At 38.4% G+C, this 72,089-nt stretch overlaps 2 protein-coding genes across 2 annotated transcripts; both read right to left on the bottom strand.

The window, feature by feature from the left end:
- Positions 1–281: 281 nt before the first annotated feature.
- Positions 282–12,100, bottom strand: LOC311584105 (UDP-glucuronosyltransferase 2B17-like). Its single transcript, XM_084758192.1, has 6 exons — positions 11,315–12,100; positions 7,648–7,796; positions 6,219–6,350; positions 4,250–4,337; positions 3,648–3,867; positions 282–626 (listed from the first exon to the last, which is right to left on the bottom strand). The coding sequence occupies exons 1-6, from the start codon at positions 12,036–12,038 to the stop codon at positions 347–349; spliced, it is 1,593 nt and encodes a 530-aa protein (XP_084614318.1). The 5' UTR covers positions 12,039–12,100; the 3' UTR covers positions 282–346.
- Positions 12,101–41,282: 29,182 nt separating this feature from the next.
- LOC311584106 (UDP-glucuronosyltransferase 2B17-like) lies at positions 41,283–53,929 on the bottom strand. Its single transcript, XM_084758193.1, has 6 exons — positions 53,173–53,929; positions 49,516–49,664; positions 48,090–48,221; positions 46,122–46,209; positions 45,520–45,739; positions 41,283–42,474 (listed from the first exon to the last, which is right to left on the bottom strand). The coding sequence occupies exons 1-6, from the start codon at positions 53,894–53,896 to the stop codon at positions 42,195–42,197; spliced, it is 1,593 nt and encodes a 530-aa protein (XP_084614319.1). The 5' UTR covers positions 53,897–53,929; the 3' UTR covers positions 41,283–42,194.
- Between the last annotated feature and the right edge of the window lie 18,160 nt (positions 53,930–72,089).

Below are 72,089 nucleotides of genomic sequence, written 5' to 3'. Positions count from 1 at the left end.
TTTTTTTTTTTTGATGTTTTGGAGCTCCAGAATCAAATTGAAGAATGAAACAAATGAACAATACTCAAATACTGGTAGCTTAATAGTTTGATTTTTTAAGACTTTGTCAAATACATCTTCATTTTACCTTTTTTCTCTGCATGACTTTTTATTTAAATAGCTTAAAAATTAAAATGAATGATGAAATACTTTGATCACATATCAGTAGCCACAGAATTATATATCTTTTTATACAGTGTAAGAAGTGCAAAAAAGATATGCTTTGATAATCAGTGAAAGTTTAGAAGGTGGTTCATATTTAGAATGATGCAGAAAGTCTGTGCCTGCAGTGCATTCTCAACGTGCTCTATTCTCTCTTCATTTTCTTCATCTTCTTTACAAAGAATTGGTAAACAAACAAGCAGCACTTCACAACAAGTACAGCAATGGCCACCACAATGGCAAGGAGGAACCCAACAACATCCAGAGAGTGGTACTGGTACCAGGTGAGGGTGTGTGCAAGTGGTTTCAGGTGCTTGGCCCCTTTGTGGCGCATGACAAACTCAATCCAGAAGATGGCTCTGTCTAGTGGCTTCATAGGCTGGTCATGGTGAATGGTTGACAACCACATAGCATTCTCTTTATAGCTGTACAAGATAAAATGGAGATCAAGTCACTGAATGAGTGAAAACATGTGCATAATTTTTTTTAATGCCTAGGAAGATGTTGTTAGTCGTGTCTGAACTTCTTGGCTATACAAAAAGCATCTGGAAGCATATAAGCAGATAAGTTGGAAAAGATAAAATGTTCCCAAATTGAAGTTTGCAGATAGTTAAAACTTTACAAAGTAACAAAATGAGATGCTATTTTAGCATATGTAGCTTCAGTTCCCCAGTGTTCAAGATCAGGTAAGGAGATTTCTGAGTGCTGGTGAGAAAACGCCAAGAAAACAGGACAAGGGTCTTTTAACCTCAGTTTCTTAAAAACAAAAACGTGGAATTTTCATGGATTATGCCTTTGTCCCTCTGCCAGGTGTAGCAGACAGGAGTGAGTTTCCTTCAGATAAGTCATTACAACTGGCTATTGTTATTTGCTTATCTGCCTCTGTAGAAAAAACCTGTTTTGCTGTGGACAGTTTGTCCTTGGCTTTCTGCACTACTCAGTGACTCCCCTTAACTCTCAGAGTTTAAACTGTCTGATGCTCTGAATAAAATAGCTTTTGGCACAAGACTTTATTTTATCTCATTTATGAGCCCCAATCTCCCAGGTCCCATTGCCATTCTAGAGTGAGAAACAACTCAGCAAGCAATTACAAACTAAGTTGTCATGCAAACTTTATACTACCACCAGAACACATAAGTTTCAGATACATGTGTCTCAAGTTCCCACAATGATACATATCTGTGTAATGGTGATAAAAGATTGGATCTGAAAAGAAAATTATATGGGATGCATATCAGTGATTAAAGATTATACTTACAATAGTGTTCTGATTATTATTAACTAGCTATAGTGGCTACTTCTTTCTCCTGAAATTTATTACTTATTCAATGAAATCAATAGAAAGTCTAACTTTCTTTTCTATTACTATACAGGAATTATTATCACATTACATGTATTACTATTATTATAAAGTGGAATAAAACATTTTTGTGATTACTTTTAATTACGTGTGTGCGAGAGAGATAGGGGGAGGGAGGGCGGGAGAGAGAGAGAGATAGAGAGAGATCGGCCAAGTTGAAAGTTGTTGTAAACCACGTAGCATGTGCATTGAGAACTAGTCTATGGTCCTCTGCTAGAGTAAACCCTTACCCATTGAGAAGTCTACTGAGCCTAATTTTTGTTATTATTGCTAATCTTCATTTTTTTTTATTATGATCAGCTTGGTAGTGTGATTTTAGAAATGAAGCAGACAAAATTTCACACTGAAGTGACCTGTAAGTGCATTTGATTCAAGTGTTGAAATGACTATTGATGAATACATAAAAAAGAAGGATGACATCGAGACATGAGTAACCAACCCTAAGTAACAGTTGATGCAATATAAGAATTTATTGCGATGGTGGTAACATTCCCTCCAACCGTTTACAGAGCATCATTGGAAAATTGTGTTTCTCTTCTCATTAAATCATCCTCGTTTCTTAGCATGCATATCACACTTATTTAAATTTAGGGGGAAATTAAAATAAAATAAAATTTAGGATTCAACTTCTTTGACGGAGGAACGAGAAGAGGGGCTCCATAGAGATGGGGAGGGAGGGAAACACCAAAGAAGGTGTAAAGAGAGTGAAAGAAGATGGCGGTACTCAAGCAGTGTGATAAAGGATAGGAAGCAGGTTGGCTCCATAAGGAAGGGAGAGGAACATTGATTCAGGAGGGAGATGGATGAAGTAACAATCAGGATGTCTAAAAGAGCTGCAAATAAATATACTACTAGCTATGTACCCAAATCCCCTATTCTATATGCTATTCCCTGTATAACCTTCCATGAATTTTTACCATCGGGACTGATGATGTTCCCTTCCAGAGCCAAAGCCCACCTAACATAAACCCCAATGTCAGATGTGAGAAGTGCTGTTCTGAGATGTTGGCCAGGGCTGTGAAACATACAGCCTCTTGATGCTTCTCTTGGTTATTCCCCAGTGGTGGGATACAAGTTTCTATTGCTGAAAGAACAAGAAATTCAGAAACCAGAGACATCTGAGATGGAACTGACTTGAAAGCACCTTACCTGAAAACTAACTTTGGTGGTAAATCGTAGAATAGAGGATCGAAACATGGTAAGAGCCAGAGGGCAAAGATATCTGCTATGAGGATGCATCTTTGAGAAATATCAGGAAAGCTACACTCATGAAGTCGCAACAGTATGGTCGCCAAAACAAGTGACATCAGTGGTCATGCTAATATGGAAAGGAGTAAATCTCACCCTGGGCCCAACTCTACACAAAATTATCATAGGCACCTAAGGAATACTGAAAGGGGGAGAAAAATAGTCTTTACCTGAAAGAACCTTCAAAAAATTTTTTAATCAAAGAAAAATGATGAGGGACATAATCATTGCTTCACTATAATGTTTTCACTATTTGAATTTATCTTAAAATTTTAGGTTGCATATCTGAACATCCAACCATACACTTGCTTTTATCTTAATATCTGTTGTGTTTCAATGCTGAATATTTTAATTGCCATAAAGGTTACTTATTTCTTGTATAGCATTCAAGTTTTGCTTTGGTGATGTTTTCCTATGGATTCTGTGTGTAATACATCTGATTGGTACCTGGCAATTTATTTCACTTCACTTACTGGCTATTCAAGTTCTGTACTATCCTCAAAATGATGACCAATTACCTTACAAAAAGAATATAAAAGAAAAATTGGTCAGTGCTGGTGGCATATGCCTGTTGGCCAAGCAGTTTGGAGGATGAAGCAGAAATGTTTTACATATAGGACCAGCCTAATTCACATAGCAAAGAGACATTAAAGCCTAACATGGAAATTTTTTAAATGACAGGAGGAAAGAAAAATCCGTGACACTCAATCGTGTCCTAATTTACATCTCCACCTGCCATGATTTTTGCCTTCAGGATAATTCTTGCTCATTTGGCCTTCAGTAAGAAGCACAAAGAATAAGAAAGGAATGAAAACACACTTTAAAAAGTTATACTCACGAGGGATTGTCTAGGACTTCCTCCAGGGCATTAAGTAAATCTGACTTTGACATTGTTCTGATATCTAACGCAACAGCTGCTCCTTTGGCCACCATGTGGGCAATGTTATCATGTTGTTCTCCAAACAAAGGGATGCCAATCATGGGGATTCCATAATGGATCGCCTCGTAGAGGCCATTGGCTCCACCATGAGTTACGAAGGCTTTGGTTTTTGGATGTCCTAAAATGAGGTGAATTCAGGTTAACATTAATTAACAGTCTTAGACATGAAAAGAGAAATGAGGAACTGATCATTATAACCTCACTGAACCATTTTCCTGTCTCAAGCAAGAAGAAATTAAATATACCAAGAACTATTTTGAAGACTTGCATGTGACTTGAGATTTCAGCCATTAAATACTGATTTCAGTTGAACACATGACATATATAATGGATAAGACTAAACGGGTATTAAAAAAAGACCAAATGCATGACAGAACTTGTTATCTTTAATAGATAATACATTCCCTGTGTGTAATATAAAGACATTTGAAGTCAGCTAGGATGGGTGTAGAAATCAGAGAAAGTCAATCATGATTCAGCTTTATTTTTCTGAGTCTTACCAAGAAGGTCGTTCTGGGGGAGCCACTTGTAGACTCTGGTATTGGGTCCTAAATTGGCTGGTTTTTTGCCATCAAATCTCCAAAGAACCTGTTAAATGTTAAATCATCTTTATTGCTGGATTCAAATTTAACACTATACAGACTGAGCAGATGATATTTAGAACTATAAATGTACGTACATATACATATATGTATGTCACAACAATTAATGGAAAAAGATGCCATGAATTTGAAAGAGAGCAAGGGGCATAGATATGAAAGGGTTTGGAAGGGGGAGATAGAGAGGCAGAATGATGTAATTATGCTTTCAAAAAATGATTTAAAATGTTAACTTTTTTAATTAAACATAACAGAGATAAATACCCAACACTAGAATTGATAAGGAAATCAAAAGGGGTGAGCAATGAAACTTAAAAGATGGAGACAAAAAGTGTGCTAGCAGTTTCTGTGCTCATTTTTACATTCAGACAGTTTAATTATAATCATCGTTTTCTAAACAGAGATATTTAGACAAACAAGATAGTTAATGACACATGAAAATATTTACCACATTGCCATTATGAGATAAGTCAATTACAGAAAAGAATGATACATTACTAATAATTTATATTTTAGATAAATTTTGGCCCACCTGAGGCCAGGGAAAGACTTTATGTACCAAGGGAGACGTAATTCTATGAGTCACGCAGAGCCCTATGTCACCAGAGAATCTCTTTGTGACAATTCTAGCTGTTTTGATCTGTGCATCTGTGAATGCTCACACATCAAAGGATCATTAGATTTATCTACTTCTCAAATCAAATACCTCTCTGGAAAGTCTACATTTAAAAAATTAAAAATAGAGAGATATCAGAAAATTTTTCAGGAATAGAGTCACATAATAAGAATTTTTAGTGCTTGTGAGAACACTCCAAGAAACAGTACAAGAGTCTTTTGACCTCAGTTTCTTCAAAGCATGAGACTGTACTTGGAATGCATCTTTTCTCTCCTCCCATGTGTGGTGGACAGGAGTTGGCTTACTTCAGGTTCATCACTACTGCCTGTGGACAAGTTTCATAAAACAGGGAATTAACCATGTGTCTTACATGGATTTGCTATGTGATGGATAAATTAAATACTGGATCACAGCAAATAAATTTAATGTAGGAGATTAAAGAGAGGGTTTTCCACCAGAAAATTTAGTATGTTCATAATCATTCAAAGATTGAAATCTAATCTCCAGAATATTACGTTGCAGTCTGCTTTATAAAGTGTGTATTCTGAAACTGTTTTCACATCTGGTTCTTTTGGGCTCCTTCTTGTTTTCATACGTCTTCCTTGAATGGCAGCAGTTTCATTCTCACTGCTTAGAAGCAGAGTTGTGTGTTTCGTATTTTATGATTCAGAGAGGTCACTGTAAAGGCAGCACCCATCTCTACCTTTCCTGTATATATTTCCTCTACAAATATTGGCAAGGCAGCCCCGAAACCTATTTATTTTTTTAATTATCTTTCTCTCTGTTAGCCAAATGGGTACTTTGAATGAGAGTTGAGGCATTAGATGGCCCTCTCAACTGCACAATGAACAAGCCTACCCAAAAATTAGGATACAGAGTCCTCCTACATTTCAGACACTTTCAATACCTGCTTAACATTATTCTGCTAGAAAAAATGCAAAGAATCCCCATGAATATAATGTCTGTGATGACTTTAAATAATCAAAAAATAGAACAAGTGACTCTGAAGAGCAATGTCATTGTCAATCCAGCACTTCAGAATGTGCCCACAGTGATCACAATGTTTAACTTGAAGATACTCTCCATCAAAGACACCTTAAAACAGCCCAGAACACTTGTTGTGTGTATCTGTTTCTAGATTGGGTAAGGGAAATTAGAGCCTATCTAAAAATTTACTCTCACACAGTCATTTCTATACTCAGACTTTCACAGACTGAGTATACAGTCACCTCTGGTGATGGCACTTTACCTCACCTTCTGTGGAATCTGGGCAAGGGCCCATGCCATTGCATTGGCCTTTTCTTCTGCCATGTTGCTGACCATTGACCCCAGAGAAAACACCACGATCCCATGCTCTCCAGAGCTCTGGACAAAGTCTTCCATTTCCTGTGAAGAAAGAATTGGCTTCCTCACAAAATAAGAACTGTAAAAAATCACTTAGGTAACTTTCATTGAAAAAAAACCAAGAAATAAAATTAAAGTGTTCCTAGGAATTTTCAGAGTAATGGTGCTAAAAATACACAAGACAGAAACGGTAAGGTCAAATACTTTGAAGTTCACAGGGAGCAGTACGAAGTACACTCACACATTGTTCAACAAACCACCTCAGTATTTTCCTCTGGCAAAATGAAAACTCAGAAGTGCAAGTATATTATATATGAAGTACTCATAAAATTGTAGATCCTTAGCATTTTTTAATTCTACAGAAAGTATAATTTTTTTCATGCTATTTTATTTTTCTCCTATGATGGCTGATTAGTATTAACTAATGTTTGATGAAATAATATGTGTGTTGCAGTATGTACACCTGTGGTAGTTAACACAAGCTTCCTACTATCATTAATAAAATATTTTGGTTTTTGCAAAATAATCATAAATGCATGGTAAACATATACTATATAATAATTTCCTGAAACTGTACAAAAACAGAATATTTTCAGATGACCTCCACAATTTATTGCTTAGAGCAGAAATTATGTCTATGCTGTTTCTCTGGATATCAAGCGGTTACCTCTGATATATGCTAATCACAGCTTCTGAATGATTGACAGTTTCTCATCTCAGTTTAACTGACTTAACTTCTCTGTCTTTTTTTTGTGTGTGTGTTTATATAGATGTGTGGGCATTCACCTGTGTGTATATATTTGTGTAAGTGTGTTGAAGGGTGGTGGCTTCAGAAAGATTCCCTGTCTTTGTTTTTGCACATGGAGCCAAAAATTAAAATCAATATTCTTCCTCTATCAATCGTTTACATATTTTTGAGACTACCTCTAATTGAACATGATTCCCACCATGTTTAACATGGTAATAGCCAGCAATCTATCAATATTAACCTATTTCTGAAGCTCAATACTAAGGTCATAAATTGCATGGCAACACACCCAACTTTCTACATGGGTGTTGGGGATTCAAACTTATATCCTCATGGTTCCGTGGTAAGGACTTTACCCATTGGATAATCACCCAAGTACCCTATCTGACTTCATTTAACTCATTGTTATGAATATTTCCAAAGTATATCATGTTCTCTCCTGAGTTTATTGAGCTCCTAGTTAGCAGAATGCTTAATTCCACGTCCTGTATATCTCTACCATTGGGATAAAAATGTAATGAAAGGTATAGAATCACTTTCATAAGGAATGAAATCAAATGAAAAAGAGATTTTAAAAAAGAATGCATTTACCTGAGGCAAGGGTTTAGCAGGTTTACAGTGGAGTCCTCCAACATAGTCAACATTTGGTAGGGTTGGGTGAGGAAACTCCAAATCCCAGTAGGATCTAATGAGCCACATTTCTGCTTTGCCTACTATCTCATCATAGGTAGTGGGCCTTCCTAGATGGGGAAAATGAGCAAATGAGAAAGAAAAAAGTAGACAGGATTATCATCAGAACAGAAAATATATATTTTTAGAAATGTTGGAAACATTTGTGTTTGATGTAGAACATGTGCATTTAAAATGATAACCACTCTACAATACACAGATCTAAAGAAGCTAAATAACAAGGAGGACCCTAGGGAGATGTTTAATTCTCATTCATATGGGCAAGGAACATAGACACTGGAAGCAGTTGAAGAGAACGAACAGGAAGGAATCCTACCATAGAGGTCCTCTGAAAGACTCCACCCAGAGGAAGATCAAAGCAGATGCTGAGACTCACAGCCAAACTTTGGGATGGTGCACAGGGAGTCTTATGGAAGAGTTGGGGAGCAGAAGAGTCTGGAGGGGACAGGAGGTCTTCAAGGAGACCAATGGGGCCAACAAATCCAGGAAGTGTTGAGGAGCAGGGTCGGGATGCATCAACCAAGAGTCATGCATGGTGAGGATCTAGACCTACTGCTCAGATGTAGTTGATAGGCAGCACAGTTTCCGTGTTTGTCTCATAACACGGGGAGAAGGGGCTGCCTCTAATGTGGTCTCTGGTGCCCACTGGTTGATCACTTTCCCCTGGCAGCGAGGCCTTGCCAGGCCACAGAGGAAGAGGACACAAGCAATCCAGATGAGACTTACTAGGCTGAGGTCACATGATAGGGGAGGAATGTTCCCCCTTTCTGAGGACTAGGGGGGTGATGGGGGATAAAAGAGGGAGGGTGGGGCCTGGAAGAGATGAGGGAGGAGGCTACATTCAGGATGTGAAGTGAACAAATTAAAAATAAAGATATTTAAGAATAAAACCAACGTTTACAGAAAAATGCAAATCACAGCGACTCTGATTCTATCTTACACCCATCAGAATGGCTAAGATCAAAAGCTAAAGTGACACCAAATCCTGGCAAGGATGTGGAGAAAGAAGAACACTCCTTCATTGCTGGTGGGAATGCAAACTTGTACAACCACTTTGGAAAGCTATCTGGTACTTTCTCAGAAACTGGGAATAGGGCTTCCTCAAAACCCAGCTATTCCACTCCTTGGAATATACCCAGAAGATGCTCCAGGACACAAGGACATACGCTCAATCATGTTCATAGCAGCCTTTTTCATAATAAACAGGACATGGAAACAGCCTAAATGTCCCTCAGTTGAAGAATGGATAAAGAAACTGTGGTACATTTACACCATGGAATACTACTCAGCTATTAAAAACAAGGAAATTCCGAAATTTGTGGACAAATGGATGGAACTAAAAATGACTATACTGAGTGAGTGAATCCAGAAGCAGAAAGACTCACATGGTATATACTCACTTATAATTGGGCACTAGCCCAAAAGCCAGGTCAAGTGAAAGTCTTCACTTACCAAGAGATTGGGATAGAGGTGAGGACATCCCACTGGGACTCTAGGTAAGACAAATATAGGAGACAGAGAAATAGAAGGACCCAGAGGGTCCTAGAAACCTACAAGATGAATATCATGATGGGTGGATAGGAACCCAATGGGGTCTGCTCAAACTTTTGCACTAACCAAGGACAATACAATAGTAAACATCGAACCCCTACTCTGATCTAGCCAATGGACAGGACATTCTCCACAGTTACATGAAGAGCAGGGACTGACTCTGATGTGACCTCTGGTGCCCCATATTTGACCACCTACCCTTGCTGGGATAGCCTGATGGCACTCAAAGAGGGAACCAGCATGCTACCATGATGAGACTTGATAGCCTTTGACCATATAGTGGGGAAGGAGGTCCCCCTAGGTCACAGACCTAGGGAATGGAATAGGGTGAAAGCAGGAGAGAGGGAGGAATGGGAGGATAAAAGTGATGGGATAACAATTGAGCTGTGATCTGAATAAATCAATAAAATAAAAATTTAAAATACAATATTTATTTATATGTAATATGATTTGCATATGTAACTGATTTGTAGCTTATAATATATATAAACGTCAGTTTGGGTTTATTTGTAAAGTAAACTGTGAGAATTACCTCATGTTTCCTCAGTAATTTGAAACCACAAATAGTTATTGAAATAATCCACTAAACCACTATATGAATAAACACATATTTTACTCTTCTTTAGATGTTCAAAAGGAACTGTGAAAATATAAACACATATTCCAGGTCTAAAACTTTAACCGTGTTGTGTACTCTGGACAGACTTCTCCAGGGTCATTGTAGTTTGTAGTTAGTGCTTTTTTCTTGTTTTGTCAAGGGAGCTGTAAAGCTTATGAATGGCTGAATTTCTGGTTTCTTCTACTCTTGTTTCATATTAAGAAAGTTCATAGTACTTATCCTGTACAAAACAATCACTATTTTCAGAAATTATGAGAATGGGGATTTTAGCCAGTCTTAATTATAGTATACTTTTTAAGAGACAAAACAAGACTTGGAAAAAAAAGAGACTGAATGAATTTATATACATGCTTCTGTAGAGCTTAAACATTTACAATGGATGCCAGGTAAGGATTCAGTAAAGAAGTGTGATATTGGTAGATGCTTCTGTTCCATTTTTAACCCTGTGAAGTAACACAGTATATTTAAAGGATAGGAAAACTCTGTAGGAAATACAGGGGAAATGTTTTAAGATTTATATTTTTATTTATTTATGTGTGTGTGTGTGTGCGTGTGTGCGCGTGCGCTAAGTTTCTTCATGTGCCTGCGGATAACATAATATGGCAGTAGGCACACTGAAGCTAAACCTACAGGCAATTTTGAGCCACCAAACATGGGTGAGTTTTAGATTGTTTTCAGATATTTTAATTTTAAATAAAACTTGGCCTATGCAAGGGAAAATAATTTCCTCAGTGCTATATATACATATGTGTGTGCATATTCTGTAAAATATGTCATTCTTTATTCTAAACTAATGAAGATTTTGCTAACTAGCTAGTGACTTATTAAAATAGAGGAAAAATTACAACACAATGAATACAGAATCACTTAAGGAAAGTCTACTTGCATCTCTTTGCAATTGTATAGCTAACCAGAATTCCCTATATCAGTACTGCCACCTTCTATTTGATCAATAATATGAGCTTTTACAGTGTTTCTGAGATTGCTAGCTAATATCATATTACAGTTGAATATCTATAAAATAAAACTTCATTTTGTATTTTATGGTCATATAGCTTTAAATACATCGGAAACTTAGGTCATAAAGATTTTGATAAGAAATATAACTTAACCCAGGCATTGTCACATATGCCTGTACTCCCAGCACTCAGGAGGCAGAGGCAGGTGGATCGCTGTGAGTTAGTGGCCAGCCTGGTTTACAAAGCGAGTCAAGGACAGACAAAGCTATACTGAGAAACCCTGTCTCGAAAAAAATCCAAACAAAGAAAGGGAGAGGAGAGGAGAGGAGAGGAGAGGAGAGGAGAGAGAGAGAGAGAGAGAGAGAGAGAGAGAGAGAGAGAGAGAAACAGACAGACAGACAGACAGACAGACAGACACAGACACAGAGAGAGAACTCACCCAAAGTTTCACTGTAAAACTGATCCCATTTCTTCTTATTAAATGTCTGGAACCAAAAGTCAAAATAAAGCATGCATATCATATTTTTTACCCTCTCTAAGAATGTCATTTTACCACCTAATCCTGACAAGATTACAGGTACATAAGAGGCAGGGAGTACAAACCCTCCACTGTACTTTTCCATTGTGTAGCCAGGAAAGTAGCGAAGACTGTAGACAAAAGGAATCTGGAGCAGTTCAGCTATCAGTTCCCCACAGGGAGCTATGGCATCCGAGAGAAGAACATCAAACTTGGATTTCTGTAGTTTCATCATAAGTTGTTTGTTTGAAACTGAGTCTTTACAAAGACTTTGAGAATAGTCAGAATAATCATCAAACAGACTCTGCAGCAAAGGAGAGTATGATAAACATGTATCTCTTGGTAACTCATAAGTCCATGAATTGACAAACCTTGTGTAGAAATTTTCCAGATCACCTTTACTTAAAGATGTAGGAAACGTCTCAAACTTAAGGCCGGGCGACGTTTGAGGATCAAAAAAGATGGACGCTGATGATCTCAGAACAGTCACTTCATGACCCCTCTGCACAAGTTCATCCAGTATTGTCTTTAAATTTATCCAGTGACTGTATTCCATCGGCCACACCAGCACCTTCCCACAGTTCACAGATCGGAAGCTCCAACTCAGCTGCAGCAGCAACAGAGCAGAAAGCCACTTCGCCGGCATCCTGGGAAATCCAAGTCCTCTCTTCACGGTGTGTTCCCGTCTGCCCCTGCTTGTCCTTATCCCTAAAAAGAAAAAAAGCCATGAGTTAAAATATAACCTGTGTTGTTCAAAGCAAATACACTTAACGACGAGACTGAACTTGTGGGATGAAGGTAAATGTTAGAAACAAAAATTTTAATTTTTCAAATTTGCGTGTGAGTGCTTCATGTCCATGAGCCTGTTCTAGGCCTAAAATGTGGTTGGATGGTTTATTCTCAAAATCTTAGTGCTCAAAGACCCTGAGCAGATGAGTAGATGTATCTATATTCCCTCCTCTCCAGGAAACACTATGTCTACCATTTCTGAGACCACCAATTTTCTGTGTGTCTATGAAGCCCTTAGGTATTGCCATGTGATCTACCTGGGTTTCTCGTTCACCCAGATTTCTACTGAAGCTACAACCTTTGGACCACTATAAGGATGCATCATTTAGACAAATTCTTTGATTATAAAATCAACCTGTAGTGTTTAACTTCTCATCACATTAACCACGTACTTTGACAAAACCAAATTTTAGTATTTTGGATGAATATTTAATCCCATGATTTGAAGTCATAGCCACCACTGCAAGGAAGGTCTGTAGGCGTTTATGTGATGGGAATATGTGGCAGGGGTACCCCTACCCCATGGAAAGCCGAGGGGTTGTCAGTTATGGAAGGAAAGATGTGAAAACAGAAAAGAAAATTGGAAAAGTAAGTATTTTTCAAAAAACAAACTATAAGTGTACTGTAGTAGATATACTTACAAGTGTCCAAAATTGAATTACGTCAGAGTAGAAATTGTGACCTCTAAGGTCACTATATATTTTCAAAAGCACCAATTTGATAAAAGAATATAACTATAATAATTCACTTCAAAGCATATGCAACAAACATCCCATGTGCTTTATTCATAATAGCCAGAGACTGGAAACAATTTACATGCCCCTCAACTAAAGAATGGATAAAGAAAATGTAGTGCATTTATACAATAGAATAGAAATCACCTTTTAAACCAAGACATCATGCAATTTTCAGGTATGGGTGGAAGGAGAAAAGATCATCCTGAATGAGGCAGCCCAAAGCCAGAAAGACATGCGTGGTATGTACTCACTTATAATTGGGTATTCACCATAAAGTACGGGCTAGCCATACACAAATCCACAAAACCAAAGAAGCCAAAGAGGGCCTAAGAAAGGATGCTTGAGCCTCAGTCAGATAAGGAAATGAAATAAACATCTGAAATAAATGGAGGGAAGAAACTGACTGGAATTGTAGAAGATTTGGGGTCCAGAGGGAGTGGGGAAGACTTGAAGAAAGAGCAGAAACCAGTGAGGGTGGCATCTCTGAGACAGGGGAGGTTCCCAGGAGTCCACGGGGGTAACCCTAGCCAAGGCTTGTAGAGGCAGGGGATATGGAGCCTGAAGCTGCCACTTCACTTAGGTAGGACCTCCTGTGGAAGGAGAGGGACACAAACCCAGCTGTAAAATTGTCAATCCAAAATTTGTCTCACATACAAGAAGTGTAGTGATCAAGATGAAGCCGATACTCGAGGAATGGCAAACCAATGATTGGCTCAACTTGAGACCCATTCCATGGGAGAGAGTCAACTAGGCTTTCAGACAGGGGCCTAGTGTAACAGTCTTCATAAGAGGCTTCATCCAGCCCCTGAGGAAACAGATGCAGAGACCCACAGCCAAACCATAGCCCAAGCTCGGGCAGTTTTGTGGAGGAAAGATTGAGGGAGCTGGATAGGGTCAAGGACACCACAAGAAGACCTAAGGAGTAAACTAACCTGCGCCCACTGGGACACGCAGAGACTGACCCATCCGCCAAAGAGCATATATGGACTTGACCTAGGCACGCTGAAAACTTGCAGCAGAAGCGCATCTTGGTCAATGTGAGTAGGAGTTGTCTCTGACTCTGTTATCTGCCACTGAATTGCTTTCTTCTAGCTAGACTGCCTTGTCTAGCCTCGGTGGAAGGGGATGTGCTTAGTCCTACTGCAATTTAAGGTGCCAGGATGGGATAGTACCCCCTGAAAAACCTTCCCTTCTTTGAGAAGGAAAGGGGGAAGATGTAGAGTAGGAGGTGTTGTCTTATGCAACACAGGATCAACTGCTCAGATCTGACATCTCACAGGGTGGGCTGGGGCCCCTTGCACCAGTCATTAGCCAAGAAAGTGCCTGCACAGGAGACCAATTTGATGGAGACATTTGCTCAACTGCTCAGCCGAGGTTCCTCCTTCCCATAGGACCCTAGCTGTGTCAAGTTGACAAAAACTAACCAGGTAGACTGAATAACAAAAAACGAGGGAAGTCTCAAATTATCTCAACTGAGTGAAATCACTGATTAAAGAGTAGGTCATTGTCTAGGATAGCACAGAAACTCAAAGGGTATCATAAAACACTATTATCAAATACACACCAATGTGTTGAAACCCTAGAAAGAATGAGTGTAGTTTTGGATATTAGATAATAACAAATTTGAGCCATAGACCTGAAATATAACAATATAATAAGATTAAGTCATTAATAGAAAGTCTAAGGCTCATGAGCAAGTGCTAATCAGTCTTCTCCAGGGATGAGCCCCTGATAGGTTATCTGATTCTAAGTGGTCAGCTATAAGCACATATTCATAGGAACAACATTAAAGACACAAAATGCACTGAAGTTTGACAGCAGGCCAGGGAGCATAGTTGGTATCTATCTATCTATCCTCTCTCTACTTTTCTATTTCTATGAACATATGTATATCAGTAACAAAAAAGGAGATTAATAATTTGAAAACTAATGGGGGAGCAACAACAGGAGCAAAGGAGGGAAGATGAATAGAAATTATATAAAGAAAGTAATTATGTATGAAATTATCCAAAAAGAAATGTCTAACAAAAAAGTGTCAAAAAATAATCAAAATGAGTATATTAGTGAATTTTTAACAAACTTCTAAGAAAAACTAATTATCATTTTTTTCTCATACTATTCTAAGATAGTAGCTTGTTTTAATGAGAGGGGATCTTGCCAGATGGATTCTGTGAATCTCTCCTTATCTTAATCCCCAACTCCTTGTGTGCGTGAGTGCGTGTGTGTGTGTGTGTGTGTGTGTGTGTGTGTGTTGTGTGTGTGTGTGTCTGTGTGTGTGTATGAGAGAGAGAGAGAGAGAGAGAGAGAGAGAGAGAGAGAGAGAGAGGTCAAAGAGCCATCCCCTCCCAAGATGTAATCATAGGTCTCAACTGTGAACAGTGGGAATAAAGTCTCTGATATTATCTCGCCTTCTCTGAGGTCAGTTTCTGTCACTAAATGACTAGGCAATTATAAATATCACAAAAGCCCATTGTCACCTAGTTAGCTAAGCTTCTTGCTGTTTTTATCGAGTCTTGCCAAATTTGGGGGTACTTGTCTCTTTGTAGTGTATCCTTAGTACAATAACTTAATAGGAATTTTTAGAGAATAATTTTGAACAAATTTCTATATTTCACAGTGGGATAGTCTTTGGAACTGCTCATGTTGTCCCATGAGAATTTACTTGTATGAAGTTCCTTTAAAAAGTATTTCTTCCTCCTGTACAAATGGAAGAAAATTAACCATGCAGTTCAAAATGAACTCCTATATATCATAGAGCTATAACTTAGCAGCAAATGTGACATGTGGAAGTTAAGAGAAAGTATATTGAAACTTTATTTCTGTTCATTTCTCTAATTCCTTTCAGTCTGTAAGGGATTGACCTATGACTTTGTGCATCTAGACAAATCCTGGATTACAAAGGCAGTACCATGGCATTCTTTTTCCCCCTGTTTTTAAATTTTGACACAGTTTCTAAGTTAATCATATGGCCTTGGAATTATGGTCCTTCTTCCCATGCCTCATGAAAAGCTGATATGCAGGCCCTACGGTGTAGAGAAATGGCCTTACTAGACACCAAAGATAAACATAGAAAGTGTAGAAGTCAAGCTGATTCTGATGTGGAAAAAGCTTCTCTACTTGCCAGCTTTCATACTTTGGGGAGGTCCTATGCACACTGCCAGAGGAGAAAAAAATAATCATTATTCTTAGCCAGCTGCAAACTCGGTATTACAGTAAATACTGGCCTGGCAAAACAGGTCATCTGGTCCAATAGTGGCTTAAATGTTATTGAAGTAAGCAATCACTTTCTGATTGCTTTTAACGACCAATCTAAAGCTATACTCGGCAATGCTACTGCGGATAAGAACTTGTGATTGGATAGTGGAAACCGACAACTATTATTCTGCTGAAGTATAGTATATAATTGCCTCCTAATAACTTATCATTGCTATATCCATAGATGCTATATCCATCTTTCAAGCCCATCAGAGAAGATTCTTCTTCCAAATAGATGAGGAAAAACATACCAACACTCTTCTTGGAATTAGTTCTAATCTGGGCCCAGGGTGGCAGGGTGCTGCAGAAACTGATGCACCAACCAATGACTATGCATAGGGAGGACATAGTACCCCTGCTCAGATGTAGTCAATAGGCAGCTTATGCTTTTTGTGGGTCCCATAATGTGGGTAATAGGGGCTACCTCTGACATGGACTCTGGTACCCACTCATTGATCACCTCCTCCTGGCAGAGTGGTCCTGCCAGGCCACAGAAGAGGATGCAGGCAGTCCAGATGAGACTTGGTAGGCTGGGGTCAGAGGATAGGGGAGGAGGGCTCCCCCTTTCTGAGGACTAGGGGAAGAGAGAGGGGCAATGAGAGAGGGAGGGTGGACTGGGGGAGACCAGGGAGGGGAATATAATCAGGATGAAAAGCAAATACGTTAAAATTTTAAAATTAAAAAACAAAATAATAGAAAGCAATAGAAATACAAATAGTAGTAAGAAATACAAACAATACAAAGAAAAACAAATTCTTAATAAAGATAGTAATATGGAAAGTACTCTTTGGTTAACATTTCTTTTATAAACAACTAACTCTGTCAACTTATCTTCCAGTTTCCCGAGTCACATGGTACATATCCTCATCTTTTAAAGGGAATAGGCATTTACTATTTTTCCCCCAGGCTTTGAAATTTACTATTTCTTGTCATTTTGAACATTATATGTCATCTAAGTTTACAGTTCAGTCATTATATATGCTATAAATGTTTGAAAATAAAAAGAGCATAAATCTGATGAAATTTGTGTAATACTATGAAAAATAGAAGATTAGAGAAATACACATCTTTGAAAACATTTTAATAATATTGGTAGCAGAAAGATTATAGCTGGTTTCTATATTTCTAATTCCATATATACCTAAGAAATAAATTTTTCAGCTGGAACAACCAAAATTCTTCTCTTGTGTTGTAAAAGAAAAAAAGATAGTACTGAGATGGTTTTCTGCCAGGGACCAAAAGGCCTGAGGCCGACCCCCACCCATTCAGCATTTGCAGCAAACATCCTGCTGGGCCACTCATTAGGTATGCAAGGCATCCGGCTTAGTCCTTAGAAGACAGCGATCTGATCCTGAGATAACCACAGAGACATCCTGCTTTGTCTCACCTGGAAGACCCCTCCCCTTGCAAATGTTCCCGGGGCTCACCCCCAGAAGATTTTGTACTTTTCAACTACTCTCCTTGCGTACCCCCGCCCTCCCTAAAGCAGGTTTTAAAAAGCCTGCCATTACCTTCAATAAATGGCTCTTGACAAGCAACTGTTCGCTTGAGCTCTGAGTCTCTCTCGCCCATGTCTTTAACTACAAGTTGCGACCCCCCTCGGCCCCCCAATAACTGACCAGCTGGACTGGTTGGTGGACTAGTTACATGGACTAGTTATCCTAGTTACATGGACTAGTTAAGTTTTCATGTTAATCTCAGGTATTTTTTTTTTAAAAACTAAAGAGTAATACTTGTGTATATGAATCTTTTTTTCAAGTACTCATGGTATAGTTTATAAAATTGACCTAAGTGCTGGTCAAAGATAAAAATGTCAACAAAATTTAACAAGATACCACAAACTAAATCAAATTTAAGTGACATAAAATAGAAAAATTGAAAAAATAGAATGAAACACCTACTCTAAAATATATTCTTTTTTTCAGCATTGCAGTGTATAGAAAGTGATAAAGAAAAGTCACTCAATCTTTTCTCAATTCTCAGTATCCAAATCTCAAACAACCGCAACATAAACATCCCAGCCAAATGTGTAAATAAAAAGGACCTCAATTATAGTTTAATGGAATTCCACGAACACATGCTTATAAGAACTATAACTATAACATTATATTTTATTAGAATACAAAAGAGACCCAGGTCATAGTTTTAAAATGCAGTCGCTTTCTCCTTCAATGTTAGAAAAAATTGTAGCAGAACTGAAAATATCCGTACAAAGTACTAGGGTACTGAGTATCAACGTTTGGGATGCAAATAAATGAGAATTTCAAAATGATGTTATTTCCTTGAATTTTTAATTTGCTCTCAATTTCAATTTTTCTTTGCTAAATATCAAATGAAGACTCTAACAATGTTACTTATACCCCAGATAGCTGAACACTGATCTTTATAAACATGGTAACTCGAAGTGTATATTTTAATATATTACACATTCTATAGAAATAATGTAGAAGGGAACCTATCATATCTGTAAGACATTGTTTAATACATAATGCATATGTGTGTGTACATTACATAATATATATGCATATATATCAATTCAGAAAACTATTAGCTGTATAATTTGTTTTGAAGTAGTTGACTTAACTTCATGTGTTGTTTTCAAAATTAAATTTCTGATTCTTTAAGTTTTGCCTCCAAACTCAGTGGTAGTTAGGTATTTCTACTTTTAAGCATCAGATTTAAATTAAACATATTCTGGAAATATCAAAGATGTAGAATTTGGGGGTTGGAGAGATAGCTCAGTGGTTAAGAGCACTTCCTGCTCTTCCAAGGTCCTGAGTTCAATTCCCAGCAACCACATGGTGGCTCACAACCATCTATAATGTGATCTGATACCCTCTTCTGCAGATAAAGCACTCATATACAATAAATAAATAAAAAAATTTAAAGATAAAGAATTTTGTGAGACAATTAAAGTATTAATATTAATATTACTAGTTGCTCACTGAAATATTAAATAATTTAAAATAATTTAAATTGAATGAGTAAAAAAGAATAGATATATACAACACTGGGAAAAAAATCAGTGAATTTCCTGCTTCCTTAGTGAGTCTTGACTAATAGTTTTGCCAATAGGCATTTCTTAAATGTCTTGAAGGTGCCCACAAATTGCATAACAGTAATGAATTTTCTTAATACTCTACATGAGGGGTCTCTTCATTTGTAAACTGATCTCAACCTCTTTCTCTTTTCTATTTCACATCATACCTCTGCTCACTGAGATAGATCAATTGTTTTCAGATGTAATCTTATTAGATAAGTAATTATTGGTTAATCATTACCATTTCATGGTAATTGATCTTATTTCTTCTCCAGTCTATCTTTCACTGTCATCATGACTCATGATTTTACCTTACATGTTTGAGTAATATAAAATTTACCCTATTTGAACCCATGATGAAACTATGTAAATAGAAAACCTCTGAAAGAAGACAGAGGCAAATTAGATCAAAATTGTATTTTAAATTGTCTTACATGTTGAATTAGTAAGGATAAATATCTGAGCCTCTAAAAACCTTTTCTAGTTCTTGTTCTTCTTTGGGTCTGTGTATTATAGTATGGTTATCCTGTACTATATGACTAATAATATCTGCTTATCTGGGAGTCCATACCAACTGTATCATTCTGGGTCTGGGTTACCTCATGCAAGAAGATATTTTCTAGTTCCATCCTTTTGCCTGCAAATTTTACGATTTCTGTGTTGTTCAAAAGGTGAATAGTATTCCATGTTCTTTATCCATTCTTCAGCTGAGGGGCATCTAGATTGTTTCCAGTTTCTGGCTATTACGAATAAGGCTGCAATGAACACGGTTGAGCAAGTGTCCTTATGGTAATGTGGTACATCTTTTGGGTATACGCCCAGGAGTGATATAGCTGGAGTCTTGGAGTAGATCTATTTCCAATTCTCTGAGAAACCTCCAAATTGATTTCCAAAGTGTTTGTACAAGTGTTCATCCCTGACAGCAATGGAGGAGTGTTCTTTTTTCTACATATCCTCATCAGAATGTCCTGTCACTTGAGTTTTTTATCTTAGCCATTCTGACATGTGTAAGCTGGAATCTCAGAGTCATTTTGATTTGAATTACCATGATGACTAGTGATGCTGAGCATTTCTCTAAGTGTTTCTCTGCCATTAGAGAATCCTGTCTTGAGAATTCTCTATTTAGTTCAGTACTCTACTTTTTTATTAATATATTTTATTAATTTATTCATATTACTTCTCAATGGTTATCCCATCCCTTGTATCCTCCCATTTCTTCCTCCCTCCCATTTTCTACTTACTCCCATCCCCTATGACTGTGACTGAGGGGGGCCTCTTCCCCCTGTATATGTTCATAGGGTATCAAGTCTCTTCTTGGTAGCCCACTTTTTAATGATTATTTGGTTGGTTGGTGTCAGGGACCAAACGGCCCGTGGCCGACCCCCACCCATTCAGCATCTGCAGCAAACATCCTGCTTGGCCACTCACTAGGCATGCAAGGCATCCAGCTTAGCCCTGAGAAGAGAGCGATCCGATCCTGAGATAACTACAGAGAAATCCTGCTTTACCTCAACTAGGAAAACCCCTCCCCCTGCAGATGTTCCCAGGGCTCAACCCCAGAAGATTCTGTACTTTTCCATTACCCTCCTCGCTTACCCCTGCCCTCCCTAAAGCAAGTTTTAAAAAGCCTGCCCTTACCTTCAATAAACGGCTCTTGACAAGCTACTGTTTCCTTGAGCCCTGCCTCCCTCTCACCCATTTTTTATCCACAGGTTGCGACCCTCCTCGGCCCCCCAATAACTGACCAGCCGGACTGGTCAAGTGGTGCCCAGACGTGAGGCTCGAGGCACGGGTTTCTTCCCGAATGGATTAAGGGACCGGTCCACTGGATTTTTCATGACCAGCCGAGCTCGCCCGGCCGGCCTCGTCATTAGGTGAGTCATCCGTTCGCAAATCTCAAGAATAGGCCATTCGCTGTGCAAAGAAGCAAAGAGGATTAAAGGACATACTCAGAGAGAGGGGTATTAGGGTAAAAAAGAAACATTTGATTGAGTTTTTTGTTTTTATTGACCAGACCTGTCCCTGGTTCATGATTGATGGACCTACTATTCATTCTGAAAAGTGGCAAAAGGTGAGGCGTGAGCTTAATGCGCTTATTCAAAAAGATGGTAATGCAGTGGTGGCGAACAGTATTTTTTCTTATTAGGGCCTTATACGGGACATAATTGAGTCCGGTGAAAACGAAAGCGGACAGAGGCAACTCCTCTCCATGGCTGAACTCTGCCTGCGCGAATCTCTCCCTCCTTCTCATGTTCCTTCTTGTTCTTCTTTGCAGGGTTCCTCTCTTACGCTCATTGACATGTCCCCCAACTCTGTTCCTCCTGCATCCTCGAAATCTTTAGAAAATCCTTCCCCTGCACCCGTTTCTGATTCTTCCATGGCCCCCCGCCATCTTTACCCTTTGCTTACTCCCGCCTATGAGGATCTTATCTCAACCATGGATACTTTTGCGCTCTCAGTCTTTTTTCGTTGGCCATATTCACGCTCACTCCACCTTGCCTGGGCCTCTGACTACACTTAATGCCCAGGTGGACTCAGCCACACGCCTCCTGCTTCCAGGGCTGGCCATTCCATCTGCCAGCGACCCCGTTGCTATGGCCAGGGAGGCTCACGCCCTCCACCACCTTAATTCCCAAAGCCTTCACCACATGTTCTCCATCACTCGGGAACAAGCCCAGGCTATTGTTAAAGAATGCCAGGCACATGTCACCTTTCTTCCCGAGCCACATACGGGAGTCAACCCTCGTGGCCTCATGCCTGGACAGGTCTGGCAAATGGATGTTACTCATTTCTCCTCTTTTAAGAAAATTAAATATATTCATGTGTCTATAGATACTTTTAGTGGATTTATTTGCGCCTCTCCGCACGCTGGAGAGGCTACTAGAGATGTTATTGATCATGTTTTGTATTGCCTTACTGTTGCCCCCAAACCCTTTACCTTAAAGACTGATAACGGCCCTGGATATACAAGCTCTGCCTTCAAGTCCTTCTGTGCCCAACTGCAGATTAAACATGTTACGGGGATACCTTACAATCCCCAAGGACAAGGAATTGTTGAAAGGGCTCACCAAACACTCAAAGCAATGCTTAATAAGTTATAATCTTCCAAAGGAATCCTATATCCCTCCACAGTGGGACCCCGCCAACTTCTCAATCATGCATTGTTCGTCCTAAATTTTCTACAAAAGGATAATCTTGGCCACTTGGCGGCCGATCGCCTTTGGCACTCTTCCACCTCCTCCACCTATGCCAAGGCTTTGTGGAAGGATCCAGTGACCCACCAATGGCATGGACCCGACCCAGTCCTTATTTGGGGCAAAGGTCATGCCTGCATTTATGATCCACAAGAACAAAATGCGCGCTGGTTACTTGAGCGTCTAATCAAACCTTTGAACCCCCTCCCCCAGGGAACTCCCTTGAGGAAAAGATGTAATTGTGCTCTTTTTCAGGACCATGATCTTCGGTGTGCTGGTTGTCTTTTTACATTGCCTCTGCCTCTTCCCGCCTGCCTCCACCGTCCCTTCATATGACCACTGGCCTTATGCCGTTTATAATTTTACCTGGGAGGTAGTTAACCAGGCCGGTGACGTTGTTAATTCCTCCTCGACCCTGGGTGCCGAGCCCCATTGGCCCATCCTGCATGTTGATCTTTGTGCACTTGCCCTAGGAGCTAACTCCTATTGGGGCGTGGAGGATATTTTTTGGCCTACAACCCAGGCCAAGGTGCCCGAACTCACTTCCTCCCGTGACATCGGAGGCTTTGAACCAGGCTGTCGCAATGACATGGAACGGGTTATGTTTCACAAAATTTTCTCTAAAGAGGGAAAGGTCTATGGTGGAGGCATCTATGCTTGCCCAGGTTTCTCTCACCGGCCCCGTCATGATAATCACCGCGGTGGTGGGGACCCAGATTTTTACTGTGCCTCTTGGGGGTGTGTTGGATGTGTTTCTCCCCCTCCCCACCCTTTTACGAGGGTATTGCTCTTCTTTCCACCTTGCTCTTTACCAATGTTACCCCCACCCTCACTGGCCCAGCTCCCGACAATCGCATTACCCTCCAGTCCGTTTCCGGCATAGGTACTTGCCTCCTGGGTCCCCATATGTTCCCTCCTCTTCCCCTCAGCGGCGTTTGTGCCCAGACTGTCATCCCTGACCTCTCCCTCCCCTACATTCTCGTGCCAAATAACACCCGTTTTGTTTGTTCCTCTGGTTTAACCCCGATCGTCTATGCCCCTACCTTCCTTTCCTCCAAAGACTGATTTGTCCTTGTTATTCTTCTTCCCCATTTTACTATTCATGACCCCGACTCATTTTTAAATTTTCTGGAGGGGGGAATTTCCCTAACCCTAACCCTGCCTCCCCCTGGCTTACTACTCTTCTCCCCACCCTGCTCGGGCCCCTCGTTGCTGTTCTCCTTCTATTATCCTTTGGCCCATGGGCTTTCAACCATCTTACAGGGTTCGTAAAAAGTCAGGTTGCAGCTGCCACCAAGAATATCCAGGTTCACTACCACCGCCTGGAGACTGAGGACCCAAATGAGACTTCTATTACCATCCAGGAGATATCACCTACCCCTCAGTCGGTTACCTATGGGCGGCCTTTACAGTTCCTGAGGATGCAGAACGCTGGATGGCGAGCCTGGTTGTGCCCTCGGCGCCTTTGGTAAATCTGTGCAAGCCCTCCCCCATATCTTTTGGCCTGAGCCCACCTTGACCTGACCCGCGATAGTGCCTGGTAAGTCAGAGACGGAGCGATCAAATAAGTCTCGGTTATCAGACGTCGGTAGGTCCTTGGTGGGAGGACAGACCATAGACATGGTAAGATTGAGCATCGATCCTCTAGCAGGCTCAGGCCATCGCAAGGCCCCCTTTCCTTGGGAATTTGACTGGTCCAGAATAACTGTTGTCCTGAAACACTTGGACATTAGTGATTCTCAAATATACCGCCATCCTGTAACAATGACTGGCGACTTCCTAAAGGTCACTCGCTGGTCTGTAAGGTCTCGCTCAGGCCAAAGTAAACAAAAAAGGGTGAGATGCCAGGGACAAAACGGCCCGTGGTCGACCCCCACCCATTCAGCATCTGTAGCAAACATCCTGCTTGGCAACTCACTAGGCATGCAAGGCATCCAGCTTAGCCCTGAGAAGAGAGCGATCCGATCCTGAGATAACCACAGAGAAATCCTGCTTTGCATCAACTAGGAAAACCCCTCCCCCTGCAGATGTTCCCAGGGCTCAACCCCAGAAGATTCTGTACTTTTCCATTACCCTCCTCGCTTACCCCTGCCCTCCCTAAAGTAGGTTTTAAAAAGCCTGCCCTTACCTTCAATAAACGGCTCTTGACAAGCTACTGTTTCCTTGAGCCCTGCCTTCCTCTCACCCATTTTTTATCCACAGGTTGTGACCCTTACCAGTCCCCCAATAACTGACCAGCTGGCCTGGTCGGGCTGGTATTTAATTTCTTGAGTTCTTTATATATTTTTGGATGTTAGCCCTTTGTCAGATGTCAAGTTGTAAAGATCTTTTCCCAGTTTGTGGGCTGCCATTTTGTTCTGTTGAGAGTGTCCTTTGCCTTACAGACATTTTAGTTTAATGAGGTTCCATTTATTAATTGATCTTAGAGCCTGAGCTGTTGGTGTTCTGTTCAGGAAGTTGTCTTTTGTGCCAATGATCTCAAGGCTCTTAACCACACATTCTCTTCTAATAGATTTAGCATATCTGATTTTATGTTGAGTTCTTTATTTTTGCACATTTGTACAGATAGATAGATATGGATCTATTTGTATTTTTCTCCATGTAGACATCCAGTTAGACCAACACCATTTGTTGAAGATGCTATTATTTTTCCACTGTATAATTAAAATTTTCAACTCTCTGAAGAAAGAAATTGAAGAAGATATCAGAAGATGGAAAGCTATCCCATGCTCATGGATTGGTAGAATTAACATAGTAAAAATGGCCATCTTACCTAAACTAATATTCAGATACAATGTAATTCCCATTAAAATACCTATACAGTCTTTTACAGACCTTGAAAGAACAATTCTCAACTTCATATGGAAAAGACCAAAATAGCTAAAACCATCTTATACAATAAAAGAATTTTGGGAAGTATCTCCATCCCTGATTTCAAGCTGTACTGCAGAGCAGCAGTAATAAAAACTGCATGGTATTGTTATAAAAAAACAGACTGGATGATCAATAGATTTTAATTGAAGACCCAGAAGTAAGCCCACATACATACCAACACTTGATTTTTGATGAAAAAAAGAAAGTCATTTCACTTCCTTATACTATTATCTTGAAACAGTTACCTAAGTTGTAATGGTTCTAACTAGTGTGCTAAGGTAGTTGTGTAATATCTTTTCTGAAAATATATCTTGATTTGTAATAGCCTCAACTTTTGCCAGCCCTTGCAACCAAGTCAATAATATGGGTTACATTTAACTAAATTGTTGGCCAAAGAGGCCCTATAGCAATCAGCAAACAACTAAGGTTTCTTCCAAGGTTGTTGGTTGCTCACCACCAACTGACAGTCATGTCCTGGTTCTGAACAAAGGAACTACATACATCATAGATCAGGGAAAGTTACCCTTACAGACTAGTATTCATGATACTGGGAGACAACCATATGCTACCAGAGTTGAAAGTAACCCCAAGGCAGCTACAAACCCCGTGATCTACCAAGGTGACCTATTACATAATACACTGGGTGTCACAAACATTGTGTTAATAATCAACTATTCTCCAGTGAGATTTAAGGCCCATTCCAGGAGGTAGAATCTCATTGTTTGGGTTGTCAAGAACCTGAGACTAACTAAACTAACTGAAAGGCAAAGGGAGAGTATTCAAATCAACAAAATCAGAAATGAAAAGGGAGAGATAACAACAGACACTGAGGAAATCTAAAGAATCATCAGGTCTTCCTTCAAAAGCCTATATGCCACAATATTTTAAAACCTAAATGAAATGGACAATTTTCTTGAAAGCTACTAACTACCAAAATTGAATCAAGATCAGATAAACAAATTGAACAGTCCTATAACACCTAAGGAAATAGAGGCAGTCATCAACGTCTAAAAAAAAAAAAAAAGCCCAGGACCAGATGGATTCAGCACAGACTTCAACGAGACCTTCAGAAAAGAGCTAATACCAATTGTCTTCAAAACATTCTACCAAATAGAATCAGGAGGAACATTACCAAACTCATTCTATGAGGCCACAGTCGCCTTGATACCTAAACCACAGAAAGACTCAACAAAGAAAGAGAATTTCAGACCAATTTCTCTTATGAACATTGATGCAAAAATACTCAATAAAATACTTGTGAACAAATTCAAGAACACATCAAAACTATCATCCACCATGACCAAGTAGGCTTCACCCCAGGCACACAGAAGTGATTCAATATATGGAAATCCAACAATGTAATTCATCATATAAACAAACTGAAATTAAAAACACATGAACATCTCCTTATATGTCAAAAAAAGTCTTTGAAAAAACCCAATACCGCTTCATGATAAAAATTTCAGAGAGAGCAGGGATACAAGGCATGTACCTAAACATAACACAAGCAATACACAGCAAGCCAATATCCAACCTCAAATTAAATTGAGAGAAACTCAAGAAATTCCAATGGACAAGACTGGGCTGCCTACGCCATCTGTCTCTTCAATACAATATTTGAAGTTCTAGCTAAAGCAATAAGACAACTAAAAGATCAACGGGATCCACATTGGAAAGGAAGAAATCAAAGCTCCTTCTTCACAGATGATATGATAGTATACATAAGTGACCCCCAAAATTCTGCCAGAAAACTCTGACAGCTAATAAACACCTTCATCAAAGTGGCTAAAGACAAAATTAACTAAAAAAAAATCAGTAGGCTTCCTGTGTACAAATACAAAATACAAATGAATAGAAGTTATTTTTACATGTAATTGAATTTAAATTGCTTTCATATATTAGAGCAAGCGCTTAAGTTCACGTATAGCACTGCTGAAGATTACATAGCAGCTATGGCATGTGAGCTAGGACTTGAACAAAAGAAAATCTTACTGTCTATTTGGGACACATTTACTTCATTCAGAAAAAAAAGTATCATAAGCGAACAAGAAAAATAAGAGTTAAACTATAGTCATTATAGGAAATTCTCTTTGAGTAGCAGCTACAAGTAAAGTAAGTACTTTATTTCTGGTCACAAATATTACTATAATAAAAAGAAATTTATACTCTATTCCCATAAAAATATGAAATGTACATTTAGATGTAATTTTCTTTTGTGTTTTCTATGACTAAATGCTGAGCTGTTTCCTGTTTTGCAGTCTTTCAATGAGGAGATTGCCTTTCATTCATGATTTTCATATTCAAGTCTTACCAAAAAGCTCATTCTTGGGAATCTATTTGTACATAGAGTCCTAAAATTTTTTATGTCTTGCCCCAAATCTCCAAAGAATCTGTTAAATGTTAGGCAATGCTTTCTTACAGGAGACTGGTTATATATAATATTTAAATTTTAAACATCATATAGACAAAAACCTCTCATAGGACACATGAGGAAACCTAAAAAGCAAAATTGAGTAGTGAAAGTTATGAAAAGACCTCCACAGACATATTTCCTATGCTTATTTTTATATTCATTCAGGTGAATGTAATCATGATTTTCCAAACGTTAGTTAGGCAAATGAGATCATTAACATTTAATTTTAAGATATTGCCTTGTGACCATAGTTCTATTATAATGAAGAGTAACAAATTGGCAATGATTCATATTTTGCATATATTTGTTACAATAGCTAAGACGATGAAACTAGGTTTACATGAGATACCTAAATTTCACACTACATTGAAAACTTCTTTCAATACATTGTTAATGTTATTGTGTTCGTTCAGTTATTAAATAAAACTCATCTTTTTTCCTGAAATATATTTAGTATGCATAGAGTCCTCAGACAGTCCTCAAAAAAAGGTAAATGCAAGGAGCAAGTGACCTCCTCGAATAGTTTTTTTCTCTCTAACATTATTTCCAGATCACCATAGTGTCACACTTCTAAAGTGGTCAATATCATTTAAAGTAGCACAATTTTTAGTCAGTGACATACTAAGTTTCTGTAACTAGGACTTCTAAGACTTTAACAGACTCAGTACATATAGGCCTCCCATAGGGACACTTGATCTCACTTTTTGTGGAATTTGTGCAAGGGCAGATACAGTTTCCCTGGCCTTTTCTTTTGTCATGTTGCTGACCACTGACCCCAGAGAAAGCACCACCGCACCGTGTTCTCCAGAGCTCTGGACAAAATCTTCCATTTCTTTTGAAGACAGAGTTTGTTTCAGTGTCAAATAAAAATGACAGGAAAAAAATAAAAATAAAAAATGACAGGATAAAATGCCATGAAAATACTGGGATTAAAAGTCAAATTATATTAGGAAATATTAGAGATGTATAAAAAGTAAAATAAAGATAAGACAAGAACTTTCATCTTAGATACTTTGTAGTTTTCACACAGCAGTGTTCAACATGTTCATATAGCTGTGCAACGAGAAATGTGCGAAGCTAAAACTTTAGCTACAACGTATATTATACAAGATATTCAAAAAATTAAGATCGTAATTTATATGCATCTTTTAGTCTATAGTAAGTGTGATTTTGAACGTGCATTTTGAAGTTCTAGCAGAGGAACAGAACTGCTGATGTACTCTTAAAGAAAGATGAGCCCTGCCCCATTGCAGAGAGGCCTCCCCATCAGAGTGTACAGCTTTGGAAGGGATGTATATGGAGCAGGGGGAGAGAACGCTGGCACTCACATCCAGATCAACTGTATCAGTGAAGTAGCAGATGCCATCAGATCACTCTCATCTACATGCAAACCTGTGCAAGAACCAGGGGGCTCCTTGGTGTTCAGAGACCACAACACCAGGTAGGGTTCTCAGAAGACATTTACCTGCATATCCATCAAGAACCCCATTTACCACTGTATTCAAGAATGGTAACAGGTCATGCACCCCAGCCCCAGCTAGAGACCCCCCAGACTACGACACCATCTCCACCTCTGCTTGAAGAAAGTCTACCATCCTGCACTCTCTCCCAAGAGCATTACCAGATAGTTTAGTCTTAACAGTATTTTCTTTTTCTTTTTTCTTTTTTTTTCTTTCTTTCTTTTTCCATTAGTATTTTATTACAGGATTCAGGAAGTAACCCTTTGTAGTTATGGATGACAGCGTATAAGAAAAAGTGGCATTGCCAATAAGATGGAAAAACTTCAAACTATACATAAGAGCCTGTTGCTTCCAAACACAATTTCTAATCCGCTTACACTCGTGACACTGACAGGGTCAAATGCTTTCGTTTTCTTCAAGCATGTCTCTTGCTCCCTGCCGAATGGTAAGTACCCCTAAAATATGACCAATGAAGCCTAACTCACGAACTGTGTAGTAGCATGTTGTTAAGGAAGTCGCAAAACCAGGGAAAACCTGTGTCACACCAAACCAGCGCAAGTCTTTAGCTGGTAAATTTAAGTTATTATTTTAAAAAATGACATATTAAGAATCGGTGGCATTTGCAGTTTTAATCAGAAAGAAACTAATACACATAGGTAAAGTCTGAGAGGTGGGAAGTGACAAGCAAATGGCCTGCTCCTACCTAGAGCAGAGTGGGTCTGGGCAGAGTACAGTTTTGTTTATTTCAGTGAACATTAGACAATGAGAAATATTGTAAGAAAGTTAAATGTTCTTACATCATACCATCTGAGCCCATTTCTACACTGTTGGTAGCAGAGTCATCAACAGGAAAAGAATAAAAACCCAATCACCCCAATCCTCAGCTTGCCTTTTCCATGCCTCTCAAGAGTCCGGACTTTGTTTCTAATCTAATGCTCTCCTGTTCTCAACCTATGTTATTATTGAAAACAGTGGAAATTTAAACATAACAAATCACCCAATGAGGGCACATACATTTTTTAAAATATAGCTGGTATTCAGTCAGTATTGTCAATTTTGAGAGAAAATTGCTCAAATTGTATATGTGCATAACTCTTCCCTTGAAATTCTACTTCAAGGTATAGTCTCTAAATTTTTTTGCATGGGGAAAAAAAGAATTCTTACTAGAACACTGTAGTGAGAGTATCCATAGCAGGATTGGTAGAATCAGCAAAGTAATAGAACCATGCAGATGTTCATGAAAGTATATAACAAAAACTATGCTGAATTTTAAAAATAAACTTGCACAGGGACTTCAACATATAATGTCATCTGTAAAAAGTACATATTTAACCAAAATTACTGTGTAGTAAACTTCAACTTCAAATTCAATTGTTTTGTTTTTTTCTTTTTCTTTTTTCCAGTCCCATCCTTGCACCCCCTCACCATTCCCCTCTCTCCTTCTGCTCAGAGAAGATGAAGCCCCCAAGGGGTACCAACCCACACTGGCACCTCAAGTCTAAGGCCTAAGCTCATCCTCTCCCACTGAGAGCAGACAAGGCAGCCCACCTAGGGGAAAGAGATCCAGAGTCAGGGAACAGAGTCAGAGACAGCCCCCTGATTCTCCCTCAAGAGAATAATCTCAATGGAAAATTCATTTTCAATAGCTTGTTTTGTAACATGCTATTTGTAACATACAGTCATTGACTTTGGACTCAGAAAAGATTGCACAATAATCCCCAGAAAATTAAGAAGTTAAACTAAGAATAATTTTTCTGCCTACAAAGAGAAACTTCATCTAGAAATGGTAGACTCATATAATTATCATACTATATCTCTATTGGGTGAAAAAAATAGTAAATTATTGACAGTAAACTACTTATGGTACTCTTGTAATAATGCCCAGAGGCGAAATATACAGATTATTTTTGCTAAACTAATTATACACATATATAATGAATCTCTTTATCACAAAGAAGAAAACTAACATAAAAGTGTAAAAAATGTAATGCATTATTATTCTTTAGCTGCCTTGATGTATCAGTAGGAACTTTATGGGTAGCGTGACTAAATTGGATTGGTCTTCTTTTAAGCTTAGGATACAACATTTCTTTTCCTTTTTCACGAGCTACACTGACCTCTTCTGGACACATTGTGCTAATGTCTAGTTCAGAGACCTTAAAACTGCTAGGTTTTACCCTCTGCAATAATCACCATGACTCAGAGAAACTGACAAAGAAAAGAACTGAATCAATCAATGATAATAGTTAGCCAGGAATTCCGGGTATAAAAGCGATATTTCTAAGGCTGAAGCCTATCATAAGTCCACGCAGCTTGCAGGGGTAATGATATAATCAAAAGGAACGTGAACAGTGAATCACAAATACTTAAATAAAATAAACTGGGTGATTGTACTAAGAAAATAACCAGAATCAAGAAGATTTGGGGAATAAACTGGAATTGGCATGGGCCTAATGTGAGGTGATATAGTGCTTTGAGCCTGTTTCCTGCCAATTCCAGGGCGCTTAGCTGACCCTTGGCAGCCTCTGAAGCTGAGGTTCAGTGAGGTAGAAAATTAGTATTCCCTACTATCATCTTATTCATTCTTTTGCATTGTAATTTATGTTATTTTAAGTGTGTATGCATATGAGCTCAGGTGCCCACATTGGCCAGAAGCGTCAGGTTCTCTTAAGCCTGAGTTACAGGCAGTTGTGAGCAGATCTATGCGTGTGCTGATAATCTCACTTTTAAATGGAAATTAGCTATAAATTACAGAATAACCATGCTACAATCCACAGACCCAAAGAAGTTAAGTAACAAGGAGGGCCCAAGAGAGGATGCTGGAATCTCACTGAGAAGGAGAAATAGAACAGTCTGGAAATTCCTTAAAGCAATTTAAAAACAAATCTACCATATAACTTATCAGTAAAAATATGATTTATGTGCTCTGCTTTTGGGTTTTGGTTCCAATCCTTGACTAAGAAAGAGGTGGGAATAACTTTAGAGTGAAGTTCTTGGTAAGCTTTAAAATAGGTAGTGTATAATCTTAATGTTTCTGTTCCTTTGAAGATGATGTTCTTAAGGAATTTTGTAAAGCAACCAGGGAATCTGCTGTGAGATTGTGACTCTTGACAACATCAGAAGTTATACACATAAAAGTGGTCACCAACATGACCACTTAACATGACCTGAACAAGGACAATAGACATGCCAAAGTGGGCACAGTAAAACCACAAGGAGTCAACCCTACACAATGAACTGCAGCCAACTAAGGAATGCTGTGAGTAGAAAAATAGTCTCCCCAGGTAAGAACACACTGAATGGTTACCCACTACCAAATGCTCATCCATGAAAACATACATACAAATAACATTATATAGACTGAGCTGGTTATATTTAGTAGTGTGCATGCGTGTGTGTGAGAGAGACAGACAGACAGACAGACAGACAGAGATCATGCATACATACAACATAGAAAATCTACATAAGAGGGAATACATGTGATACTATCTTGTTTAGATTTGTTAATTACTCTAATATGATTAACTCCAGGTACGGATTTCTCCTGAAATTGGCATGACTTCATTTATTAAGGCTAAAGGCAACCCTTATGTATATAAGCTGCATTTTTTTCCTCTTTGCTGAAACCTAAGTTGGTTCCACAACTTAGCCGCTGTGAATGGGGTTGCAACACTGATGTCCATAAATCTCTGTGATGCGAAACCTTGGAATCTTAGGAGTTTATGCTCAGAAATGGTAAAGTTGGGTTACAGATAATCTGGTTTTAGCTCTGTTACATTGTTAGCTTATTTTTCTACATGTTTGTATGTGATGTGTGATGTGCATGATTGTGATGTGGGTATGTGTGTTCGGGTGTAAACAAATATATAAATACAACCTTCTGGGACTCAGAGAACACTATGAAAGAGGGCTTAGAAAGACTGTAAAGATCAGAATAGCAGGAAGTCTGTTGTAAAACAGTCTTTCCTAGAGATGCCTGCATAAACGAGTCTGGAACAACGGCAGTATCAATGGACGTGTTAGCATGCAGGAGGGAAATCTCTAGAGGTCCCTCACCCGGACAAAGAACCACAAGCAACTACTGACTCTGTCAATAATTTTCCTTTCCCAAAAATGAGTTTCTTTATTGGTTACATAGTGTATAATCACATCTATCTGTCTGTCTGTCTGTCTGTCTGTTGTAAATATGAATTGGCAAGCGTTGCTTGTTTTTAGATATTTACTATCTGCTGGTATCTGACATAGCCATGAGTCTGATTGATTAAACATTAACTTGTATAAGTTAATTATCCTAAACAGTTTGTAGTAGCAGCTCTTGACAGGACTGTATTGGACCTATACAACTCATTTACAAATGTAAGCTTTACTTACTATGTAAATGTAAGTGTAAATAGATAGATGGCCCTCAAAAACTCAGAGACCTATAGAATATAGCATTTAAATATGTTTTTATTAATGCAAGACCATTATGATTTGAGACATGTCAGCTCCTAGCAACACCCCCAGCCTACCTCAACAAAGATGGTAAGTGTAAAAAGTAAGCTTTTACACTCACGGGGTTCAAGGGTGACTGAGGTGGGTCAGAAGTATTGACCGCAGGGCCCAACGGGAACTGATGGCTCTTTGACTAGAGGCTCCAGCGGCACCAGCAGTGGTGGCTGAGGTTTGCAGCTCAGAGCCTTCCAGTGGAGGCAATTGGTGTGGTGGAGTGGGAGTTGCTGCGGGAGAGGGGACTCTGGACAGGATATGGGTCGCATGGTGCCTTGAGACCCAAACTGGACTCAGCAGGCAGTTCAGCCCTAGAGTCCTGGGTTTGCTCAGTGAGCTGTGCCGTGGAGAAGCTGGCTCAGCTCAGCAAGCAATTCTGCCGGAGGCACAGCTCCCCTGCTGTGACACAGGCTGGGCTGAGTGCTCACTTCCACCCTAGACTCCAGCTCAGTGCAGCTGCAGTTCTTCTGCTGTGACACAAGCTGGGCGGAGCACTCAGTTCCACCCTAGGTGCTTGCTCAGCGCAGATACAGTTCTCCTGCTGTGATGCAAGCTGGGCGGAGTACTCAGTTCCACCCTAGGCACTTGCTCAGCACAGATGCAGTTGTCCTGCTGTGACACAAGCTCGGCGGGGCACTCAGGTCCACCCTAGGTGCTTGATCAGCGCAGAAGCAGTTCTGCTGTGGCAAACGGTTCAGGCCCTGAGAATCTAGCTGAGCGCGACACGTGGTTCGGGCCCAGTATCCCTGGCTGGACTTGGCAGGGGACCCAAAAGGTTGTGGATACCTTGGCCTGACCCAACGATCGTTCAGAGAACCAGAACGATTGCAGGACCCACAGCAAAGGGGAGCTGAGGATCACTGGCTGTGAGAGCCCAAAACGACAGGGCTAACCTCCTGACGTCCACACCAGTGAAGTATCAGGGCTTCCAGCCTACGGAAATCATGAGAAAACAAGTGACTCTATCATCAGACTCCCTCCACCCAACTCTGGAAGTTACCCAACAAAAACAGAGACGGCAAGATGTCTAAAGGACAGCATAAAAGAATACGCAAAAAACCCCAAAACAACATGGCGTCTCCAGTTCCCAGCTATCCCAAAGAAAACAAACCGGAGAACTCAAATACAATGGAAACACAAGAAAATGACCTCAAATCCTTGGTAATGAGGATGATAAGGGAGGAAACAAATAAAATTCGAAATCAGATGCAGGAAGACGCAGCCAAGCAGGTGCGAGACATAAAAGAACCACATAGAGTGGAACTGGAAATTTTTCAGGAAAATGTAAACAACTAGATGAAAGAAATAAAAAAATCCGTTCAAGATATGAAGATGAAAATGGATTCAATGATAAACACACAGACAAAAGAAAAACGAGAACGTGAGGCCTCAGAGAAGAAGGCGAATGACACAGTGCTGAGCTTTTCTAACAGAATCCAAGAGATGGAAGAACGAATCTCAAGTCTAGAAGATAAAATCACAGATCTTGAAGCAACCATTAAAGAAACTGCCAAATCTGGAAAATTCCTGACACAAAACATCCAGGAAATTAAGGACACCATGAAAAGAAGAAATCTGAGGATAATAGGCATTGAAGAAAGAGAAGATATCAGACGCCAAGGCCCAGAAACTATTCTCAACAAAATCATAGAAGAAAATTTCCCCAATCTAAAGAAAGAGATGCCTATAAACATACAAGAGGCATACAGAACACCAAATAGAATTGACCAGAAAAGAAAAACTGCCCGTCACATAATATTCAAATCACAAAACATACAGAACAAAGAAAAATATTAAAAGCTGCAAGGGAAAAGGACCAAATTATATTTAATGGCAAACCTATCAGAATTACACCCGACTTCTCGGCAGAGACCATCAAAGCCAGAAGGGCCTGGACAGAGATCCTGCAAACCCTAAGAGACCACAGATGCCAGGCAAGACTACTTTACACAGCAAAACTGTCAATAAACATTGATGGAGAAAACAAAATATTCCATGACGAAACCAAATTCAAACAGTACCTATCCACAAATCTAGCTTTCCAGAAGGTAGTAGAAGGAAAACTCCATCCCAAAGGGTCAAGATACAACCAAAACTACTCAGGAAATAGATAACTATACCATGGCAAAAACACAACTACACAAACGCTCCACTGGAACCAACATCAAAATTAAGACTCTTAATAGTAAGTAGACATTAATATCTCTCAACATCAATGGTCTCAATTCTCCAATAAAAAGACACAGACTAACTGAATGGGTGCATAAACAGGATCCAACATTCTTCTGCATTCAAGAAACACATCTCACCCATAATGATAGGCATTACCTCAGGATAAAAGGTTGGAAAAAATTATTCCAAGGAAATGGTCACAAGAAGCAAGCAGGCATAGCCATTTTAATATCGAACAAAATAGACTTTCACCCAAAATTAATCAAAAGGGATGAGGACGGACACTTCATACTCATCAAAGGTAAATTCAACCAAGATGACATCACAATTCTGAACATCTATGCTCCCAATACAAGGGCACCCACATTTGTAAAAGATCTGCTAAAAAAGCTTAAACCACACATCGATCCCCACACAGTACTAGTGGGAGACTTCAACACCCCACTCTCACTGAAGGACAAGTCATTGAATCAGAAACTAAGCCGAGAAATAACATCATTAACCAATGCCATGGGTCAAATGGATCTAACAGATATCTATACAACCTTTCACCCAAACAAGAAAGAATATACCTTCTTCTCTGCACCCCATGGAACCTTCTCCAAAATTGATCACATCGTAGTTCACAAAGAAAGCCTCAACAGATACAAGAGGATTGAAATAATACCTTGTATCCTATTAATCATCATGGGCTTAGGCTGCAATTCAACAACAACAGAAATAACTAAAAGCCTACATGTGTGTGGAAACTAAACAACTCTCTGCTAAATGACACCTGGGTCAGGGAAGAAATAAAGAAAGAAATCAAGGAGTTTCTGAAATTCAATGAAAATGAAGGAACAACGTACCCAAATTTCTGGAATACAATGAAAGCAGTGCTAAGAGGAAAATTCATAGCACTAAGTGTCTTTAAAAAGAAATTGAAAGCATCGCACATAAGCACCTTAACGACACAACTGGAAGCCCTAGAAAAAAAAGAAGCAGAAACATGCAAAAGGAGTAGACGTCTGGAAATAATCAAACTCAGGGGTGAAATTAACAAATTAGAAACTAAGAAAACAGTCCAAAGAATCAACAAAACCAAGAGCTGGTTCTTTGAGAAAGTCACCAAGATAGACAGACCATTAGCCAAACTAACTAAAAGGCAGAGAGACAGTATTGAAATCAACAAAATCAGAAATGAAAAGGGAGACATAACAACAGACACTGAAGAAATACAAAGAATCATAAGATCCTACTTTGAAGGCATATATGCCACAAAATTTGAAAATCTAAGGGAAATGGACGATTTTCTTGACCAAATTCACTTGCCAAAGTTGAGTGAAGAACAGATAAACAAGCTAAATAGTCCCATTTCCCCTACAGAAATTGAAGTAATCATTGATAGTCTCATAACCAAAAAAAGCCCAGGACCAGATGGTTTCAATGCAGAATTCTACCAGACCTTCAAGGGCGAGCTAATACCGATACTCTTCAAGCTACTTCAAAAGATAGAAAGGGATGGAACATTACCAAATTCATTCTATGAGGCCATAGTCTCATTGATACCTAAACCTCACAAAGACTCAAAAAAGAAAGAGAATTTCAGACCAATTTCTCTTATAAACATCGATGCAAAAGTACTAAATAAAATACTTGCAAAAAGAATACAAGAGCACATCAAAGATATCATTCATCATGACCAAGTAGGCTTCATTCTAGGCATGCAGGGATGGTTTAATATAAGGAAATCCATCAATGTAATCCACCACATAAACAAACTGAAAATAAAAAACCACATGATCATCTCTTTAGATGCAGAGAAAGCATTTGATAAAATCCAGCACCCATTCATGTTTAAAGTTTTAGAGAGATCGGGAATACAAAGCACTTTCCTCAACATAATAAAGGCTATATATAGGAAGCCAATAGCCCAAATCAAAGTAAATGGTGAGATACTCAAGGAAAGTCCTCTAAAATCAGGAACAAGCCAAGGCTGCCCACTCTCTCCATATCTCTTCAATATAGTACTCAAAGTTCTAGCCAGAGCAATAAGACAACAAAAGGAGATCAAGGGTATTCAAATGGGAAAGGAGGAAGTCAAATTATCCCTATTTGCAGATGATAGGATAGTCTACATAAGTGACCCTCAAAATTCCACCAGAGAACTCCTAGAGCTGATAAACTCCTTCAGCAAATTGGCTGGATACAAAATTAACTCAAAAAAGTCTGTAGCCTTCCTATACACAAATGACAAGTTTGCAGAGGAAGAAATTGAGAAAACTACACCCTTCACATTAGCCACAAGCAATATAAAATACTTAGGAGTTACTATAACTAAGCAAGTGAAGGACTTGTTTGAAAAATATTTCAAAACTCTAAAGGAAAAGATTGAAGATGACATGAGAAGATGGAATGATCTTCCTTGCTCATGGATGGGGAGAATTAACATAATAAAAATGGCTATCCTACCAAAAGCAATCTGCAGATTCAATGCAATCCCTATCAAAATACCTACATAATTTTTTAAAGACATTGAAAGTTCAATTCTGAACTTCATATGGAAAAACAAAAAGCTCTCAATAGCTAAAACAATCTTGTACAATAAAAGGTGCTCCGGAGGAGTCTCCATACCTGATCTCAAACTGTACTATAAAGCAATAGTAATTAAAACAGCATGGTACTGGCACAGCAACAGTCTGGTTGATCAGTGTAATCAAATCGAAGACCCCGATATGAATCCACACACATATGGTCACTTGATTTTCGACAAAGAAGCCAAATCCATTCGATGGAAAAGGGATAGCATCTTCAACAAATGGTGCTGGTCTAACTGGATGTCTATGTGTAAAAAAATGCAACTGGATCCATATTTGTCACCTTGTACAAAACTCAAATCCAAGTGGATTAAAGACCTCAACATAAAACCAGAGACACTAAGTCACTTAGAAGAAAAAGTGGGGAAGAGCCTGGAACATATTGGCACAGGAGACAACTTCCTGAACAGAACACCAACAGCCCAGACATTAATGTCAACAATTAATAAATGGGACCTCATGAGGCTGAGAAACTTCTGTAAGGCAGGAGACACTGTCAAGAGAACAAAGCGACACCCTACAAACTGGGAAAAGATCTTCACCAACCCTACATCTGACAAAGGTCTAATATCCAAAATATATAAAGAACTCAAGAAATTAAACACCACAAAACCAAATAACCCAATTGAGAAATGGGGCTTGGAACTAAACAGAGAATTCTCAACAGAGGAATATCAAATGGCTGAGAAACACTTAAAGAAATGCTCAACCTCCTTAATCATCAGGGAAATGCAAATCAAAACAACTCTGAGATTCCATCTTACACCCATCAGGATGGCTAAGATCAAAAATTCAAGCGACACCACATGCTGGCGAGGATGTGGGGAGAGAGGAACACTCCTTCATTGCTGGTGGGAATGCAAACTAGTACAACCACTTTGGAAATCTATCTGGTGCTATCTCAGAAAAATGGGAATAGGGCTTCCACAAGACCCAGCTATTCCACTCCTTGGAATATACCCAGAAGATGCTCCAGCACGCAACAGGAAAATTTACTCAACCATGTTCATAGCAGCCTTATTCATAATAGCCAGAACATGGAAACAGCCTAAGTGTCCCTCAGTAGAAGAATGGATAAAGAAGCTGTGGTACATATACACTATGGAATACTATTCAGCTATTACAAACAAGGAATTCCCAAAATTTGAGGACAAATGGATTGAGCTAGAAATGATCATAATGAGTGAGTTAAGCCAGAAGCAGAAAGACTCAAATGGTATATACTCACTTATATCTGCATATTAGCCCAAGGGGCATGTCCTACGAAAGCCTTCACTTACCAGGAAACTGAGACAGAGGGGAGGACATTCTAGTGAGACTCTAGATGAGAGAATCATGGGAGAATGGCAAAGTAGAAGGACCCAGAGGGTCCTAGAAGCCTACAAGTAGAACATTATGATAGGCAGATTTGGGCACAGGGGTCCCGCTCAAACTAAGGCACCAGCCAAGGACAACACAGGCGGTAAACCTTAAACCCCTACCCAGATCTAGCCAATGGACAGAACATTCTCCACAGTAGAGTGGAGAGTGGGATATTACTTTCTCACATACTCTGGTGCCTCACCTTTGACCATGTCCCCTGGAGGGGGAGACCTGGTGGCACTCAGATGAAGGACAGCAGGTTACCAATAAGAGACTTGATACCCTATGAGCATATAGAGGGGGAGGTAATCCCCCTCAGGAACAGTCATAGGGGAGGGGAATAAGGGGAAAATGGGAGGGAGGGAAGAATGGGAGGATACAAGTGATGGGATAACCATTGAGATGTAACAAGAATAAATTAATAAAGGAGAAAAAAGCAAAAAAAACAAAAAAGAAAAGAAAATACTGTGCCAGCTAAGCATAAGGAGTTTAGGAGGTGAACTGTTTCACCAGATCCAGGAACATATTCTTGTCTTCTTAGTTTAGATTTGTATCTCTAACCTACAGATATATGGTTTGCCAATTAAATGCTACAAAATAAAAGAAAGAAAGAAAGAAAATGATTATCAGCTGAACACACAGAGTTACATATTGGATGAAGGTAAAGGAATGTCCAACAACGCCAAGTGCTTGTTATAACTTGTTGACATAAAGGGCTTAGTGCCACTCATTTCTTTTCTGACTCTTCCTTTCATTACCCTCTCCCTTCCCACGGTAAAGAATGGAAATAAAGGTGCTTGAGAAAGCCACAAGGAAACATTGTTGTTTCCTTACTGACTAATTAGGCTTGTGTATTTGTACTTATGCACACTCTCTCTTTTTCTGTTTCTCTCTGTATCTGTGTCTCTGTCTCTGTCTCTGTCTCTCTCTCTGTTTCTCTCTTGTGCCTGTGTGTGTGTGTGTGTGTGTGTTCATCTTTGTGTGTGTTTGTATATGTTAGTGCGTGTGTGTGTGTGCGTGTGCGTATGCATGTGCCTGTGCATGTGCGTGTGTGTGTGTGTCTACGGTTTGGATGGAATTTTACTAAGTGTGTTATTACTGCTGCTATCAGTAACCGTCGATTGTTAACTAAAAATCCAGTGCCTAATTGGAAACTTCACTTTGAATTGAGGGGTGTGGGAATGGGGTTCCATGACTCTCTCCACACAATAGAGTCTTCTAGCCATTGTCCTTGGTTGCTTGCCAGGATTTCGCAGAGAACTGATCTCAATCCTAATGTGGCTTGAAGTGCTGGGGTGAATGAGTATGGAGGCTCTCCTTTTCTGAGGAATACAGGGGAAGGTGGGACTGGGAGCAGAGGAGAGAGTAGGCCCTACCCAGAATATAAAGTAACACTGGAAATCTAGCCAACAGCCTGGGGCTGATGTGGTCAGAGACTTGGAGAACCTGTTATTTACATTCTTTTAAAACTTTTGTATTTATTATAATGTATTAAGATTACATTATGATTGTTATTCCCCCACTCGTATCTTCCCCTTCCCACTCTCCTACCTTCCTCAGCCATGTTTCCCGACCTAGACCTCTGACAAGGGTGGGGGTGGGGGCTCCTCCCCAGTCTGCCTTCAGCCTATCAGGTCTCATCGGGGCATCCCTGTCCTCTGTGTCCCTGGCCTTTCCCCACCAAGGGGAAGTGATCAAATTGCCAGCATCAGAGTTCACTTCAGAGGCAGTCCCAGCACGCTTCTCCCCCCAAGCCTGGAGAATGAGCTGTCTATTGGCTCTATTTGAACAGGTGGTCGAGGTTCTCTGCATGAACTGTGCTGCTGAGACATGATAGGCTATGGTCAGATGGTAGGGGAGGAGTGCCCCTGTCAGAGATCTAAGGGAGGGGAGTAGATCAGAAAAGAGATGGAGGGTGGGAACAGGAAGACACAGTGAGGGGATAACAATTAGGATGTAATATGAATAAATTATAATAAAATTTTAAATGAAAAAAAATTATTTCCAAAATAAACCACACTACTCCCAAGACTACAACAACGAAGACTTCTACAGGAAAATCATATTTATATGTGAGTACTTAGAGTTTAACTTTTTTTGTTGTTGTTGATGTTTTGGAGCTCCAGAATCAAATTGAAGAATGAAACAAATGAACAATACTCAAATACTGGTAGCTTAATAGTTTGATTTTTAAGACTTTGTCAAATACATCTTCATTTTACCTTTTATCTCTGCATGACTTTTTATTTAAATAGCTTAAAAATTAAAATGAATGATGAAATACTTTGATCACATATCAGTAGCCACAGAATTATATATCTTTTTATACAGTGTAAGAAGTGCAAAAAAGATATGCTTTGATAATCAGTGAACGTTTAGAAGGTGGTTCATAAATTAGAATGATGCAGAAAGTCTGTGCCTGCAGTGCATTCTCAACGTGCTCTATTCTCTCTTCATCTTCTTCATCTTCTTAACAAAGAATTGGTAAACAAACAAGCAGCACTTCACAACAAGGACAGCAATGGCCACCACAATGGCAAGGAGGAACCCAACAACATCCAGAGAGTGGTACTGGTACCAGGTGAGGGTGTGTGCAAGTGGTTTCAGTTGCTTGGCCCCTTTGTGGCGCATGACAAACTCAATCCAGAAGACGGCTCTGTCTAGTGGCTTCATAGGCTGGTCATGGTGAATGGTTGACAACCACATAGCATTCTCTTTATAGCTGTACAAGATAAAATGGAGATCAATTCACTGAATGAATGAAAACATGTGCATAATTTTTTTAATGCCTAGGAAGATGTTGTTAGACGTGTCTGAACTTCTTGGCTATACAAAAAGCATATGGAAGCATATAAGCAGAAAAGTTGGAAAAGATAAAATGTTCCCAAATTGAAGTTTGCAGATAGTTAAAACTTTACAAAGTAACAAAATGGGATGCTATTTTAGCATTTGTAGCTTCAGTTCCCCAGTGTTCAAGATGAGGTAAGGAGATTTCGGAGTGCTTGTGAGAAAACGCCAAGAAAACAGGACAAGGGTCTTGTAACCTCAGTTTCTTAAAAACAAAAACAAAAACAAAAACGTGGAATTTTCATAGATTATGCCTTTGTCCCCCTGCCAGGTGTAGCAGACAGGAGTGAGTTTCCTTCAGATAAGTCATTATAACTGGCTATTGTTATTTGCTTATCTGCTTCTGTAGAAAAAACCTGTTTTGCTGTGGACAGTTTGTCCTCCTTGGCGTTCTGCACAACTCAGTGACTCCCCTTAACTCTCAGAGTTTAAACTGTCTGATGTCTGAATAAAATAGCTTTTGGCACAAGACTTTATTTTATCTCATTTATGAGCCCCAATCTCCCAGGTCCCATTGCCATTCTAGAGTGAGAAACAACCCAGCAAGCAATTACAACCTAAGCTGTCCTGCAAACTTTATACTACCATCAGAACACATAAGTTTAAGATACATGTGTCTCAAGTTCCCACAATGATAGATATCTGTGTAATGGTAATAAGAGATTGGATTTGAAAAGAAAATTATATGGGATGCATATCAGTGATTAAAGATTATAATTACAATAGTGTCCTGATTATTATTAACTAGCTAAAGTGGCTACTTCTTTCTCCTGAAATTTATTACTTATTCAATGAAATCAATAGAAAGTCTAACTTTCTTTTCTACTACTATACAGGAATTATTATCTCATTACATATATTACTATTATTATAAAGTGGAATAAATCATTTTTGTGATTATTTTAAATACATGTGTGTGAGATAGATGAAAGGAAGGGAGGGAGGGAGGGAGGGAGAGAGGGAGAGAGAGATAGAGAGAGATCTGCCAAGTTGAAAGTTGTTGTAAACCACGTAGCGTGTGCATTGAGAAGTAATCTATGGTCCTCTGCTAGAGTAAACCCTTACCCATTGAGAAGTCTACTGAGCCTAATTTTTGTTATTATTGCTAATCTTCATTTTTTTATTACGATCAGCTTGGTAGTGTGATTTTAGAAATGAAGCAGACAAAATTTCACACTGAAGTGACCTGTAAGTGCATTTGATTCAAGTGTTGAAATGATTATTGATGAATACATAAAAAAGAAGGATGACATCGAGACATGAGTAACCAACCCTAAATAACAGTTGATGCAACATAAGGATTTACTGCGATGGTGGTAACATTCCCTCCAACCGTTTACAGAGCATCATTGGAAAATTGTGTTTCTCTTCGCATTAAATCATCCTCGTTTCTTAGCATGCATATCACACTTATTTAAAATTTAGGGGGAAATTAAAATAAAATAAAATTTAGGATTCAACTTCTTTGACGGAGGAATGAGAAGAGGGGCTCCATAGAGATGGGGAGGGAGGGAAACACCAAAGAAGGTGTAAAAAGAGTGAAAGAAAATGGCGGTACTCAAGCAGTGTGATAAAGGATAGGAAGCAGGTTGGCTCCATAAGGAAGGAAGAGGGACATTGATTCAGGAGGGAGATGGATGAAGTAACAATCAGGATGTCTAAAAGAGCTGCAAATAAATATACTACTAGCTATGTACCCAAATCCCCTATTCTATATGCTATTCCCTGTATAACCTTCCATGAATTTTTACCATCGGGACTGATGATGTTCCCTTCCAGAGCCAAAGCCCACCTAACATAAACCCCAATGTCAGATGTGAGGAGTGCTGTTCTGAGATGTTGGCCAGGGCTGTGAAACATACAGCCTCTTGATGCTTCTCTTGGTTATTCCCCAGTGGTGGGAGACAAGTTTCTATTGCTGAAAGAACAAGAAATTCAGAAACCAGAGACAACTGAGATGGAACTGACTTGAAAGCACCTTACCTGAAAACTAACTTTGGAGGTAAATCGTAGAATAGAGGATCGAAACATGGTAAGAGCCAGAGGGCAAAGATATCTGCTATGAGGATGCATCTTTGAGAAATATCAGGAAAGCTACACTCATGAAGTCGCAACAGTATGGTCGCCAAAACAAGTGACATCAGTGGTCATGCTAATATGGAAAGGAGTAAATCTCACCTTGGGCCCAACTCTGCACAAAATTATCATAGGCACCTAAGGAATACTGAGAGGGGGAGAAAAATAGTCTTTACCTGAAAGAACCTTCAAAAATTTTTTTAATCAAAGAAAAATGATGAGGGACATAATCATTGCTTCACTATAATGTTTTCACTATTTGAATTTATCTTAAAATTTTAGGTTGCATATCTGAACATCCAACCATACACTTGCTTTTATCTTAATATCTGTTGTGTTTCAATGCTGAATATTTTAATTGCCATAAAGGTTACTTATTTCTTGTATAGCATTCAAGTTTTGCTTTGGTGATGTTTTCCTATGGATTCTGTGTGTAATACATCTGATTGGTACCTGGCAATTTATTTCACTTCACTTACTGGCTATTCAAGTTCTGTACTATCCTCAAAATGATGACCAATTACCTTACAAAAAGAATATAAAAGAAAAATTGGTCAGTGCTGGTGGCATATTCCTGTTGGCCAAGCAGTTTGGAGGATGAAGCAGAAATGTTTCACATATAGGACCAGCCTAATTCACATAGCAAAGAGACATTAAAGCCTAATATGGAAATTTTTTAAATGACAGGAGGAAAGAAAAACCCGTGACACTCAATCGTGTCCTAATTTACATCTCCACCTGCCATGATTTTTGCCTTCAGGATAATTCTTGCTCATTTGGCCTTCAGTAAGAAGCACAAAGAATAAGAAAGGAATGAAAACACACTCTAAAAAGTTATACTCACGAGGGATTGTCTAGGACTTCCTCCAGGGCATTAAGCAAATCTGACTTTGACATTGTTCTGATATCTAACACAACAGCTGCTCCTTTGGCCACCATGTGGGCAATGTTATCATGTTGTTCTCCAAACAAAGGGATGCCAATCATGGGGATTCCATAATGGATCGCCTCGTAGAGGCCATTGGCTCCACCATGAGTTACGAAGGCTTTGGTTTTTGGATGTCCTAGAATGAGGTGAATTCAGGTTAACATTAATTAACAGTCTTAGACATGAAAAGAGAAATGAGGAACTGATCATTATAACCTCACTGAACCATTTTCCTGTCTCAAGCAAGAAGAAATTAAATATACCAAGAACTATTTTGAAGACTTGCATGTGACTTGAGATTTCAGCCATTAAATACTGATTTCAGTTGAACACATGACATATATAATGGATAAGACTAAATGGGTATAAAAAAAAGACCAAATGCATGACAGAACTTGTTATCTTTAACAGATAATACATTCCCTGTGTGTAATATAAAGACATTTGAAGTCAGCTAGGATGGGTGTAGAAATCAGAGAAAGTAAATCATGATTCAGCTTTATTTTTCTGAGTCTTACCAAGAAGGTCGTTCTGGGGGAGCCACTTGTAGACTCTGGTATTGGGTCCTAAATTGGCTGGTATTTTGCCATCAAATCTCCAAAGAACCTGTTAAATGTTAAATCATCTTTATTGCTGGATTCAAATTTAACACTATACAGACTGAGCAGATGATATTTAGAACTATAAATGTATGTACATATACATATATGTATGTCACAACAATTAATGAAAAAAGATGCCATGAATTTGAAAGAGAGCAAGGGGCATAGATATGAAAGGGTTTGGAAGGGGGAGATAGAGAGGCAGAATGATGTAATTATGCTTTCAAAAAATGATTTAAAATGTTAACTTTTTTAGTTAAACATAACAGAGATAAATACCCAACACTAGAATTGATAAGGAAATCAAAAGGGGTGAGCAATGAAAATTAAAAGATGGAGACAAAGAGTGTGCCAGCAGTTTCTGTGCTCATTTTTACATTCAAACAGTTTAATTATAATCATCGTTTTCTAAACAGAGATATTTAGACAAACGAGATAGTTAATGATACATGAAAATATTTACCACATTGCCATTATGAGATAAGTCAATTACAGAAAAAAATGATACATTACTAATAATTTTTATTTTAGATATATTTTGGCCCACCTGAGGCCAGGGAAAGACTTTATGTACCAAGGGAGACGTAATTCTATGAGTCACGCAGAGCCCTATGTCACCAGAGAATCTCTTTGCGACAATTCTAGCTGTTTTGATCTGTGCATCTGTGAATGCTCACACATCAAAGGATCATTAGATTTATCTACTTCTCAAATCAAATACCTCTCTGGAAAGTCTACATTTAAAAAATTAAAAATAGAGAGATATCAGAAAATTTTTCAGGAATAGAGTCACATAATAAGAATTTTTAGTGCTTGTGAGAACACTCCAAGAAACAGTACAAGAGTCTTTTGACCTCAGTTTCTTCAAAGCATGAGACTGTACTTGGAATGCATCTTTTCTCTCCTCCCATGTGTGGTGGACAGGAGTTGGCTTACTTCAGGTTCATCACTACTGCCTGTGGACAAGTTTCATAAAACAGGGAATTAACCATGTGTCTTACATGGATTTGCTATGTGATGGATAAATTAAATACTGGATCACAGCAAATAAATTTAATGTCAGTGATTAAAGAGAGGGTTTTCCACCAGAAAATTTGGTATGTTCATAATCATTCAAAGATTGAAATTTAATCTCCAGAATATTACGTTGCAGTCTGCTTTATAAAGTGTGTATTCTGAAACTGTTTTCACATCTGGTTCTTTTGGGCTCCTTCTTGTTTTCATATGTCTTCGTTGAATGGCAGTAGTTTCAATCTCACTGCTTAGAAGCAGATTTGTGTGTTTCGTATTTTATGATTCAGTAGGTCACTGTAAGGGCAGTACCCATCTCTACCTTTCTTTTATATATTTCCTCTACAAATATTGGCAAGGCAGCCCCAAAACCTGTTTATTTTTTTAATTATCTTTCTCTCTGTTAGCCAAAGGGGTACTTTGAATGAGAGTTGAGGCATTAGATGGCCCTCTCAACTGCACAATGAACAAGCCTACCCAAAAATTAGGAAACAGAGTCCTGCTACATTTCAGACAATTTCAATACCTGCTTATCATTATTCTGCTAGAAAAAATGCAAAGAATCCCCATGAATATAATGTCTGTGGTGACTTTAAATAATCAAAAAATAGAACAAGTGACTCTGAAGAGCAATGTCATTGTCAATCCAGCACTTCAGAATGTGCCCACAGTGATCACAATGTTTAACTTGAAGATACTCTCCATCAAAGACACCTTAAAACAGCCCAGAACACTTGTTGTGTGTATCTGTTTCTAGATTGCGTAAGGGAAATTAGAGCCTATCTAAAACTTTACTCTCACACAGTCATTTCTATAATCAGACTTTCACAGACTGAGTGTACCGTCACCTCTGGTGATGGCACTTTACCTCACCTTCTGTGGAATCTGGGCAAGGGCCCATGCCATTGCATTGGCCTTTTCTTCCGTCATGTTGCTGACCATTGACCCCAGAGAAAACACCACGATCCCATGATCTCCAGAGCTCTGGACAAAGTCTTCCATTTCCTGTGAAGAAAGAATTGGCTTCCTCACAAAATAAGAACTGTAGAAAATCACTTAGGCAACTTGCATTGAGAAAAAAAACACATGAGAATAAAAATTAAAGTGTTCCTAGGAATTTTTAGAGTAATGGTGCTAAAAATACACAAGACAAAAATGGTAAGGTCAAATACTTTGAAGTTCACAGGGAGCAGTACAAAGTATACTCACACATTGTTCAAAAAACCATCTGAGTATTTTCCTCTGGCAAAATGAAAACTCAGAAGTGCAAGTATATTATATATGAAGTACTCATAAAATTGTAGATCCTTAACATTTTTTAATTCTACAGAAAGTATAATTTTTTTCTTGCTATTTTATTTTTCTCCTATGATGGCTGATTAGTATTAACTAATGTTTGATGAAATAATATGTGTGTTGCAGTATGTTCACCTGTGGTAGTTAACACAATCTTCCTACTATCATTAATAAAATATTTTAGTTTTTGCAAAATAATCATAAATGCATTGTAAACATATACTATATAATAATTTTCTGAAACTGTGCATAAACAGAATATTTTCAGAATGACCTCCACAATTTATTGCTTAGAGCAGAAATTATGTCTACGCTGTTTCTCTGGATATCAAGCAGTTACCTCTGATAGATGCTAATCACAGCTTCTGAATAATTGACAGTTTCTCATCTGAGATTAGCTGACATAACTTCTCTGTCTTTTTTGTGTGTGTTTATATGCATGTGTGGGCATTCACCTGTGTGTATGTTTTTGTGTGTGTTGAGGGGTGGTGGCTTTAGAAAGACTCCCTGTCTTTGTTTTTGCACATGGAGCCAAAAGTTAAAATCAATAATCTTCCTCTATCAATCGTTTACATATTTTTGAGACTACCTCTAATTGAACATGATTCCCACCATGTTTAACATGGTAATAGCCAGCAATCTATCAATATTAACCTATTTCTGAAGCTCAGTACTAAGGTCATAAATTGCATGCCAACACACCCAACTTTCTACATGGGTGTTGGGGATTCAAACTTACATCCTCATGGTTCCTTGGTAAGGACTTTACCCATTGGTTAATCACCCAAGTACCCTATCTGACTTCATTTAACTCATTGTTATGAATATTTCCAAAGTATATCATGTTCTCTCCTGAGTTTATTGAGCTCCTAGTTAGCAGAATGCTTAATTCCACTTCCTGTATCTCTACCATTGGGATAAAAATGTAATGAAAGGTATAGAATCACTTTCATAAGGAATGAAATCAAATGAAAAAGAGATTTTTAAAAAAGAAAGCATTTACCTGAGGCAAGGGTTTAGCAGGTTTGCAGTGGAGTCCTCCAACATAGTCAACATTTGGTAGGGTTGGGTGAGGAAACTCCAAATCCCAGTAGGATCTAATGAGCCACATTTCTGCTTTGCCTACTATCTCATCATAGGTAGTGGGCCTTCCTAGATGGGGAAAATGAGCAAATGAGAAAGAAAAAAGTAGACAGGATTATCATCAGAACAGAAAATATATATTTTTAGAAATGTTGGAAACATTTGTGTTTGATGTAGAACATGTGCATTTAAAATGATAACCACACTACAACACACAGATCTAAAGAAGCTAAATATCAAGGAGGACCCTAGGGAGATGTTTAATTCTCATTCATATAGGCAAGGAACATAGACACTGGAAGCAGTTGAAGAGAAGGAACAGGATGGGATCCTACCATAGAGGTCCTCTGAAAGACTCCACCCAGAGGAAGATCAAAGCAGATGCTGAGACTCACAGCCAAACTTTGGGATGGTGCACAGGGAGTCTTATGGAAGAGTTGGGGAGTAGAACAGTCTGGAGGGGACAGGAGGTCTTCAAGGAGACCAATGGGGCCAACAAATCCAGGAAGGGTTGAGGAGCAGGGTCGGGATGCATCAACCAAGAGTCATGCATGGTGAGGATCTAGACCCACTGCTCAGATGTAGTTGATAGGCTGCACAGTCTCCTTGTTGGTCACATAACACGGGGAGAAGGGGCTGCCTCTAATGTGGTCTCTGGTGCCCACTGGTTGATCACTTTTCCCTGGCAGCGAGGCCTTGCCAGGCCACAGAGGAAGAGGACACAAGCAATCCAGATGAGACTTACTAGGCTGAGGTCAGATGATAGGTGAGAAATGTTCCCCCTTTCTGAGGACTAGGGAGGTGATGGAAGATAAAAGAGAGAGGGTGGGGCCTTGAAGAGATGAGGGAGGAGGCTACATTCAGGATGTGAAGTGAACAAATTAAAAATAAAGATATTTAAGAATAAAACCAACGTTTACAGAAAAATGCAAATCATAGCGACTCTGATTCTATCTTACACCCATCAGAATGGCTAAGATCAAAAACTAAAGTGACACCACATGCTGGCGAGGATGTGGAGAGAGAGGAACACTCCTTCATTGCTGGTGGGAATGCAACAAGGACATATGCTCAACCATGTTCATAGCAGCCTTATTCATAATAAACAGAACCTGGAAACAGCCTAAATGTCCCTCAGTTGTAGAATGGATATAGAAACTGTGGAACATTTACACCATGGAATACACTCAGCTATTAAAAACAAGGAAATTCCAAAATTTGTGGACAAATGGATGGAACTAAAAATGACCATACTGAGTGAGTTAATCCAGAAGCAGAAAGACTCACATGGTATATACTCACTTATAATTGGGCACTGGCCCAAAAGCCAGGTCCAGTGAAAGTCTTCACTTACCAGGAGATTGGGATAGAGGTGAGGACATCCCACTGGGACTCTAGGTAAGACAAATATAGGAGACAGAGAAATAGAAGGACCCAGAGGGTCCTAGAAACCTACAAGATGAACATCATGATGGGTGGATAGGGACCCAATGGCGTCTGCTCAAACTTTTGCACTAACCAAGGACAATACAAGTAGTAAACATCGAACCCCTCCTCTGATCTAGCCAATGGACAGGACATTCTCCACAGTTACATGAAGAGCAGGGACTGACTCTGACATGAACTCTGGTGCCCCATATTTGACCACCTACCCTTGCTGGGATAGCCTGATGGCACTCAAAGAGGGAACAAGCAGGTTACCATGATGAGACTTGATAGCCTTTGAACATATAGTGGGGAAGGAGGTCCCCCTAGGTCACAGACCTAGGGAATGGAATAGGGTGAAAGCAGGAGGGATGGAGGAATGGGAGGATACAAGTGATGGGATAACAATTGAGTTGTAATCTGAATAAATTATACAAAATAAAAATTTTAAAAACAATATTTATTTATATGTAATATAATTTGCATATGTAACTGATTTGTAGCTTATAATATATATAAACGTCAGTTTGGGTTTATTTGTAAAGTAAACTGTGAGAATTACCTCATGTTTCCTCAGTAATTTGAAACCACAAATAGTTATTGAAATAATCCACTAAACCACTATATGAATAAACACATATTTCACTCTTCTTTAGATGTTCAAAAGGAACTGTGAAAATATAAACACATATTCCAGGTCCAAAACTTTAACCGTGTTGTGTACTCTGGACAGACTTCTCCAGGGTCATTGTAGTTTGTAGTTAGTGCTTTTTTCTTGTTTTGTCAAGGGAGCTGTAAAGCTTATGAATGGCTGAATTTCTGGTTTCTTCTACTCTTGTTTCATATTAAGAAAGTTCATAGTACTTATCCTGTACAAAACAATCACTATTTTCAGAAATTATGAGAATGGGGATTTTAGCCAGTCTTAATTATCGTATACTTTTTAAGAGACAAAACAAGACTTGGAAAAAAAAGAGACTGAATGAATTTATATACATGCTTCTGTAGAGCTTAAACATTTACAATGGATGCCAGGAAAGGACTCAGTAAAGAAGTGTGATATTGGTAGACGCTTCTGTTCCATTTTTAACCCTGTGAACTAACACAGTATATTTAAAGGATAAGAAAACTCTGTAGAAAATACAGGGGAAATGTTTTATGATTTATATTTTTATTTATTTATGTGTGTGTGTGTGTGTGTGTGTGTGTGTGTGTGTGTGTGTGTGTGTGCGCTAGGTTTCTTCATGTGCCTGCGGATAACATAATATGGCAGTAGGCACACTGAAGCTAAACCTACAGGCAATTTTGAGCCACCAAACATGGGTGAGTTTTAGATTGTTTTCAGATATTTTAATTTTAAATAAAACTTGGCCTAATCAAGGGAAAATAATTTCCTCAGTGCTATATATACATATGTGTGTGTGCATAATCTGTAAAATATGTCATTCTTTAATCTAAACTAATGAAGATTTTGCTAACTAGCTAGTGACTTATTAAAATAGAGGAACAATTACAACACAATGAATACAGAATCACTTAAGAAAAGTCTACTTGCATCTCTTTGCAATTGTATAGCTAACCAGAATTCCCTATATCAGTACTGCCACCTTCTATTTGATCAATAATATGAGCTTTTACAGTGTTTCTGAGATTGCTAGGTAATATCATATTACAGTTGAATATCTATAAAATAAAACTTCATTTTGTATTTTATGGTCATATAGCTTTAAATACATCGGAAACTTAGGTCATAAAGATTTTGATAAGAAATATAACTTAACCCAGGCATTGTCACATATGCCTGTACTCCCAGCACTCAGGAGGCAGAGGCAGGTGGATCGCTGTGAGTTAGTGGCCAGCCTGGTTTACAAAGCGAGTCAAGGACAGCCAAAGCTACACTGAGAAACCCTGTCTCGAAAAAAATCCAAACAAAGAAAGGGAGAGGAAAGGAGAGGAGAGAGAGAGAGAGAGAGAGAGAGAGAGAGAGAGAGAGAGAGAGAGACAGAGAGAGAGACAGAGACAGAGACAGAGACAGAGACAGACAGAGAGAGAGACAGAGACAGAGAGAGACAGAGAGAGAGAGAGAGACAGACAGACAGACAGACAGACAGACAGACACAGACACAGACACAGACACAGAGAGAGAACTCACCCAAAGTTTCACTGTAAAACTGATCCCATTTCTTCTTATTAAATGTCTGGAACCAAAAGTCAAAATAAAGCATGCATATCATATTTTTTACCCTCTCTAAGAATGTCATTTTCCCACCTAATCCTGACAAGATTACAGGTACATAAGAGGCGGGGAGTACAAACCCTCCACTGTACTTTTCCATTGTGTAGCCAGGAGTGAAGCGAAGACTGTAGAGAAAAGGAATCTGGAGCAGTTCAGCTATCAGTTCCCCACAGGGAGCTATGGCATCTGAGAGAAGAACATCAAACTTGGATTTCTGCAGTTTCGTCATAAGTTGTTTGTTTGAAACTGAGTCTTTACAAAGTCTTTGAGAATAGTCAGAATAATCGTCAAACAGACTCTGCAGCAAAGGAGAGTATGATAAACATGTATCTCTTGGTATCTCATAAGTCCATGAATTCACAAGCCTTGTGTAGAGATTTTCCAGATCACCTTTACTTAAAGATGTAGGAAACGTCTCAAACTTAAGGCCGGGCGATGTTTGAGGATCAAAAAAGATGGACGCTGAAGATCTCAGAACAATTACTTCATGACCCCTCTGCACAAGTTCATCCAGTATTGTCTTTAAATTTATCCAGTGACTGTATTCCATCGGCCACACCAACACCTTCCCACAGTTCACAGATCGGAAGCTCCAACTCAGCTGCAGCAGCAACAGAGCAGAAAGCCACTTCGCAGGCATCCTGGGAAATCAAAGTCTTCTCTTCACAGTGTGTTCACGTCTGCTCCTGCTTGTCCTTATCACTAAAAAGAAAAAAAAAGCCAAGAGTTAAAATATAACCTGTGTTGTTCAAAGCAAATATACTTAATGACCAGACTGAACTTGTGGGATGAAGGTAAATGTTAGAAACAAAAATTTTAATTTTTCAAATTTGCATGTGAGTGCTTCATGTCCATGAGCCTGTCCTAGGCCCAAAATGTGGTTGGATGGTTTATTCTCAAAATCTTAGTGCTCAAAGACCCTGAGCAGATGAGTAGATGTATCTATATTCCCTCCTCTCCAGGAAACACTATGTCTACCATTTCTGAGACCACCAATTTCCTGTTTGTCTATGAAGCCCTTAGGTATTGCCATGTGATCTACCTGGGTCTTCTCGTTCACCCCAGTTTTCTACTGAAGCTACAACCTTTGGACCACTATAAGGATGCATCATTTAGACAAATTCTTTGATTATAAAATCAACCTGTAGTGTTTAACTTCTCATCACATTAACCACGTACTTTGACAAAACCAAATTTTAGTATTTTGGATGAATATTTAATCCCATGATTTGAAGTCATAGCCACCACTTCAAGGAAGGTCTGTAGGCGTTTATGTGATGAGAATATGTGGCAGGGGTACCCCCCACCCCATGGAAAGCCGAGGGGTTCTCAGTTATGGAAGGAAACATGGTGAAAACAGAAGAGAAAATTGGAAAAGTAAGGATTTTTCAAAAAACAAACTACAAGTGTACTGTAGTAGATATGCTTACAAGTGTCAAAAATAGAATTAAGTCAGAGTAGAAATTGTGACCTCTAAGGTCACTATATATTTTCAAAAGCACCAATTTGATAAAAGAATATAACTATAATAATTCACTTCAAAGCATATGCAACAAACATTCCATGTGCTTTATTCGTAATAGCCAGAGACTGGAAACAATTTACATGTCCCTCAACTAAAGAATGGATAAAGAAAATGTAGTGCATTAATACAATAGAATAGAAATCACCTTTTAAAACCAAGACATAATGCAATTTTCAGGTATGGGTGGAAGGAGAAAAGATCATCCTGAATGAGGCAGCCCAGAGCCAGAAAGACATGCGTGGTATGTACTCACTTATAAGTGGGTATTCACCATAAAGTATGGGCTAGCCATACATAAATCCACAAAACCAAAGAAGCCAAAGAGGGCCTAAGAAAGGATGCTTGAGCCTTAGTCAGATAAGGAAATGAAATAAACATCTGAAATAAATGGAGGGAGGAAACTGACTGGAATAGTAGTAGAGAGGGGAAGAAGATTTGGGGTCCAGAGGCAGTGGGGAAGGCTTGAAGGAAGAGCAGAAACCAGTGAGGGTGGCATCTCTGAGACAGGGGAGGTTCCCAGGAGTCCACGGGGGTAACCCTAGCCAAGGCTTGTAGAGGCAGGGGATATGGAGCCTGAAGCTGCCACTTCACTTAGGTAGGACCTCCTGTGGAAGGAGAGGGACACCAACCCAGCTGTAAAATTGTCAATCCAAAATTTGTCTCACATACAAGAAGTGTAATGATCAAGATGAAGCCAAGACTCGAGGAATGGCAAACCAATGATTGGCTCAACTTGAGACCCATCTCATGGGAGAGAGTCAACTAGGCTTTCAGACAGGAGCCTAGTGTAACAGTCTTCATAAGAGGCTTCATCCAGCCCCTGATGGAAACAGATGCAGAGACCCACAGCCAAACCATAGGCCAAGCTCGGGGAGTTTTGTGGAGGAAAGATTGAGGGAGCTGGATAGGGTCAAGGACACCACAAGAAGACCTAAAGAGTAAACTAACCTGCGCCCACTGGGACACACAGAGACTGACCCATCAGCCAAAGAGCATATATGGACTTGACCTAGGCACGCTGAACACTTGCAGCAGAAGTGCATCTTGGTCAATATGAGTAGGAGTTGTCTCTGACTCTGTTATCTGCCACTGAATTGCTTTCTTCTAGCTAGACTGCCTTGTCTAGCCTCGGTGGATGGGGATGTGCTTAGTCCTACTGCAATTTGAGGTGCCAGGATGGGATAGTACCCCCTGAAAAACCTTCCCTTCTTTGAGAAGGAAATGGGGAAGATGTAGGGTAGGAGATGTTGTCTTATGGAACACAGGATCAACTGCTCAGATCTGACATCTCACAGGGTGGGCTGGGGCCCCTTGCACCAGTCATTAGCCAAGAAAGTGCCTGCACAGGAGACCAATTTGATGGAGACATTTGCTCAACTGCTCAGCCGAGGTTCCTTCTTCCCATAGGACCCTAGCTGTGTCAAGATGACAAAAACTAACCAGGTAGACTGAATAACAAAAAACGAGGGAAGTCTCAAATTATCTCAACTGAGTGAAATCACTGATTAAAGAGTAGGTCACTGTCTAGGATAGCACAGAAACTCAAAGGGTATCATAAAACACTATTATCAAATACACACCAATGTGTTGAAACGCTAGAAAGAATGAGTGTAGTTTTGGATATTAGATAATAACAAATTTGAGCCACGGACCTTAAATATAACAATATAATAAGATTAAGTCATTAATAGAAAGTCTAAGGCTCATGAGCAAGTGCTAATCAGTCTTCTCCAGGGATGAGCCCCTGATAGGTTATCAGATTCTAAGTGGTCAGCTATAAGCACATATTCATAGGAACAATGTTAAAGACACAAAATGCACTGAAGTTTGACAGCAGGCCAGGGAGCATAGTTGGTATCTATCTATCTGTCATCTCTTTACCTTTCTATTTCTATGAACATATGTATATCAGTAACAAAAAAGGAGATTAATAATTTGAAAACTAATGGGGGAGCAACAACAGGAGCAAAGGAGGGAAGATGAATAGAAATTATATAAATAAAGTAATTATGTATGAAATTATCCAAAAAGAAATGTCTAACAAAAAAGTGTCAAAAAATAATCAAAATGGGTATATTAGTGAATTTCTAACAAACTTCTAAGAAAAACTAATTATCATTTTTTTCTCACACTATTCTAAGATAGTAGCTTGTTTTAATGAGAGGGGATCTTGCCAGATGGATTCTGTGAATCTCTCCTTATCTTAATCCCCAACTCCTTGTGTGCGTGTGTGCATGTGTGTGTGTGTGTGTGTGTGTGTGTGTGTGTGTGTGTGTGTGTGTGTGTGTATGAGAGAGAGAGAGAGAGAGAGAGAGAGAGAGAGAGAGAGAGAGGTCAAAGTGCCATTCCCTCCCAAGGTGTAATCATAGGTCTCAACTGTGAACAGTGGGAATAAAGTCTCTGATATTATCTCAACTTCTCTGAGGTCAGTTTCTGTCACTAAATGACTAGGCAATTATAAATATCACAAAAGCCCATTGTCACCTAGTTAGCTAAGCTTCTTGCTGTTTTTATCGAGTCTTGCCAAATTTGGGGGTACTTGTCTCTTTGTAGTGTATCCTTAGTACAATAACTTAATAGGAATTTTTAGAGAATAATTTTGAACAAATTTCTATATTTCACATGTGGGATAGTCTTTGGAACTGCTCATGTTGTCCTGTGAGAAATTACTTGTATGAAGTTCCTTTAAAAAGTATTTCTTCCTCCTGTACAAATGGCAGAAAATTAACCATGCAGTCCAAAATGAACTCCTATATATCATAGAGCTATAACTTAGCAGCAAATGTGACATGTGGAAGTTAAGAGAAAGTATATTGAAGCCTTATTTCTGTTCATTTCTCTAATTCCTTTCAGTCTGTAAGGGATTGACCTATGACTTTATGCATCTAGACAAATCCTGGATTACAAAGGCAGTACCATGGCATTCTTTTTCCCCCTGTTTTTAAATTTTGACACAGTTTCTAAGTTAATCATATGGCCTTGGAATTATGGTCCTTCTTCCCATGCCTCGTGAAAAGCTGATATGCAGGCCCTACGGTGTAGAGAAATGGCCTTACTAGACGCCAAAGATAAACATGGAAAGTGTAGAAGTCAAGCTGATTCTGATGTGGAAAAAGCTTCTCTACTTGCCAGCTTTCATACTTTGGGGAGGTCCTATGCACACTGCCAGAGGAGAAAAAAATAATCATTGTTCTTAGCCAGCTGCAAACTCGGTATTACAGTAATAGCTGGCCTGGCAAAACAAGTCATCTGGTCCAATAGTGGCTTAAATGTTATTGAAATAAGCCATCACTTTCTGATTGCCTCTAATGGCCAATCTAAAGCTATACTCGGCAATGCTATTGGGGATAAGAACTTGTGATTGGATAGTGGAAACCTACAACTATTATTCTGCTGAAGTATAGTATATAATTGCCTCCTAATAACTTATCATTGCTATATCCATAGATGCTATATCCATCTTTCAAGCCCATCAGAGAAGATTCTTCTTCCAAATAGATGAGGAAAAACATACCAACACTCTTCTTGGAATTAGTTCTAATCTGGGCCCAGGGTGCTGCAGAAACTGATGCACCAACCAATGACCATGCATGGGGAGGACACAGTACCCCTGCTCAGATGTAGTCAATAGGCAGCTCACGCTCCTTGTGGGTCCCATAATGTGGGTAATAGGGGCTACCTCTGACATGGACTCTGGTACCCACTCATTGATCACCTCCTCCTGGCAGAGTGGTCCTGCCAGGCCACAGAGGAGGATGCAGGCAGTCCAGATGAGACTTGGTAGGCTGGGGTCAGAGGATAGGGGAGGAGGGCTCCCCCTTTCTGAGGACTAGGGGAAGAGAGAGGGGCAATGAGAGAGGGAGGGTGGACTGGGGGAGACCAGGGAGGGGAATATAATCAGGATGAAAAGCAAATACGTTAAAATTTTAAAATTAAAAAACAAAATAATAGAAAGCAATAGAAATACAAATAGTAGTAAGAAATACAAACAATACAAAGAAAAACAAATTCTTAATAAAGATAGTAATATGGAAAGTACTCTTTGGGTAATATTTCTTTTATAAACAACTAACTCGGTCAACTTATCTTCCAGTTTCCCGAGTCACATTGTACATATCCTCATCTTTTAAAGGGAATAGGCATTTACTATTTCTTTCTCCAGGCTTTGAAATTTACTATTTCTTGTCATATTGAACATTATATGTCATCTAAGTTTACAGTTCAGTCATTATATATGCTATAAATGTTTGAAAATAAGAAGAGCATAAATCTGATGAAATTTGTGTAATACTATGAAAAATAGAAGATTAGAGAAATACACATCTTTGAAAACATTTTAATAATATTGGTAGCAGAAAGATTATAGCTGGTTTCTATATTTCTAATTCCATATATACCTAAGAAATAAATTTTTCAGCTGGAACAACCATAATTCTTCTCCTGTGTTGTAAGAGAAAATAAGATAGTACTGAGATGGTTTTCATGTTAATCTCAGGTATTTTTTTTATAAAACTAAAGAGTAATACTTGTGTATATGAATCTTTTTTTCAAGTACTCATGGTATAGTTTATTAAATTGACCTAAGTGCTAGTCAAAGATAAAAATGTCAACAAAATTTAACAAGATATCACAAAATAAATCAAATTTAAGTGACATAAAATAGAAAAATTGAAAAAATAGAATGAAACACCTACTCTAAAATATATTCTTTTTTTTCAGCATTGCAGTATATAGAAAGTGATAAAGAAAAGTCACTCAATCTTTTCTCAATTCTCAGTATCCAAATCCCAAACAACAACCACAACATAAACATCCCAGCCAAATGTGTAAATAAAAAGGACCTCAATTATAGTTTAATGGAATTCCACGAGCACATGCTTATAAGAACTATAACTATAACATTATATTTTATTAGAATACAAAAGAGACCCAGTTTATAGTTTTAAAATGCAGTCGCTTTCTCCTTCAATTTTAGAAAAAAATTGTAGCAGACCTGAAAATATCCGTACAAAGTACTATGGTACTGAGTATCAATGTTTGGGATGCAAATAAATGAGAATTTCAAAATGATGTTATTTGCTTTAATTTTTAATTTGCTATCAATTTCAATTTTTCTTTGGTAAATATCAAATGAAGACTCTAACAATGTTACTTATACCCCAGATAGCTGAACACTGATCTTTATAAACATGGTAACTCGAAGTGTATATTTTAATATATTACACATTCTATAGAAATAATGTAGAAGGGAACCTATCAGTATATCTGTAAGACATTGTTTAATACCTAATGCATATGTGTGTGCATGTGTGTGTACATTACATAATATATATGCATATATATATATCAATTCAGAAAACTATTAGCTATATAATTTGTTTTGAAGTAGTTGACTTAACTTCATATGTTGTTCTCAAAATTAAATTTCTGATTCTTTAAGTTTTGCCTCCAAACTCAGTGGTAGTTAGATATTTCTACTTTAAAGCATCAGATTTAAATTAGACATATTCTGGAAATATTAAAGATGTAGAATTTGGGGGTTGGAGAGATGGCTCAGTGGTAAAGAGCACTTCCTGCTCTTCCAAGGTCCTGAGTTCAATTCCCAGCAACCACATGGTGGCTCACAACCATCTATAATGTGATCTGATACCCTCTTCTGCAGATAAAGCACTCATATATAATAAATAAATAAAAAATTTTAAAGATATAGAATTTTGTAAGACAATTAAAGTAGTAATATTAATATTATTAGTTGCTCACCTGAAATATTAAATAATTTAAAATAATTTAAATTGAATGAGTAAAAAAGAATAGATATATACAACACTGGAAAAAACTCAGTGAATTTCCTGCTTCCTTAGTGAGGCTTGACTAATAGTGTTGCCAATAGGCATTTCTTAAATGTCTTGAAGGTGCCCACAAATTGCATAACAGTAATGAATTTTCTTAATACTCTACATGAGGGGTCTCTTCATTTGTAAACTGATCTCAACCTCTTTCTCTTTTCTATTTCACATCATACCTCTGCTCACTGAGATAGATCAATTGTTTTCAGATGTAATCTTATTAGATAAGTAATTATTGGTTAATCATTACCATTTCATGGTAATTGATCTTATTTCTTCTCCAGTTTATCTTTCACTGTCATCATGACTCATGATTTTACCTTAAATGTTTGAGTAATATAAAATTTACCCTATTTGAACCCATGATGAAACTATGTAAATAGAAAACCTCTGAAAGAAGACAGAGGCAAATTAGAGCAAAACTGTATTTTAAATTGTCTTACATGTTGAATTAGTAAGGATAAATATCTGAGCCTCTAAAAACCTTTTCTAGTTCTTGTTCTTCTTTAGGTCTGTGTATTATAGTATGGTTATCCTGTACTATATGACTAATAATATCTGCTTATCTGGGAGTCCATACCAACTGTATCATTCTGGGTCTGGGTTACCTCATGCAAGAAGATATTTTCTAGTTCCATCCTTTTGCCTGCAAATTTTATGATTTCTGTGTTTTTTAAAAGGTGAATAGTATTCTATGTTCTTTATCCATTCTTCAGCTGAGGGGCATCAAGATTGTTTCCAGTTTCTGGCTATTACGAATAAGGCTGCAATGAACACAGTTGAGCAAGTGTCCTTACGGTAATGTGGTACATCTTTTGGGTATATGCCCAGGAGTGATATAGCTGGGGTCTTGGAGTAGATCTATTTCCAATTCTCTGAGAAACCCCCAGATTGATTTCCAAAGTGTTTGTACAAGTGTTCATCCCTGACAGCAATGGAGGAGTGTTCTTTTTTCTACATATCCTCATCAGAATGTCCTGTCACTTGAGTTTTTTATCTTAGCCATTCTGACATGTGTAAGCTGGAATCTCAGAGTCATTTTGATTTGAATTACCTTGATGACTAGTGATGCTGAGCATTTCTCTAAGTGTTTCTCCGCCATTAGAGAATCCTGTCTTGAGAATTCTCTATTTAGTTCACTACTCTACTTTTTTATTAATATATTTTATTAATTTATTCATATTACTTCTCAATGGTTATCCCATCCCTTGTATCCTCCCATTTCTTCCTCCCTCCCATTTTCTACTTACTCCCTTCCCCTATGACTGTGACTGAGGGGGGCCTCTTCCCCCTGTATATGCTCATAGGGTATCAAGTCTCTTCTTGGTAGCCCACTTTTTAATGATTATTTGGTTGGTTGGTATTTAATTTCTTGAGTTCTTTATATATTTTTGGATGTTAGCCCTTTGTCAGATGTCAAGTTGTAAAGATCTTTTCCCAGTCTGTGGGCTGCCATTTTGTTCTGTTGAGAGTGTCCTTTGCCTTACAGAAACTTTTTAGTTTCATGAGGTCCCATTTATTAATTGATCTTAGAGCCTGGGCTGTTGGTGTTCTGTTCAGGAAGTTGTCTTTTGTGCCAATGATCTCAAGGCTCTTAACCCCACATTCTCTTCTAATAGATTTAGCATATCTGATTTTATGTTGAGTTCTTTATTTTTGCACATTTGTACAGATAGATAGATATGGATCTATTTGTATTTTTCTCCATGTAGACATCCAGTTAGACCAACACCATTTGTTGAAGATGCTATTATTTTTCCACTGTATAATTAAAATTTTCAACTCTCTGAAGAAAGAAATTGAAGAAGATATCAGAAGATGGAAAGCTATCCCATGCTCATGGATTGGTAGAATTAACATAGTAAAAATGGCCATCTTACCTAAACTAATATTCAGATACAATGTAATTCCCATTAAAATACCTATACAGTCTTTTACAGACCTTGAAAGAACAATTCTCAACTTCATATGGAAAAGACCAAAATAGCTAAAACCATCTTACACAATAAAAGAATTTTGGGAAGTATCTCCATCCCTGATTTCAAGCTGTACTGCAGAGCAGCAGTAATAAAAACTGCATGGTATTGTTATAAAAAAACAGACTGGATGATAAATAGATTTTAATTGAAGACCCAGAAGTAAGCCCACATACATACCAACACTTGATTTTTGATGAAAAAAAAAAGTCATTTCACTTCCTTATACTATTATCTTGAAACAGTCACCTAAGTTGTAATGGTTCTAACTAGTGTGCTAAGGTCGTGTGTAATATCTTTTCTGAAAATATATCTTGATTTTAATAGCCTCAACCTTTGCCCGCCCTTGCAACCAAGTCAATAATATGGGTTACATCTAATTGAGTTGTTGGCCAAAGAGGCCCTATAGCAATCAGCAAACAACTAAGGTTTCTCCCAAGGTTGTTGGTTGCTCACCACAAACTGACAGTCATGTCCTGGTTCTGAACATAGGAACTACATATATCATAGACCATGGAAAAGTTATCCTTACAGACTAGTATTCATGATACTGGGAGACACTCCACATGCTACCAGAGTTGAAAGTAACCCCAAGGCAGCTACAAACCCAGTGATCTACCAAGGTAACCTATTACATAATACACTGGGTGTCACAAACATGGTGTTAATAATCAACTATTCTCCAGTGGGATTTAAGGCCCATTCCAGGAGGTAGAATCTCATTGTTTGGGTTGTCAAGAACCTGAGACTAACTAAACTAACTGAAAGGCAAAGGGAGAGTATTCAAATCAACACAATCAGAAATGAAAAGGGAGAGATAACAACAGACACTGAGGAAATCTAAAGAATCATCAGGTCTTCCTTCAAAAGCCTATATGCCACAAAATTTTAAAACCTAAATGAAATGGACAATTTTCTTGAAAGCTACTAACTACCAAAATTGAATCAAGATCAGCTAAACAAATTGAACAGTCCTATAACACCTAAGGAAATAGAGGCAGTCATCAACGTCTAAAAAAAAAAGCCCAGGACCAGATGGATTCAGCACAGAATTCTACCAGACCTTCAGAGAAGAGCTAATACCAATTCTCTTCAAAACATTCTACCAAATAGAATCAGGAGGAACATTACCAAACTCATTCTATGAGGCCACAGTCGCCTTGATACCTACACCACAGAAAGACTCAACAAAGAAAGAGAATTTCAGACCAATTTCTCTTATGAACATTGATGCAAAAATACTCAATAAAATACTTGTGAACCAAATTCAAGAACACATCAAACTATCATCCACCATGACCAAGTAGGCTTCATCTCAGGCACATAGGAGTGGTTCAATATATGGAAATCCAACAATGTAATTCATCATATAAACAAACTGAAATTAAAAACACACGAGCATCTCCTTAGATGCCAAAAAAGTCTTTGAAAAAACCCAATACCCCTTCATGATAAAAATTTCAGAGAGAGCAGAGATACAAGGCATGTACCTAAACATAACAAAAGCAATATACAGCAAGCCAATATCCAACCTCAAGTTAAATTAAGAGAAACTCAAGCAATTTCAATGGACAAGACTAGCCTGCCTATGCAGTCCATGTCTCTTCAATACAATATTTGAAGTTCTAGCTAAAGCAATAAGACAACTAAAAGATCAATGGGATCCACATTGGAAAGGAAAAAATCAAAGCTCCTTCTTCACAGATGATATGATAGTATACATAAGTGACCCCCAAATTGTGCCAGAAAACTCTGACAGCTAATAAACACCTTCATCAAGGTGGCTAAAGACAAAATTAACTAAAAATATCAGTAGACTTCCTGTGTACAAATACAAAATACAAATGAATAGAAGTTATTTTTACATGTAATTGAATTTAAATTGCTTTCATATATTAGAGCAAGCGCTTAAGTTCACGTATAGCACTGCTGAAGATTACATAGCAGCTATGGCATGTGAGCTAGGACTTGAACAAAAGAAAATCTTACTGTCTATTTGGGACACATTTACTTCATTCAGAAAAAAAAGTATCATAAACTAACAAGAAAAATAAGAGTTAAACTATAGTCATTATAGGAAATTCTCTTTGAGTAGCAGCTACAAGTATAGTAAGTACTTTATTTCTGGTCACAAATATTACTATAATAAAAAGAAATTTATACTCTATTCCCATAAAAATATGAAATGTACATTTAGATGTAATTTTCTTTTGTGTTTTCTATGACTAAATGCTGAGCTGTTTCCTGTTTTGCAGTCTTTCAATGAGGAGATTGCCTTTCATTCATGATTTTCATATTCAAGTCTTACCAAAAAGCTCATTCTTGGGAATCTATTTGTACATAGAGTCCTAAAATTTTTTATGTCTTGCCCCAAATCTCCAAAGAATCTCTTAAATGTTAGGCAATGCTTTCTTACAGGAGACTGGTTATATATAATATTTAAATTTTAAACATCATATAGACAAAAACCTCTCATAGGACACATGAGGAAACCTAAAAAGCAAAATTGAGTAGTGAAAGTTATGAAAAGACCTCCACAGACATATTTCCTATGCTTATTTTTATATTCATTCAGGTGAATGTAATCATGATTTTCCAAACGTTAGTTAGGCAAATGAGATCATTAACGTTTAATTTTAAGATATTGCCTTGTGACCATAGTTCTATTATAATGAAGAGTAACAAATTGGCAATGATTCATATTTTGCATATATTTGTTACAATAGCTAAGACGATGAAACTAGGTTTACATGAGATACCTAAATTTCACAGTACATTGAAAACTTCTTTCAATACATGGTTAATGTTATTGTGTTCATTCAGTTATTAAATGAAACTCATCTTTTTTCCTGAAATGTATTTAGTATGCATAGTGTCCTCAGACAGTCCTCAAAAAAAGGTAAATGCAAGGAGCAAGTGACCTCCTCGAATAGATTTTTCTCTCTAAAATTATTTCCAGATCACCATAGTGTCACACTTCTAAGGTGGTCAATATCATTTAAAGTAGCACAATTTTTAGTCAGTGACATACTAAGTTTCTGTAACTAGGACTTCCAAGACTTTAACAGACTCAGTACATATAGGCCTCCCATAGGGACACTTGATCTCACTTTTTGTGGAATTTGTGCAAGGGCAGATACAGTTTCCCTGGCCTTTTCTTTTGTCATGTTGCTGACCACTGACCCCAGAGAAAGCACCACCACACCGTGTTCTCCAGAGCTCTGGACAAAATCTTCCATTTCTTTTGAAGACAGAGTTTGTTTCAGTGTCAAATAAAAATGACAGGAAAAAAATAAAAATAAAAAATGACAGGATAAAATGCTATAAAAATACTGGGATTAAAAGTCAAATAATAGAGATGTATAAAAGGTAAAATAAAGATAAGACAAGAACTTTCATCTTAGATACTTTGTAGTTTTTACACAGCAGTGTTCAACATGTTCATATAGCTGTGCAACGAGAAATGTGCGAAGCTAAAACTTTAGCTACAACGTATATTATACAAGATATTCAAAAAATTAAGAGAGTAATTTCTATGCATCTTTTAGTCTATAGTAAGTGTGATTTTGAACATGCATTTTGAAGTTCTAGCAGAGGAACAGAACTACTGATGTACTCTTAAAGAAAGATGAGCCCTGCCCCATTGCAGACAGGCCTCCCCATCAGAGTGTACAGCTTTGGAAGGGATGCATATGGAGCAGGGGAGAGTACGCTGGCACTCACATCCAGATCAACTGTATCAGTGAAGTAGCAGATGCCATCAGATCACTCTCATCTACATACAAACCTGTGCAAGAACTAGGGGGCTGCTTGGTGTTCAGAGACCACAACACCAGGTAGGGTTCTCAGAACACATTTACCTGCATATCCATCAAGAACCCCATTTACCACTGTATTCAAGAATGGTAACAGGTCATGCACCCCAGCCCCAGCTAGAGACCCCCCAGACTACGACACCATCTCCACCTCTGCTTGAAGAAAGTCTACCATCCTGCACTCTCTCCCAAGAGCATTACCAGATAGTTTAGTCTTAACAATATTTTCTTTTTCTTTTTTCTTTTTTTTTCTTTCTTTCTTTTTCCATTAGTATTTTATTACAGGATTCAGGAAGTAACCCTTTGTAGTTATGGATGACAGAGTATAAGAAAAAGTGGCATTGCCAATAAGATGGAAAAACTTCAAACTATACATGAGAGCCTGTTGCTTCCAAACACAATTTCTAATCCGCTTACACTCGTGACACTGACAGGATCAAATGCTTTCGTTTTCTTCAAGCATGTCTCTTGCTCCCTGCCGAATGGTAAGTACCCCTAAAATATGACCAATGATGCCTAACTCACGAACTGTGTAGTAGCATGTTGTTAAGGAAGTCGCAAAACCAGGGAAAACCTGTGTCACACCAAACAGGCGCAGGTCATTAGCTGGTAAATTTAAGTTATTATTTTAAAAAATGACATATTAAGAATCGGTGGCATTTGCAGTTTTAAAAAGAAAGAAACTAATACACATAGGTAAAGTCTGAGAGGTGGGAAGTGACAAGCAATGGGCCTGCTCCTACCTAGAGCAGAGTGGGTCTGGGCAGAGTACAGTTTTGTTTATTTCAGTGAACATTAGACAATGAGAAATATTGTAAGAAAGTTAAATGTTCTTACATCATACCATCTGAGCCCATTTCTACACTGTTGGTAGCAGAGTCATCAACAGGAAAAGAATAAAAAACCCAATCACCCCAATCTTCAGCTTGCCTTTTCCTTGTCTCTCAAGAGTCCTGACTTTGTTTCTAATCTAATGCTCTCCTGTTCTCAACCTATGTTATTATTGAAAACAGTGGAAATTTAAACATAACGAATCACCCAATGAGGGCACATACATTTTTTAAAATATAGCTGGTATTCAGTCAGTATTGTCAATTTTGAGAGAAAATTGCTCAAATTGTATATGTGCATAACTCTTCCCTTGAAATTCTACTTCAAGGTATAGTCTCTAAATTTTTTTTGCATGGGGAAAAAAAGAATTCTTACTAGAACACTGTAGTGAGAGTATCCATAGCAGGATTGGTAGAATCAGCAAAGTAATAGAACCATGCAGATGTTCATGAAAGTATATAACAAAAACTATGCTGAATTTTAAAAATAAACTTGCACAGGGACTTCAACATATAATGTCATCTGTAAAAAGCATATATTTAACCAAAATTATTGTGTAGTAAACTTCAAATTCAAATTCAATTGTTTTGTTTTTTTCTTTTTCTTTTTTCCAGTCCCATCCTTGCACCCCCTCACCATTCCCCTCTCTCCTTCTGCTCAGAGAAGAAGAAGCCCCCAAGGGGTACCAACCCACACTGGCACCTCAAGTCTAAGGACTAAGCTCATCCTCTCCCACTGAGAGCAGACAAGGCAGCCCACCTAGGGGAAAGAGATCCAGAGTCAGGGAACAGGGTCAGAGACAGCCCCCTGATTCTCCCTCAAGAGAATATTTTCAATGGAAAATTCATTTTCAATAGCTTGTTTTGTAACATGCTATTTGTAACATACGGTCATTGACTTTGGACTCAGAAAAGATTGCACAATAATCCCCAGAAAATTAAGAAGTTAAACTAAGAATAATTTTTCTGCCTACAAAGAGAAACTTCATCTAGAAATGGTAGACTCATATAATTATCATACTATATCTCTATTGGGTGAAAAAAATAGTAAATTATTGACAGTAAATTACTTATGGTACTCTTGTAATGATGGCCAGAGGAGAAATAGACAGATTATTTTTGCTAAACTAATTATACACATATATAATGAATCTCTTTATCACAAAGAAGAAAACTAACATAAAAGTGTAAAAAATGTAATGCATTATTATTCTTTAGCTGCCTTGATGTATCAGTAGGAACTTCATGGGTAGCGTGACTAGATTGGATTGGTCTTCTTTTAAGCTTAGGATACATTTCTTTTCCTTTTTCACGAGCTACACTGACCTCTTCTGGACACATTGTGCTAATGTCTAGTCAGAGACCTTAAAACAGCTAGGTTTTACCCTCTGCAATAATCACCATGACTCAGAGAAACCGACAAAGAAAAGAACTGAAACAATCAATGATAATAGTTAGCCAGGAATTCCGGGTATAAAAGCGGTATTTCTAAGGCTGAAGCCTATCATAAGTCCACGCAGCTTGCAGGGGTAATGATATAATCAAAAGGAACGTAAACAGTGAATCACAAATACTTAAATAAAATAAACTGGGTGATTGTACTAAGAAAATAACCAGAATCAAGAGGATTTGGGGAATAAACTGGAATTGGCATGGGCCTAATGTGAGGTGATATAGTGCTTTGAGCCTGTTTCCTGCCAATTCCAGGGCGCTTAGCTGACCCTTGGCAGCCTCTGAAGCTGAGGTTCAGTGAGGTAGAAAATTAATACTCCCTACTATCATCTTATTCATTCTTTTGCATTGTAATTTATGTTATTTTAAGTGTGTATGCATATGAGCTCAGGTGCCCACATTGGCCAGAAGCGTCAGGTTCTCTTAAGCCTGAGTTACAGGCAGTTGTGAGCAGATCTATGCGTGTGCTGATAATCTCACTTTTAAATGGAAATTAGCTATAAATTACAGAATAACCATGCTACAATCCACAGACCCAAAGAAGTTAAGTAACAAGGAGGGTCCAAGATAGGATGCTGGAATCTCACTGAGAAGGAGAAATAGAACAGTCTGGAAATTCCTTAAAGCAATTAAAAAAACAAATCTACCATATAACTTATCAGTAAAAATATGATTTATGTGCTCTGCTTTTGGGTTTTGGTTCCAATCCTTGACTAAGAAAGAGGTGGGAATAACTTTAGAGTGAAGTTCTTGGTAAGCTTTAAAATAGGTAGTGTATAATCTTAATGTTTCTGTTCCTTTGAAGATGATGTTCTTAAGTCAAAACACTGGTATTTTGTAAAGCAACCAGGGAATCTGCTGTGAGATTGTGACTCTTGACAACATCAAAAGTTATACACATAAAAGTGGTCACCAACATGACCACTAAACATGACCTGAACAAGGACAATAGACATGCCAAAGTGGGCACAGTAAAACCACAAGGAGTCAACCCTACACAATGAACTGCAGCCAACTAAAAAATGCTGTGAGTAGAAAAATAGTCTCCCCAGGTAAGAACACACTGAATGGTTACCCACTACCAAATGCTCATCCCTGAAAACATACATACAAATAACATTATATAGACTGAGCTGGTTATATTTAGTAGTGTGCATGCGTGTGTGTGAGAGAGACAGACAGACAGACAGACAGACAGACAGAGATCATGCATACATACAACATAGAAAATCTACATAAGAGGGAATCCATGTGAGACTATCTTGCTTAGATTTGTTAATTACTCTAATATGATTAACTCCAGGTACGGATTTCTCCTGAAATTGGCATGACTTCATTTATTAAGGCTAAAGGCAACCCTTATGTATATAAGCTACATTTTTTTCCGCTTTGCTGAAACCTAAGTTGGTTCCACAACTTAGCCGCTGTGAATGGGGTTGCAACACTGATGTCCATACATCTCTGTGATGCGAAACCTTGGAATCTTAGGAGTTTATGCTCAGAAATGGTAAAGTTGGGTTACAGATAATCTGGTTTTAGCTCTGTTACATTGTTAGCTTATTTTTCTGCATGTTTGTATGTGATGTGTGATGTGCATGATTGTGATGTGTGTATGTGTGTTCGGGTGTAAACAAATATATAAATACAACCTTCTGTGGCTCAGAGAACATTATGAAAGAGGGCTTAGAAAGACTGTAAAGATCAGAATAGCAGGAAGTCTGTTGTAAAACAGTCTTTCCTAGAGATGCCTGCATAAACAGGTCTGGAACAACGGCAGTATCAATGGACGTGTTAACATGCAGGAGGGAAATCTCTAGAGGTCCCTCACCCGGACAAAGAACCACAAGCAACTACTGACTCTGTCAATAATTTTCCTTTCCCAAAAATGAGTTTCTTTATTGGTTACATAGTGTATAATCACATCTATCTGTCTGTCTGTCTGTCTGTCTGTCTGTCTGTCGTAAATATGAATTGGCAAGCATTGCTTGTTTTTAGATATTTACTATCTGCTGGTATCTGACATAGCCATGAGTCTGATTGATTAAACATTAACTTGTATAAGTTAATTATCCTAAACAGTTTGTAGTAGCAGCTCTTGACAGGACTGTATTGGACCTATACAACTCATTTACAAATGTAAGCTTTACTTACTATGTAAATGTAAGTGTAAATAGATAGATGGCCCTCAAAAACTTCAGAGACCTATAGAATGTAGCATTTAAATATGTTTTTATTAATGCAAGACCATTATGATTTGAGACATGTCAGCTCCTAGCAACACCCCCAGCCTACCTCAACAAAGATGGTATGTGTAAAAAGTAAGCTTTTACAATCACGGGGTCCAAGGGTGGCTGAGGTGGGACAGAAGTATTGACCGCAGAGCCCAAAGGGAACTGATGGCTCTTTGACATCTCTCTACATACTTAACTCTCAAGCTTTCTGGCCACTAGGTGCCACTGGTCATAGCAAGGAACTCTGAACTTTCTTAACTCTTAACAGGTTAATTGCTCTAGCTACTCTACTTTAACTCTTAACCTTCCAGGCTGATAGCCTTGTTATTTGGAGCTACTGGTTGCAGCGAGAAATTCCCTCTATACTTTAACTCTTTGTTTTTGTTGTTGTTGTTGTTGTTTCTTGAGGCAGGGTTTCTCTGTGAATCCCCAGCTGTCCTAGACTCACTTTTGAGACCAGGCTGGCCTCGAACTCACAACGATCCACATGCCTCTGCTTCCACAAGCTGGCATTAAAGGTGTGCACCACCACTGCCTGGCTTATACTTTAACTCTTAAACTTTCAGTCTGGTAGCTTTGCTTGTTTGGGCCACTGGTTGTGGCGAGAAGAAAGAAAGAAAGAAAGAAAGAAAGAAAGAAAGAAAGAAATAAGAAAGAAAGATACATTCACACAAACATAGCATACTCCCACAGATCATTCATAAATCACACGTGGACATTCAGAAAGATGTACATATTTTTGTATGAAGCAGGGAACTTGAACAAATAAGTTCTAATAGTCTTCACAATTACACACACACACACACACACACACACACACACGGATGCACACATGCATATATACACACATACATACATACATACATACATAGATGCAAACAGTCAATCAGACAGACAGACAGACACATATTCAGATGAAGGAAGTGGCTTTAACAACTTTTCAATTCCGTCTCAGGTTTTTATACAATCTAATACAGAGGTTCTCTATTTATGGAAAAATTACCTCATTCAAAAATAGATACAATCATTGCATAAAAAGAGAGTTACAGTAGGATTATTGAATCTAAGTTCTTTCATTAGAACTACCTCTAACTGGAGTATACTTTTGTTCATTATAAGTTTAAAACAGTGATTTTATTCATATGCTTATTATGAGTT

This window comes from Acomys minous, assembly GCF_964271855.1.
Source record: "Acomys minous genome assembly, chromosome: 15".
NCBI classification, from domain to species: Eukaryota; Metazoa; Chordata; class Mammalia; order Rodentia; family Muridae; genus Acomys; species Acomys minous.
This window is presented reverse-complemented; position numbering and strand designations above follow the sequence as displayed.

What these genes read in the sequence shown, in the direction of transcription:
- LOC311584105 (XM_084758192.1), bottom strand. Translation starts at nt 12,038, where the DNA reads ATGCCGGCGAAGTGGCTTTCTGCTCTGTTGCTGCTGCAGCTGAGTTGG. An exon ending in CTGCTAAACCCTTGCCTCAG is followed by an intron (nt 6,351 to 7,647) that starts GTAAATGCATTC and finishes CTTTCTTCACAG; the next exon opens with GAAATGGAAGACTTTGTCCA. An exon ending in CCCCCAGAACGACCTTCTTG is followed by an intron (nt 3,868 to 4,249) that starts GTAAGACTCAGA and finishes ACCTCATTTTAG; the next exon opens with GACATCCAAAAACCAAAGCC.
- LOC311584106 (XM_084758193.1), bottom strand. Translation starts at nt 53,896, where the DNA reads ATGCCTGCGAAGTGGCTTTCTGCTCTGTTGCTGCTGCAGCTGAGTTGG. An exon ending in CTGCTAAACCCTTGCCTCAG is followed by an intron (nt 48,222 to 49,515) that starts GTAAATGCTTTC and finishes CTTTCTTCACAG; the next exon opens with GAAATGGAAGACTTTGTCCA. An exon ending in GAAGTCCTAGACAATCCCTC is followed by an intron (nt 42,475 to 45,519) that starts GTGAGTATAACT and finishes TATCTTGTACAG; the next exon opens with CTATAAAGAGAATGCTATGT.